The sequence below is a fragment of the Pistacia vera genome, unplaced genomic scaffold (assembly GCF_008641045.1).
Source record: "Pistacia vera cultivar Batoury unplaced genomic scaffold, PisVer_v2 Contig802, whole genome shotgun sequence".
Classification (NCBI taxonomy): domain Eukaryota; kingdom Viridiplantae; phylum Streptophyta; class Magnoliopsida; order Sapindales; family Anacardiaceae; genus Pistacia; species Pistacia vera.
The window spans coordinates 198,633-270,172 of record NW_022196671.1 but is presented as its reverse complement, the minus strand read 5'-3'; the positions used below and the strand labels follow the sequence as shown (position 1 = coordinate 270,172).

The following is a 71,540-nucleotide window of genomic DNA, read 5'->3' as shown; positions in this document are numbered from 1 at the left end:
CTTTTCTACTTATTTTAAACACAGTTTTCGGGACACTCGAGTATGCTAGTTACCAAACCTCAGTATTGATTAGACGGAAAAAAAAAATATTCAAAAAGACTCCTTGATTCACCCATAATCGAGATCCACTACAAGCTAGGAAAAAACTGAGTGAAAAAGTTACTGGGACTATGCAGCTTTTCTGCTTGTTTTAAACATAGTTTTCAGGATGCTCGAGCATGCTGTTTACCAAAGCTCAGTATTGATTAGATGGAAAAAAAAAAAGATTAAAAAAGGCTCCTCAATTCACCCATAATCGATAAACAATATGGGCTAAAAAAAATAGAGTAAAAATAGATACTAGAACTATGCGACTTTACTACTCGTTTTAAAAACAGTTGTTGGGATAATCAATACCACACCTCAGTATTGATTAGATGGGAAAAAAAAATTAAAAAAGACTCCTTGATTCACCCATAATCGAGATACACTACAAGCTAGGGAAAAACTGAGTGAAAAAAAGGAACCGGGACTATGCAGCTTTTCTGCTCGTTTTAAACATGTTTTTGGGATGCTCAAGCATTTTGCTTCTAAAACCTCAATATTGATTAGACGGAGAAAAAAATATTCAAAAAGACTCCTCGATTCACCCATAATCGAGATCCACTACAAGCTAGGAAAAAATTGAGTGAAAAAAGGTACAAGGACTATACAGCTTTCCTGCTCGTTTTAAACACAGTTTTTGGGATGCTCGAGCATACAGTTTACAAAACCTCAGTATTGATTAGACGGCAAAAAAAAATATTCACAAAGACTCCTCAATTCGTCCATAATCGATAAACAATATAGGCTGAAAAAAACTAAGTAAAGATAGGCACTAGAACTATGCGGATTTATTGCTCGTTTTAAACATAGTTTTCGGGATGCTCAAGCATGTTGTTTACCAAACCTTAGTATCAATTAGATGATGAGAAAAAGATTCAAAAAGACTCCTCGATTCACCGATGATCAAGATCCACTACATGCGAGGAATAAACTAATAGAAAAAAGGTACTGAGACTATGCAACTTATTTTAAACACAATTTTTTAGACACTCAAGCATGTTTTTTACCAAACCTCAATATTGACCAGACGACGAAAAAAAAGATTCAAAAAGACTCATCGATTCACCCATAACCGAGATCCACTACAAGCTAGGAAAAAACTGAGTGAAAAAGGTACTAGGACTATGGAGCTTTTCTGCTTGTTTTAAACACAGTTTTTGGGACGCTCGAACATGTTGTTTACCAGACCTCAGTATTAATTAGATGGCAAAAAAATATTCAAAAAGACTCCTCAATTCACTCATAATCGATAAACAACATGGGCTGAAAAAAACTGAGTAAAAATAGGTACTAGAACTATGCGGATTTACTACTCGTTTTAACACAATTTTCGGGATGCTCAAGCATTCTGTTCACCAAACCTCGGTATCGATTAGACGGCAAACATAAAGATTCAAAAAGACTCCTCGATTCACCCATAATCGAGATCTACTACATGCTAAGAAAAAACTGAGTGAAAAGAGGTACTGGGACTATATAGCTTTCCTGCTTGTTTTAAACACAGTTTTCGGGACACTCGAGCATGCTACTTACCAAACCTCAGTATTGATTAGTCGAACAAAAAAAATATTAAAAAAGACTCCTCGATTCACCCATAATCAAGATCCACTACATGCTAGGAAAAAAACTAACTGAAAAGAGGTATTGGGACTATGCAGCTTTTCTACTCGTTTTAAACACAGTTTTCAGGACACTCAAGCCTGATGTTTACCAAACCTCTGTATTGATTAGACGGCGAAAAAAAAAGATTCAAAAAGACTCCTCAATTCACCCATAATCGATAAACAATAGGGGCAAAAAAAAAACTAAGTAAAAATAGGTACTGGAACTATGCAAATTTACCGCTCGTTTTAAACATAGTTTTCGGGATGCTCAAGAATGCTGTTAACCAAACCTCAGTATCGATTAGGCACCGAAAGAAAATATTCAAAAAGACTCCTCGATTCACCCATAATCAAGATCCACTATATGCTAGGAAAAAACTGAGTGAAAAAAGGTACTTGGACTATGCAGCTTTTCTGCTTGTTTTAAACACAGTTTTCAGGAAACTCGGGTCTGCTCTTTCCCAAACCTCAGTATTTATTAGATGGCAAAAAAAAAAAAAAAAGATTCAAAACGACTCCTCGATTCACCCATAATCGAGATCCACTACATGCTAGGAAAAAACTGAGCGAAAAAAGGTACTGGGACTATGCAGCTTTTCTGCTCGTTTTAAACATAGTTTTCGGGACACTCGAGTATCCTCTTTACCAAACCTCAGTATTGATTAGACGGTGAAAAAAAGATTCAAAAAGACTTCTCGATTCACCCATAATCGAGATCCACTACAATTAAGGAAAAAACTGAGTGAAAAAAGGTATTGGGACTATGCAACTTTTCTGCTCTTTTAAACATAGTTTTCAGGACGCTCGAGCTTGTTGTTTACCATACCTCTATATTGATTAGACAGAAAAAAAAAAAAAGATTCAGAAAGACTCCTCAATTCACCCATAATCGATAAACAATATGGGCTGAAAATAGCTGAGTAAAAATAGGTACTGGAACTATACAGTTTTACTGCTTGTTTTAAACATAGTTTTTGGGATGCTCAAGCATGCTGTTTACCAAACCTTAGTATTGATTAGACAGCCAAAAAAAAGATTCAAAAAGACTCATCGATTCACCCATAATCGAGATCTACTACAATCAAGGAAGCAATTGTGTGAAAAAAGGTACTAGGACTATGCAACTTTTTTGCTCGTTTTAAACACAGTTTTTGGGACACTCGAGCATACCGTTTACCAAACCTCAGTATCGATAAGACGACAAAAAAAAAAAAAAAAAGATTTAAAAAGACTCTAGATTCACCCATAATCGATAAACAATATGGGCTGAAAAAAACTGAGTAAAAATAGGTACTGGAACTATGCAGATTTTCTGCTCGTTTTCAACACAGTTTTCAGGATGCTTAAGCATGCTTTTTACCAAACCTCAGTATCGATTAGGCGGCAAAAAAAAAGATTCAAAAACAGTCCTCGATTCATCCATAATCCAGATCCATTACATGCTAGGAAAATACTGAGTGAAAAGAGGTTCTGGGACTATGTACCTTTTCTGCTCATTTTAAGCACAGTTTTCGAGACACTTGAGCATGCTGTTTACTAAACCTCAGTATTGAGTAGACGAAAAAAAGAAGGTTAAAAAATAATCCTCAATTCACCCATAATTGATAAACAATATGGGCTGAAAAAAACTTAAGTAAAATTTGGTATTGGAACTATGTGGATTTTCTGCTCCTTTCAATTACAGTTTTCAGGTTACTCAAGCATGCTGTTTACCAAAACTCAGTATCGATTAGGAAGCAAAAAAAAAGATTCAAAAAGACTCCTCAATTCACCAATAATCGAGATCCACTACATGCTAGGAAAAAAACTGAGTGAAAAGAGGTACTAGGATTATGAAACTTTTCTGCTCGTTTAAACACAATTTTTGGGACAGTCGAGTATGCTCTATACCAAACCTCAGTATTTATTTGACGGCAAAAAAAAAGATTCAAAAAGACTCCTTGATTCACCCATAATCGAGATCCACTACATGCTAGGAAAAAAACTAAGTGAAAAGAGGTACTGGGACTATGTAGCTTTTATGCTCGTTTTAAACACAGTTTTCAGGACACTCGAGAAAGCTATTTACCAAACCGCAATATTGATTAGACGGCAAAAAAGGATTCAAAAAGACTCCTTAATTCACCCATAATTGAGATCCACTACAAGCAAGGAAAAAACTAAGTAAAAAAAGGTATTGGGACTATGTAGCTTTTTTGCTCATTTTAAACACAGTTTTCAGGATGCTCAAGAATGCTGTTTACAAAACCTCAATATTGATTTGACGGAAAAAAAAAAGATTCAAAAAAGACTCCTTAATTCACCCATAATCGATAAACAATATGGGTTGAAAAAAACAGAGTAAAAATAGGTACTGGAACTATGCAGATTTACTACTCATTTTAAACACAATTTTCAGGATGCTCAAGCATGTTATTTACCAAACCTTAGTATCGATTAGCCGACGAAAAAAAAGATTCAAAAAGACTCCTCGATTCACCCATAATCAAGATCCATTACATGCTAGGAAAAAACTGAGTGAAAAGAGGTACTTGGACTATGAAGCTTTTTTGCTCGATTTAAACACAAATTTTGGGACACTCGAGTATGCTCTTTACCAAACCTCAGTATTTATTAGACGGTGAAAAAAAAGATTCAAAAAGACTCCTCGATTCACCCATAATCGAGGTCCATTACAAACTAGGAAAAAATTGAGTGAAATAAGGTATTACGACTATGCAGTTATTCTGCTCGTTTTAAACATAGTTATTGGGACGCTCAAGCATGTTGTTGAAAAACTCTAGTACTGATTAGACGGTGAAAAAAAAAGATTTAAGAAGACTCCTCAATTCACCCATAAACGATGAACAATATGGGCTGAAAAAAACTAAGTAAAAATAGGTACTGGAACTATGCAGCTTTACTACTTGTTTTAAACACAGTTTTTGGGATGCTCAAGCATGTTGTTTACCAAACCTCAGTATCGATTAGACAGTGAAAAAAAATATTCAAAAAGACTCCTCGATTCACCCATAATCGAGATCCATTAGATGCTAGGAAAAAACTGAGTGAAAAGAGGTACTGGGACTATGCAGCTTTTTTGCTTGTTTTAAGCACAATTTTTGGGACACTCGAGCATGTTGTTTACCAAACCTCAGCATTGATTAGATGGTGAAAAAAGATTCAAAAAGACTCTTCAATTCACCCATAATCGATAAACAATATGGGCTGAAAAAATCTGAGTAAAAATAGGTAATGGAACTGTGCGGCTTTGCTGGTCGTTTTAAACACTGTTTTTGGGATGCTTAAGCATGCTATTTGCCAAACCTCAGTATCGATTAGACGATGAAAAAAAATATTCAAAAAGACTCCTCGATTCACCCATAATCAAGATCCACTACATACTAGGGAAAAACTATGTGAAAAAATGTACTAGGACTATGCAGCTTTTCTGCTCGTTTAAACATAGTTTTCGGGACACTCGCTTATGATCTTTACCAAACCTGAGTATTGATTAGACGGTGAAATAAAGATTCAAGAAGACTCCTTGATTCACCCATAATCAAGATCCACTACTATCTAGAAAAAAATTGAGTGAAAAAATGTACCAGTACTATGCTACTTTTCTGCTCGTTTTAAACACAGTTTTTGGGATGCTCGAGCATGCTGTTTACCAAACCTCAATATTGATAAGATGGAAAAAAAAAAATACTTCTCAATTCACCCATAATCGATAAACAATATGGGCTGCAAAACCTAAGTAAAAAAAGGTACTAGAACTATGAGGATTTATTGCTCATTTTAAACACAGTTTTTTGGATTCTCAAACATACTATTTACCAAACCTCAATATCGATTAGGCGGCAAAAAATAGATTTAATAAGCCTCTTTGATTCACCCCTAATCGAGATCCACTACATGTTAGGGAAAAACTAAGTGGAAAGAGGTATTGGGACTATGTAGCTTTTCTGCTCATTTTAAACACATTTTTCGGGACACTTGAGCAAGCTATTTACCAAACCACAGTATTGATTAGATGGAAAAAAAAAAAAAAAAGGATTCAAAAAGACTCCTCTATTCACCCATAATTGAGATCCACTACAAGCAAAGAAAAAACTGAGTGAAAAAAGGTACTGGGACTATGTAGCTTTTCTGCTTGTTTTAAACACTGTTTTCAGGATGCTCGAGCATGCTATTTACAAAACCTCAGTATTGATTAGATGGCAAAAAAATAGATTCAAAAAGACTCCTCAATTCACCCATAATCGATAAACAATATGGGTTGAAAAAAACTAAGTGAAAATAGGTATTGGAACTATGCGAATTTGCTACTCGTTTTAAACACAGGTTTCAGGATGCTCAAGCATGCTATTTACCAAACCTCAGTATCGATTAGGCGCAAAAAAAAGATTCAAAAAGACTCCTCGAGTCACCCATAATCAAGATCCATTACATGCTAGGAAAAAACTGAGTGAAAAGAGGTACTTGGACTATAAAGCTTTTCTGCTCGTTTTAAACAAAGTTTTCAGGACGCTCGAGCATGTTGTTTACCAAACCTCAGTATTGATTAGACGATGAAAAAGAAGATTCAAAAAGACTCCTGAATTCACCCATAATCGATAAACAATAGGGGCCAAAAAAAACTGAGTAAAAATAGGTATTGGATCTATGCGGATTTATTGCTTGTTTTAAAAATAGTTTTCGGAATGCTCAAGCATGCTGTTTACCAAACCTCAGTATCGATTAGGCAGCCAAAAAAAAGATTCCAGACTATGCAGCTTTTCTGCTCGTTTTAAACACAGTTGTTGGGACGCTCGAGTATGTTGTTCACCAAACATCAGTATTGATTAGACGATAAAAAAAAAAAAAAAAGATTATGAAAGACTCCTCAATTCACCCATAATCGATAAACAATAGGGGCTGAAAAAAACTTAGTAAAAATAGGTACAGGAACTATACGGCTTTACTGCTCTTTTTAAACACAATTTTCAGGATGCTCAAGCATGTTGTTTACAAAACCTCAATATCAATTAGACGGCAAAAAAAAAAAAAAAAGATTTTAAAAGACTCCTTGATTCAACCATAAATGAGATCCACTACATGCTAGGAAAAAACTGAGTGAAAAGAGGTACTAGGACTATGCAACTTTTCTGCTCGTTTTAAACATAGTTTTCAGGACACTCAAGCATGCCATTTACCAAACCTCAGTATCGATGTTGCGATGAGAAAAAATATTCAAAAAGACTCCTAGATTCACCCATAATCGAGATCCACTACATGTTAGGAAAAAACTGAGTGAAAAAATGTATTAGGACTATGCAGCTTTTTTGCTCGTTTTAAACACAATTTTCTTGACACTCGAGCATGTCGTTTACCAAATCTCAGTACTGATTAGACGGTGAAAAAAAATATTCAAAAAGACTCATCGATTCACCCATAATCGAGATACATGCAAGGAAAAAACTAAGTGAAAAGAGGTACTGGGATAATGCAGCTGTTCTGCTTGTTATAAACATAGCTTTCGAGACACTTGGGCATGCTATTTACCAAACCTCAGTATTGAGTAGACGCCAAAAAAAAAAAAAAAAGATTCAAAAAGACGCCTCAATTCACCCATATTCGATAAACAATATTGACTAAATAAAACTGAGTAAAATAGGTACTGGAACTATGCCGCTTTACTGCTTGTTTTAAACACAATTTTCGGGATGCTCAAGAATGTTGTTTACCAAACCTTAGTATCGATTAGACGGTGAAAAAAAGATTCATAAAGACTCCTCGATTCACCCATAATCGAGATCCACTACATGCAAGGAAAGAACTTAGTGAAAAGAGGTACTAGGACTATACATTTTTCTGCTTGTTTTAATCACAGTTTTCAGGACACTCGAGCATGTCATTTACCAAACCTCAATATTAATTAGACGATAAAAAAAAAGATTCAAAAAGACTCCTCTATTCACCCATTATCGAGATACACTACAAGCTAGATAAAAACTGAGTGAAAAAAGGTACTGGGACAATGCAGCTTTTCTACTCGTTTTAAACACAGTTTTTAGGACGCTCAGGCATGCTGTTTACCAAACCTCAGTAGTGAGTAGGCTACAAAAAAAAGATTCAAAAAGATGCCTCAATTCACCCATAATCGATAAACAATATGGGCTGAAAAAAACTAAGTAAAAACAGGTACTGGAACTATGCAGCTTTATTGCTCATTTTAAACACAGTTTTCGGGATGCTCAAGTACGGTATTTACCAAACCTCAGTATTGATTAGGCGGTGAAAAAAAAGATTCAAAAAGACTCCTTGATTCATCCATAATCGAGATCCACTACATGCTAGGAAAAAATTGAGTGAAAATAGGTAATGGGACCATGTAGCTTTTCTGCTTGTTTTAAACACAGTTTGCGAGATACTCAAGCATGTTGTTTACCAAACCTCAGTATCGATTAGACGGCAAAAAAAAGATTCAAAAAGACTCCTTGATTCACCAATAATCGAGATCCACTGCATGCTAGGAAAAAACTAAGTGAAAAAAGGTACTGGGACTATACAACTTTTCTACTCGTTGTGAACACAGTTTTCGGGGCACTCGAGTATGCTCTTTACTAAACCTTAGTATTGATTAGATGGCAGAAAAAAAAAACTTTTAAAAAGACTCATCGATTCACCCATAATCGTGATCCACTACAAGCTAGGAAAAAACTAAGTGAAAAAAGGTACTGGGACAATGCAACTTTTCTGCTCGTTTTAAACACAGTTTTCGAGACACTCGAGCATGCTAGTTACCAAACCTCAGTATTTATTAGACGGTGAAAAAAAAAAGATTCAAAAAGACTCCTCAATTCACCCACAATCGAGATCCACTAAAAGCTAGGAAAAAATTATGTGAAAAAAGGTATTAGGACTATGCAACTTTTCTGCTCGTTTTAAACATAGTTTTCGAGACACTCAAGCTTGCTGTTTACCAAACCTCTATGTTGATTAGACGACAAAAAAAAAAAGATTCAAAAAGACTCCTCAATTCAACCATAATCGATAAACAATATGGGCTAAAAAAAACTGAGTAAAAATAGGTACTAGAACTATGTAGTTTTACAGCTCGTTTTAAACACAGTTTTTGGGATGCTCGAGCATGTTGTTTACCAAATCTTAGTATTGATTAGATGGCGAAAAAAAAAGATTCAAAAACACTCCTTGATTCACCCATAATCAAGATCCACTATACGCTAGGAAAAAACTAATGAAAAGAGGTATTGGGTCTATGTAGCTTTTCTGCTCGTTTTAAACACAGTTTTCAAGACACTCGAGCATGATATTTACCAAACCTCAATATTGATTAGATGGCAAAAAAAAAAAAAAAAAAAAAAAAGATTCAAAAAGACTCTTCGATTCACCCATAATCAAGATCCACTACAAGCTGGGAAAAACTAAGTGAAAAAATGTCTTGGGATGGCTGCTATGGTTGTCAGCTGGCAGCTTCTGCCCAAGCTTCGATATGAGTATAAGCTTCAGAAGGTTCAAGTTCTAAGGAAGGAAACTTCAATTTCATCAATCAACCAAAAATCTCAATCAAAATCAAAGAAACCCACAAAGAACCCTAGGTGTGTGCCGAAGAGGATTGGTGGTCAATTGAGGTGGGGGAGTGTGGGGCTTTTGAAGAGGAGGTTCCAAAGAGTCAAGACTCAAGAGGTGGTGGTGGTAAGGATTTTCGCCTCCGCATTCGACCAAAATATGGCGAAGGACAATCGTGTGGCACTACTACTGTGTTGGTAGTGGTAAGGATTAGCCTTAAAAAAAATTATAAGTCAATTAATACAAGGTATTTTCATCCAAATAATTAATTAATGAGGTTTAAAAAGTCATTCAACAAGTTAGCTTAATTTTTATTTAACATCAATAGGAGGACATTTGTTTCCGAAATTTTTATTAAGTAAGGGTAAAATTGGAGTAAAAATAGGATTACTACAGTAATCTTAAAATATCATTCTCTAAGTCGGTAATGACATAACCCCCTATGTCACCTCTCATATTACTTGAGTAATAAAAGATTACTAGGGGCCCCTTTGTTTCACAATTTTTCACTACTCTATTCCCTATTCTATCCAAAATACACATTTATTTTCTTATTCTCAAAATATTATTCTATATTATTCAACTCTTTTTAAACCCCCTAGATTTGTATTTAATTTTTTTAAACCCTCTAGATTTGTTAATTTAACTAAACACCCCCAAAAAAAATTTAGAAATTAACAAAAACACCCTAGCAACCCACATTTGCCAAATTCCGACCACCAGCACCAGAAGCTGGTCGGAATCTGGTATAATGGTGCACTACCGGCTGGATCTTGCCGGTAATGCGTCGACTGTTTGGATCTGGCCGGAAAAGGCCAAATCTACAGCCATCGTGGATCTGGCCGAAAAAGACTAAATCTAAGGCCAAAGATCTGGCCGTCAATGGCCAGATCTTTGGTCGTAGCCAGTCGTCAATGACGGCCAAGTTATGGCTATCGTTGACGACCAAATGCAGCCAAATCTGGCGGTCAATGGCCAGATCTAGTCGTAGATCTGGTATTTTCCGGCCAGATCCAATCGGTCTGTGCCAATACGGCAGCTCCGACCACCCTTCGGCAGTGGTGGCCGGCTATCGGTATTTAATGGGTGGGTGGGGGTGTTTTTGTTAATTTTTAATATTTTATTAGAGGGGTGTTTAGTAAATAAACAAACATGGGGGGTATTTCTGTTAATTTCTAAATCCTACATCGTAATACTCACCAAATTTTACTTTTTTCAAAATATTATTCTAAAAAGTATCAGAATAATGAATCAAGTGCACCCTAGAATGTTTTATTATTGTTGAACCAAATAAGGTAATGACCAAATTAAAAGATAGATTACCAGAGAAATCTTCTTAGGGCCCTAACCATACGCAACCTTACATGTTTGGCACAATATCATATGAAATATGTAATCAATTATTTAAATGATTTATAATTGTATAAAAAATCAAATTATTGAAATATTTAAAAATCCAAATAAATAAGAATAAGTTTTTGAAAAAAGTCTACATAATTATATTTAGTTGAGTGTCATGTAAAAAAATCATAATATGAAAAATGTGATCACTAGCCATATTAAGTCATTTTTATAATTAATCATTAAATAATTTTACATACCAAACAATCATAAATTTATATAAATAAAAACTCTTTGGCAGTACTATAACATGTTCAAAAAGCAAATAGATAAAGTAATAAAAAATTAATAATATATATTGTTTACAAAAAAAAAAAAAAAATTGAAGATTAATTACATTGGGAAGGTACGCATTATCACTTTCTTCCTATTGAAGATACTAAGCTATTTTTCTCTATTAAGATACTAAACTATCAATTATTTGTATTAAAGTTATCGACTTTAATTTTTTTCTATTAGAGGTATTAAACTTGATATTTTTTCCTACAGCGTTAAATATTGATGATATGACATTTTTTCCGTGAAAAATCGTTGACATGACAACTTTTATAATCTAAAAAATCTCAAATTAACCTTTTATTATTTATTATTATTTCAAAAAAAACCACCTAAATAAAAAAACCTGCCCATAAAAAACTTATCCAAACCTACCCCGAATGAAACCTGAACTTGCAGGTAAAAACGGGTGCTTGATATTGCCTTGAATTTGAAACACTTGTGGATTACATTCAGGTTCCCATCGAACTGAACACGAATCTAGGATCAGGTTCGCCTTAACGTTCAAGTGAAACTACGAAGATGAACCCGTAGCTTCTTTTACAACAGAAATCCATCCATTGTGGTACACACATGCTTTGTTCAGTTCCTGCCAGATCCAACGACACAGACACCTTTCCTAATAACTTCCCAGAATTTACGCCGTAGGTCGTGCCTCTCCGCCCCGTGTATATAGAAATTTTCAAAAATATTTTAGCCGAGAAAAATGATTTTACTGCGAGCTTGTCCAAATCAGTTTTGCTGAGATGGAAACTTGCAACCACGGTTTGTGATTGGTAATCGGGGAAAGAATTTTTAGATGGAACAAACGGAACCACCGCATTTTGAACTGGAAAACCTTTCAATTTAATCTTGTAGAAACATGGAGAGGAGGAAGGGTGCACCACTGACCGAGTCGGTTTCGCAGCGACAGGGATTCTAAGACCGAGATTGCCTACAGTGAGGCGCACGAAAGGGCAAGGATCCATTCCTAGGTGAAAATTCAATGGAAGAAAACAAAGAGAACTAGCTGAGAGAGGAGTTATGGTTAAATGTAAAGAGAGAGTGTGATTGGAAGAGTGGAAAGCATGGAGATGCGCAATGGGCACGAAACACAACTGGCTCTGGCTTCATCGTTAAAGGTTTCGCTGTTATTGTAGGTAACCTGAAAAAAACCAAGTGAAAACCGGAGGCGTGTGTGTGTGTGTGAAGGGCAAAGGATCCAGTGAGCAAAAACAAAAACCACCCAGAATAAATAAAACTACTCGGAATGGATACTTATTTATTGGGTTCTTATTAAAATAAAAAAAAAATTAATTTTAGATTTTTCAGATTATAAATGTCTAAATCAGTTTTAATTATCATGTCAAAATGTCTTATCAATATAGCATTAACGAGTTTTAACAAAAAATGTCATGTTATTAATATTTAATACCGTAGAAAAAAAATATGAAAGTATACCTTTAATAAGAAAAACTTACCTTCTCATGTAACCAAGCCAAAAATTAAAAACTCAAATAAATTGTACAAAATATGAGCAATTCTTGAAGGTGTACATATTGAAAATTACAATTCCAAATATAATTCTAAAATACCGTATAAAGTTTCTATTAGCTTTGTAAAACAAATAAAAAATCAAATATTATAAATTCTGGATCTTAAATTCGATCTAAAACAATAATATATTGTGGAAAGTTTGAAAACGTACAAATCATACAAACTTATAACTAGCCTACAGAAATTACCAGTAAGCAACTGTCTATTTGAGAGGAAATGAAAATATATTCAACCCTTAAATATTTTTCTACAAATATATGAAGCTAATTTAATCCCACAAATAACTATTGGTTTTTTTTTTTTTTAATTATTACAAATATATTATGTTTTATTCCAAAATTACGCCTTCCAAAATTATCTCTTCATCATGTTTTTTTTATAAATCTCTTTGTTAACCCCATTTTTGGTGTTTTTTTTTTTTCTCGCGGTAAGTTTCGGATCTCAATTTTTAGTCTTGGGTTCTTAATACATTTCTTCTTCAAAAGCGTATTCCCTCTCCAAATGTACGGACAATATTTTTTATTTCAATCAACACAACTTTCATGAGAACTAAGAAATCATTATCATGTCAGAACATAATCCAAATAGCAGTTACCAAACAGGGAGGAAACCCATAGCCCTAGCCCGGAATAGCCACAATGAACATCAGAGTGTTTTGAAGATCAGCAATCATGGAATCTCTCGGGCGCCATGGATTAGGATTATCATCGTGGCCATCATCACCATTCCCAGCCCTGAGCTGGCCCTCATCAGGACCTCCTTCTCTTCTGATTCTGTCATTAATGTTCATGCTCCTGTAATCAGAGTCATGAGTAGTGGTTCTGGGCCTTCTTTCTCGTAACCACTGTCCCTCTGTAAATAAATTAAAAATGAGGTTAGCAAAAATAGCCATCATATACCAAATAACAAAACACTCAATTACATATGCTGCTTACAAGATGACTGATCAAATGACTCAATCCAGAAAAAGAAACAGATCATCAGAGTGTGTTGTATTTTAAAAACAGTAAAATCATAATTTATCTAACCTCAAAGATAGTATAGGAAAGTCCAATAGATTTAAACGTGAGCTAATAAATTAAACTGAGAAGAATCTTCATCCAAGAACCATACTAAAAAAAGATTTAACCAAATAAGCATACTAAAACAAATGCATGTCATTAATAATGGAATTACATAATCGAACCTTGTGGATAGTAGCTTTGGACGGAAATACCAGTTCGGTAAGCAAAACGCTTCTCAAAGAGCTGAGCAACATCTATGATGAACTTGAAACAGCATGGAGACAGAAACCGTACTAAGTTCAATATCAAGTTGAAGATTAAAACCAAATACATGAACAATAATAAGCTAACAAATTAAAATGAGTATTACCTTCATCGATCTATGAACCATACTACAATTAGAAAAGAGAAAACATGTAGACGTAAAAATCTACCTGTACAGAAGGAGGGGTCTGATCCCATGAGGTTGAGGCCACTAGCGATCCGTTGTACCTGCACACGTAGAGAAACAAATGCGTGAAGCAAACGGAAAACACCGGGATAGTGTTTGCCATAGGCACTCCGATGCTTAAGTCAGCAAGGTTGAAAGAGGCTAATTTAGTGAGGTCTGGGGAGTACAAAGGTTACCGGAAGTCTAGTCAGGGACTGTGACTACGACAATGATGTGTAGCTCTCAAGTAGGAGCTTTGGGTGAGAGGGTGTAATGTAATGCGTCTTGTGAGAGGGCTGGCCTCTGTTTATATAGTGATTGTCTGGTCTCCCAATCCTGGTGGGAGTAGGAGTCCTAGTGTGATTCTGATACAAACCCTAGAGGAGTTAGGGCGGTGGTGAGTTGTCTTACCAGTGTCCAGGTAGGAAGGTGATCCCGAACAGGAAAGTAACTTCGAATAGGAGATTGATCAGGAACAGGAAAGTGATCTGTGGGGGCCATGGGTTCTGAACTGGCGTACAGGCCCAAGAAGTGAGCTGGAACTGGGAAGCTCGTGCCCAGAGGGTTTGGGCCGGCTGTACCTCGCATCAAATGGGTCTAATCCGGCTTGGGCCTCATTGGGATTGGGCCTGTTTTCTTCCTCACTGCCGGTCCTGTTTCCCTATTTGGGCCAAGGATGATTTTTGGCCCTAACAATTTGTCCCCCACTCTCTGAGTTAAGAGTTTCTTAAGTCAGAGAGTAGGAAGCGATCAAGGTGCGCTCGGTCTTCCTTCCTGGACGACTTACTATCGGTGTAGCTGAACTGTTTGATGTAGGTGACTCGTAGTCAAGGGTTGCTCGGTACCCAAGCTGATCTGGAATATGTAATCACCTTAAGAGGGTATGCCCGGTCAGTGTAAAGGGCCGAAGGGGCAGATAGTAAGGCTTCTGGGGCTTATGTGCTCGTTTGGTAAGTCCCGTCGACCGGAAGGGCAAGATATCGTTCCATAGCTTAGGTGTTCGCTCGGTCGGAGTACATGGGCAATCGAGTGGATGAAAAGTGCAGGCCTCGACCAAGGATTGTCCACTCATCCATTACGAAAGGATGAACGGGCGAGGCCTCTTGCCTTATTCTTCTGAAGAGGGCTCGAGTCGGGCCGTTCCAAGTTGATCGACCAGTCGGTTGGGCCTCCTGGGCCGGCAAAGCATGGGGGCATTTTGTACCTGTTCCAAAAGTCATGGGCTGAGTCGGTCGGGAGGACAGGGCGATGTAACGTGGCTTCCATACAGTGCTGCAGTTTCCTATGTGGCTTGATCCCTGCCACGCGTACGGTGTCAATCAATTTTCGTTCTGGATGCGGGAAAACGAAGAGTCGTTCTGACCCTTGGCCACTCATGGGCCACCACGTGTCAGCCGTTGTCAGATTTCCCTTATAAAAACGAGATTGTAGACTCTTCGTCTTCCATTTTTCATCTTCCATCTATCTGCACTTCGAAAAATTTTCCTGCTCCTTTCTTCTTTTTGTTTCAGTTTCTTTGAGCATCGATGGCTTTCTTTTTGCAGTTTGTCGTTTTACGGTAAATACTCTTTTCTTTGGATTGATTTTTTAGTTTGTTTGTTTGCTGGGTTTTTGGAAGATAGGGTGAAATTTTTGAACTTTCGAGTAGTTTCGACTGGTTTTGAGGAGTTTAGAATACAGGTTTTTAGAATAGGCATGAATTTTAGTATTTCTGGTGGGTTTCTAACGAGTTGGCTGGTTTTTTTGGCATTTTCTAGGCGTTTTGGACGGAACCGAGAAGACAAAAATGATTTTAGTATTGCCCTGATTCGGCTCGGTCGGTCTACCTGACCGAATCGATTGACGGGTTGGATTCTAATTTAACTGGGTAGGTGAGTCCTTCGGTCCATCCGATCGAGTGGTAAGGGGAGCGTGCGGAGTGGATTGAAAAGGTGATCGGTCATCCAGACCGAGTGGGTGGTACGGTTGTAACGCTCTACTTGAGATACGTAGCCATTGTTTATGGTATGGCCTAAAGGTTTACGGAATTGCTCCTGAATGAGTTTGTATATTTTTCATGTTGTTTGGTTGGCCTTTGGTTGAGTTTATGTTTTGGGTTTGGTTGAGTGTTTACCCTGGAATTGAGCAAGACTTGGCAGATTTTGGAGTTGCAACCTTCGCCGGGGCGAGGAAGAAGCTTCGCCGCGGCGACGTTGGCTCTGTGTTAGTGGTGTCGGTTCTAGAATGTTTCGCCAGGGCGACAGAAATTGCTTTGCCGCGGCAACGAGACGGCAGAAAATTTTCTTGAGGTTTCTAGAGAATTCTTCATAGGGGTAAAATGACCTTTCTACCCCTAATTAGTAGGAAAAGTGAGGAGTAAAATGTAAGGAAATTTCATGGAGAATAGTATAGAATGGGGGTGAATTTGTAAAGAATTAAAGGATAAAGGTGGAATTTTCAAGAAAGAGTACGGGCAAAATGGGAAAGAGTGTATATTACATGAGCTAATAAGAGTTTAGTTCTCTAAACCCCTTCATTTCACCCATTTCCACCGCCTCTTCATCCCTCATTTTCTCTCAATTCCTCACTCAATCTTCCAAGGGATTTTTGAGAGTTTTGAGTTGGAATTTGACAAGGAATTGATCCTAAGCAAGAAGAGGTAAGAATCCCTACTCTAGCTAAGAGTTTTCTTTATGTAAGGGTTAAGTTCTTACTAAGTTTATGCTTAGGAAATAAGGGAAAGCTAAGGTCCAACAAGAGTAGAGAGCTTTAGTGAAGACTACTCAAGTATGAGGTAAGTAAATCTAACTCAAGCTAAAGTTTAAGGAATCTATTGAGTAGAGATTTCTTTATGCATGTTTATATTATGCTTGTGGAGAGATTGAGATGATATGAGTACCTATTTATGTTGATTGTGAATATATTTGAGTTATGAGAAGTGTTCTACTTGCATGATGATGAGTTGAGTTTGATTGAGACTGGAAGAAGTTTGAGTAGATTTTTGGGAGTGTGTTTCCTTGACAGAGAATGAAATCATGCAAGAGAATTTCCTCCCATTTTTGGGATGGCCTAAGAGAGAAATAGAGTTCTCAATAAAGTAGAGTTTTTGTATGCACATGAGTTGTTTGATGAAATGCCTAAGAGAAGCATGAGTATGAGTAAAGAACCTTAATTCGTGCAACATTGCATGTTGGCATTTCATGAGTGCATTAATGAGCATGAGACATCCATATGCATTGATTATGCATTGAGAAATAGCTTGAGAAAGAGTAGAGAATTTTGGGAATAGACTACTCTAAGAGTTAAGCTACACCATGAGTATTAGCTTGAGAAAGAGTAGAGACCTTTGTGCTTAAACTACTCTAAGAGCTAAAGAAGAGAATAGAGTAGGTTGTGCGATAGGAAACCCATGAGTGATAAGTAAAGTCACGAGAGTGGGTGCTTTGTGATCCCCAGCCGTGCCTCCAGTAAGATGGGGTCGTGACCATCACAAAGAGTGGAACATGAGGTTCCAGTCATGCCTCCGGCAAGATGGGGTCGTGACATTCAGAGAGAGAGAGAATATACTCACATGGCCAAGGGTTCCGAATCCATGCATAACCGAGTCCGATCGGTAGAGAATTAGTAGTAGTCACGAAGAGTGGGTTGGTGCTTTGTGATCTCCACCCAGCCGTGCCTCCGGTAAGATGAGGTTGTGACATGTAAGTAAGGAAGAATAAGCAAAAACAGAGAAAGAGAACAGAAATAGTAGAGTCACGAAGAGTGGGATGAGTCCCCAGCCGTTCCTCCGGTAAGATGAGGTCATGACATACATCAGAGAGTGTATAGAAAAGGACATGAGAAAGAGAGACAGAAAGAGAATCAGTAGAAGTCACGTAGAGCGGGAGAAGTCCCGGCCGTGCCTCCGGTAAGATGGGGCCGTGACATGTAAAGAGAGAGTTAGTAGAAAAGAATTATGAGAAATGAGAAGAGATAATAGAGAGAATTAAAGAATGAGAAAGCTTGAAAAAGAATGAGAATGCTTGAGAAAGAATGAGAAAGAATGAGAGAATTTGAGCTAGTAAGAATAGAGAGTAGAAGAAAGAAACATGTTGTTTCTTTGCATTAATTGCATATACATCTCATACATGCATGCACCATGATTTCTTCCATGGTTAGTGAGAGTATGATGAGAATAAGAGAGAACCATGATTTTCCTTCATGGTGAGTAAGAATAAGAGAAAAAGAAAAGAGAATAAGAACAGAGAGAAAGAAAGAATAAAAAGAGCAAAACAGAGTTAAAGGAGAATAAAAGTATTAGAAAGAAAGAGAAAAACAGTGAGAATTAAAAATAGAAGAACAGTAAAGTAAGGAAAAAACTAAAGAGTGAGTTGTGAGGACAGGTAGTAGAGGATTTACTTACTAAGCATTGTTGTGCTCACCCCACTGTTCTTCCCTGTTTTGCAGGAATTAGGAGCAGCGGTCTGATAGACGTCAAGGAACGGAGAGTATTGGCACTACTGTCCACCAGTTATGATATTTTGTATTAAGTATAAAGTTTTTAATACATAGTATTTTGTATTTGTAAAGAATTATTACATGAGTAAAGAAAAGTTTGAGCCAACTATCTTCCATACGCTATGTATATCTATAATTTGCATAGTATGTATTATAAGAATAGTAGTAGAGAACAGGTGTTACAATGGCAGTGTATGTGTTTGAGTTAGTGAGTCGGTGACCAAGGGCGAGTAGACTCAAAGGTTGAGCTTGAAGGTGGGTCGGTCACTTGGGGCGAGCGATGAAAGTCTTTATTGAATCTAGGATAAGGTTGGTTGGTAGCGAGGGTCGACCAGGGTTTAGGAGTTGACAAGTTGTTGCTGGGTAGGTCGACCGGTGCTGAAGGGTGAGCGATGGCCTGGTGTTGTACCCTTATTTGGTCGATAACTCAAGGTGAGCGGTCACTTGACACTTAGATTTTTGGAAGCCCAGGTCGTGAGGTCCAGTTGGTCGATGAGGTAGGGCGAGCAGGTCGATATGTTAGACTCAGAGTTGGCTAGCTCGAGTGGGGTTCTAGCAGATGCTGGAGGTAAGTATGAATGTGCCCCAACCATAGTGATGATGCCCGAGGGGGGTGTTCCGATGGGCCTACCGACCGGTGTTAATGTAGCTGTCCCGAGTGCCACCGGTCTGAGTGGTTCGAGCAGGCAGGGGAGAAATGGGGAAGACTCAGAAGGAGCTGGTAGTTCATCGTCGTCTAGTAGCAGTTCTAAGGAAGAGCCGAGTCAACAAGGCAGCGGTATCTTGACAAGGGATTATCCGCCCGTTCTTACAGATAGAGATGTGTGGCGTATCCAAACTTTGTACCACATTCCGAGTTCGGTTGATATTCGACCATCACTGTCATATGAGCGGGTTGACTAGGAGGCACAAGGTTGGGTTAGTGTTTATGAGAAGTGGTTTCACGATGGCTTGAGGTTGACTATTCCTTGCCTTGTCTGGGAGGTGTTAAACCACTTCATGATTGCTCCGTCTCAGCTCATGCCGAACGGTTGGAGGTTGCTTATGGCTCTGGAGGACCTCTGTATCTGAAACCAGTTGATGTTTGGGCTGCATGAGTTGTTGGCTCGTACTTTCTTAAGGAGAATGACAAAGAGAAGGGTCGATATCTGGTTAACCTGAGGCATGATCGGTCTCACTTGGTAACCAACCTGTGGTCCAGCGACAAGAACTGGAAGGATCGATACTTCTTTGTGAGGGGTCAGGCTGTCTTTGAAGAGAGAGGACAGGGTGACATCCCGAGCAACTGGTGAGCTACTGGTGAGAACTTTGTTGCCCTCTTTGTACTTTGATTACTAAATCTTGATTGTGTTTTTTGCTTGCAGAGCTTGAGTATAATCGGGTCGGGCAAAGCGAAGACGGCTTAGACGTGATGACCCAAAGGGTGTTAGCCATTCCAAAGGCGTAGAGGGATTAGCAAGTGGTATTGGCAGAGTCCAACCTTAGGACCAGCCATCTTTGGGCTAGAGAAGAGGCGATCCAGCGAGGTATTCCTTTTCCTTCATTGAAGTAGACTTGGGATGTGCTTCTGGCTCGGTACTGCAATCATATCATTTTTGGTGAGTCAAGGTTGAACCACTAATCGTTGGAAAGCTTGCGCTTGCAGAGACACTGATGAAGAAGTTGACCATCCCCAGCGCGAGCGAGTCCATCACCTGGCGTCGGGAGAAGAGGAGGAGGGAATCTTCGGCCTGAGAGGATAGGAGAGTGGATGATGTGTTGTCAACGTCGCCGAGTCAGTAGCCCATCGCCGGAGCCGGGTCGTCCCAGACCGCGGTCTTTGATGAGGAGACCAAGATGATTACTTTCAAGATTCCGGCTACTACGTCGACCTATTCTGACGCGACTTCCATGAGCAAGCTGGCTGATTTGTTCCTATTTCCAATGGATGAGGCGCGTTTGAACCAGATGGGGTTTGCAAAAATGGCATGAAGAAGGGGCAAGAGACCTCAATGGTGTTGTAAATATTTGTTAATTTAAAAAAAAAAAAATTCTTTAGTTCGATTCAAAATCAAAAATAAGAAATACACAAGTTTGAGGGTTGTAAAATGGTTGATACTTTGATTGGTGGTTGAGAAAGAAAGTGGAGATTGACGTAGCTCTTAGTGTTTGCATGAGGAAAACCGAGTTCTCTTACTTTGTTTATCCTATCCCTTTCCTTGGAGCCCACTACCCGAGCCTAACGTTATAAGCTTGCAAAGACCTTTTGATTCTTAGCGATGTCTAGTCTACATTAGTGGAGAGTAGTTCCATACTTAGGCTTATGGAGTCTGCCACCATTTGATAAACTTTACATTTCTGCATAAAATAATCCGGGAAGTCGGAATGTGGACTGAAGTGGGGATCACCTACTCGGGGGATCAATAGAGAAAGATAGTCGATGCAACTTATAACTTCTTGGAGTGTTGAACATTTTCTACTAATAATTTTTCAACAACCTTAGAGACTTGTATAAATTCTAGGCAATTCTTGTGTTGAGTTTGAGCCTAATTTTTGTTTGTTCATTTTTAGTTTTGTTGTTTTGTGTTTTTGGTTGTTTGTTGCTTTTCTTCCTTTGAGTTTTTATTCCTTTTTGCTCGAGGACGAGCAAATCTTAAGTTTGGGGGTAGTTGATAAGCGTATTTTACACTATGATTTTGCATTGAATTTTGATAGGATTTAGGATACTTTTCATACAATTTGGGCCATAATTGCTACCTAATTCTATTAATTTGTCTTTGTAGGCCTAAACGATGATTTTTAGCATAAATGACAGTTTTGAGCGTAAATTGTGTAACTTGAGCTTGAAAACTCGGAATAACCTGAATTTAGAAGCTTTGGAAAGCTAAGAAGAAGAGCTACAACTTTCATGTTTTGGGTTTTTCCTAATTCTGACTGGACAAGGGTGAAAACTTGGCTTGAAGTCGTGAAAAGTACGCTGGGAACTGAAGAAAAACGTCTTTGGACGTGCTTCAGTATTTCTGCCATAACTTGAGCTGTAGACCTCGGATTGTGCTGATTCTTGAACTACCAGAAAGATAATTTAAAGGGCTACAATTCATATGTTTTACACTTTTCCAGATTCTAACTATATCATGCTCAAATTGGGCCTGTAAGTCTTCGCCGCGGCGAGGAAAAAGCTTCGCCGCGGCGAAACCTGCGTCAGATGCAAAAATAAAACGACGCGTTTTGGCTTGCTAGGGCTTCGTCCTTAAGTGAGAGAGGTATAAATTAGAGCGAAAAGGAAAGAAAAAGGGTCTTGGTTCGTCATTTGGGAGGCAGCTCATGGAAGGAGAAGATTATTGAAGATTTGGGCTTCAAATTAGAGAAGATTTCTCCATCTTTTGCTTGTTTTTCAATGATGAATCTTGATTCAGTTTGTTTTTGTTATTTTATTTCGTTTTTGAGTATGAACTGAGTTGTTTAGCTAGGGTTTGATGTAACCTTGATACAATGATTCAAATTTATATGAATTGATTTACTTTGAGTTTTAATTTCATGATTGAGTGTTTATCTCTTTGCTTAATGACTTTTGGATGCTTGATCACCATTCAAATGTGTGTTGTTCACAATGAGACTGAGAAGTGATTTGTGATTGTGCCTCTTGGGATAAATACCGTAGATTAAGCAAACACTAGAGATAGGTTTAGCGATCTATGAAATCTAGATAGAATTCCATAAAGCTTAAAAGACTTTGAACTATTAATCTTAATTTTGTTGGGTGCGGAAGCTTGATAGGGATAAGTAGGGAAATGTAGCCTGAGAAGGTATGTTTTACAACTTAGGGAATTCAATTTTCAATCAAGGAATTAGAACTTGGGTAATAGATTCTATGATTTGGGTTAGCGTATCTAGGTGAAATCAACACACTAGCATTTTTTACCATTGTTTAATTAGTTAAGTTGTTGGGTTTTGCTTTAATTTCATTATCATTCATTTATATTTTGTTAATTTGTATTTAGTTGTTAATTTTCCATCAATCCAATTTATTGTTACTTCAATTAGGACTTAAACTAGGGAAATCGGTACTTAATAACACTATCCTCGTGGGAACGATACTCACTCATCACTTTATTACTTTGTGCGACTAGTATACTTGCTACGTTTGCATGTTTATGAAATCACGCATTAGTAATACCCAGCAGTGATCACTCGGTGTGCAAGGCTACGTCCCCCATCATGGTTTCCACACTCGCCTTCATGTAGTTCGGTGATGACATGTTGGGCTTCTTCTGGGCTTGTGCACTTGAGATAAGGACTCGAGAATGATTTTCTAAGGAGTTGGCCCTCATGTATGGTGAATTCGATAGCTCTTGCTTTCACTCGGCGTGCTTCGTTCTTGTCAGCTAGGAGTTCGTCGTGTTCCAAGTATCTCACTATCGGAGTCATCCAGCAGTCGGCTAGTTCAACATCCATTGCTTCCTCGGGCGACTTGTTTGGTGGTTGTTCCTTCCAGTTGGCTAGCCATTGCATGAACAATAGAGGAATGGATAGCTGAGAAGAACATTTGAGCTCTGAAACAAGGTTAGCGAGGGCGTCAACATGAGAGTTCTCTGCTCTTGGGACTTGGATTATAGAGAACTCTTCGAATTGAGCTTGCAGTTCCTTGACTATGTTCAAGTAAGCCGTCATCTTCGAGTCGCATGCTTGGTATGTGCCTTGCAGTTGATTGACCACGAGCTGGGAGTCGGGCTTCACCTCCAGTCTCTTGGCTCCAATTTCTTTGGCTAAGGAAAGTCCAGCAATGAGAGCCTCATATTCGGCTTCATTATTTGTGCACTTGAACCCACACCGTATTGCCCGTTAGATGATGTCTCCCTCTAGTGAAGTCAGTACTAGCCCGAGTCCACTTCCATTCACGTTATTTAAGCCATCCACTAAGAGAGTCCATTTGGAGAGCGGCCCTTCGGTCAAGCATAATAACTTCTTTTCTGCTTGGGTGGTGGTACTTGGGGTGAAATCAGTAATAAAGTCTACCAATGCTTGGGACTTGACGGCAGTGTGAGGCTGGTAGGATATGTCGAACTCACTTAACTCCACTGTCCACTGCGTGAGTTGACTTGATAGCTCTGGTTTGTGCAGTATCTTCTTGAGGGAGAAAGAGGTGAGTACAACTGTGGAGTGGCACTGGAAGTACGACTTAAGCTTTCTGGATGCATGGATGAGGGCGAGGGCCATTCTCCAGCTGACTATACCGCGTTTCTGCGTCGAGGAGTGACTTACTTACATAGTAGATCGGTAGCTACTTCGTCTCTTTTTCCTGAACCAGTATTACTGAAATTGCTGTCTCTGAGACTGCCAGGTAAGAGTAAAGCTTCTCCCCATCCACAGGCTTGGAAAGGAGCGGAGGGGACGTTAGGTACCTTTTTAGTTGTTGTAGGGCTTCTTTGTACGGGGGGTCCACTCGAACTTTTTGGACTTTTTGAGGGCATGGAAGAAGAGATGGCACTTGTCGGCGGATCTGGAGATGAATCAGCTCAAAGCGGCAACTTGTCCTGCCAGGCACTAGACGTCTTTGTTGCAAACCGAAGATGGTATATTGAGGATCGCTCTGATCTGGTCGGGGTTGGCTTCTATCCCTCACTAAGTCACCATGTAGCCTAAGAACTTTCCTGACGAGACGCCGAATGAGCATTTGGCAGGATTTAACTTCATGTTATATTTCCTGAGGATGGCGAATGCCTGGCTGAGGTGGTCAAGGTGTTGTTCGGCCATCTTCGACTTGACGAGCATGTCGTCGATGTAAACCTCCATGGTGTCTCCGAGGTGCTCGGCAAACATCCTGTTGACTAGCCGCTGGTAGGTAGCCTCGACGTTCTTGAGACCGAATGGCATCACCTTATAGTAATAGGTTCCCCTTTCCGTGATAAAGGTTGTCTTCTCTTGGTCGTCCGGGTGCATCAAGATCTGGTTGTACCCTGAGAAAGCGTCCATGAAACTAAGGAGCTCGTGGCCTGCGGTCGCATCAACCATCATGTCGATATGTGGGAGCGGGAAGGAGTCCTTGGGGCAGGCTTTGTTTAAGTCCGTGAAATCGATGCAGACTCTCCACTTCCCGTTCTTTTTCTTTACGACCACGACATTCGCCAGCCATTCAGGGTAGTGGACCTCTCTAATCATACCATTGCTTAGTAGCTTCTCGACCTCTTCATTGACAATTCGGTTAAGCTCTGGTGCAAATTTCCTTCTCCTCTGCTTCACTGGTAGGTGATCTAGATCTACCTTGAGCTGGTGGACCATTGCTTCTGGACTAACTTCTGTCATGTCGGTGTGTGACTAGGCGAAACAGTTTTGGTTCTGTCTGAGGAATTCTATCAGCTTCTCTCTTGTCTCGGGCTCGAGGCGAGAACATATGCGTGTCTTTCTCTCATGGTCATCTGGATGTATCTGTACTTCATCCAACTCTCCCATAGATGGTTGATCCGACTCGGTCGAAGGGGTTAGATGGGACTGTAATTGCTTTGAAGTGTTACCCTTGCCCTTGAAGGCATTCTTGTAGCAATCTCTGGAAGCTTTGGGGTCGCCTTTGATCTCTCGTATTCCTACTTGGTAGGAAACCTGATCGTCTAGTGGAAAGTGGATGGGACTGCTCGCATGTCATGGATCCAAGGCCGGCTCAAGATGACGTTGTAGGGTGAAGGGCAGTCGATCACTAGAAAGACGGTTTGTTTGTTCACTCCGCTAGCGTAGATGGGAAGGATGATTTCTCTAATGGTGTACTTCTGCTCAAAACTGAAACCAACTAGCAGTGTTGGCCTCCTGGTGATGTTTGCTTCTTCCATACCCATAGCCTTCACTGCTTCAAGAAATAGGATGTTTGCTAAGGAACCTCCATCTATGAATACCCTCTTTACTAGGATGTTGGCGATCTGTAGGGAGACAACTAGAGCATCGTGATGAGGAGCAGCCAAGGTGATCGGCTCATCATCTTCAAACTGAATTACCTGATGGGAGTGTGGTCATGAGACCGGATGGATAGACTTCACTTCATGGTGGTTATTGGCTCTGGCGTATCGTTTGGCTGATGAGTAACTGACCCCGCTGATCTCTGATCCCCCGTAGATGAGTGAACAGAATCCTTTCTGTGTGGGTTCCCGCGGGGGTGGTGATGTTTCTTTAGTGCTTCTCTAGCTAATGGTGTTCTTCTCTTTATCCGTTAGCAGATCTCAGAGATGTCCCCTCTTCAGAAGTGCAGTGACCTCGAGCCGCAAGGTAATGCAGTCTGCAATGTTATGCCCATGGTCGCCATGAAACTCGCACCATTTGGTTGTGTCTTTCTTGGCTTGGGGATTGAGCTTGTCTGGCCACTTAACGGTAGGGATGTTCAAAAAAATGCAAAAACCAAACCGAACCGCTAACCGAACCGAAAAGTCAGTTAACCGAAAAAACGATTCAGTTACAGTTTAAAAAATTCAAAAAAACCAAATTTTTGGTTCGGTTATCGGTTCGGGAGAAATTAGAAACGATTAACCGAAAACTGGTTTTCTAAACCGATTTTTCAAATATATATAACCTAAACTAAAATAAATCCCTAATTCACTCAATCTAAAATCCCAACCCAAATTTTTTTTCTTAGTTCCCAATGTATTGTCTATATTTACAATTTAATTTATGACAAAATAAAAAAAAAAGTTTTATAAAAAAAAAAGGGAAAACCGGTTAAAAACCGGTTAATTGGTTTTTTTGAAACGGTTAACCGGTTTTTCGGTTTGGGAATTTTCCGAAACCAAAAATCCGGTTCTGTTTAGAAAAGCGGTTAACCGAACCTTTTGAACACCCCTACTTAACGGTGGATCCCATTCCTTTCATTATTGTGACTACCTAGGCCGGTTTGACATGAGGTTATACTCCGATATCTTGTATCGGCTCAGTCCGACCTGTTTGTTATCGGTTCTCGTTGGTTGGCGATCATAGGGCTTCCGGACTCTGCGCATGTTACGTGTTGGGGGTTGATAGCGATGTTCCATCGATCTGTGCTCTGGCTTTCTGTCATTCCGCCTTGGGTCGTATCTGGCGTGAGTTGCCCGGTTTATCTCATCTTCCTCCCATCTTATCTGGATCACTGCTCGGGCCAGAGCATCTTCCATCGTGGTACACCCCAACTTTGTCAGTTCCTTGTACAGTTCTCCATCTGGGAGAAGGCCCTTCCTGAAGGCGTCTACGGCTGTCTCCGGGTTACAAGAAGGGATGGAGATCTTCTCTTTGTTGAATCTATTGACATACTCTACTAGTGGCTCTCCCGTTCTCTGGTATACTCTGTATAGATCGGCTGACAGCTTCTCGAGTTTCTTGCTGCTGGTGAACTGTTCCACAAAGGTGTCGGTGAGCTGAGCGAATGAGTCGATGGAACAGTTCAGGAGGTTTGTGTACCACTGGAGTGCTAGACCAGATAAACTTGAACCAAAGCTTTTGCACATGCAGGCTTCCCTTAGCGCTCGGGGTATTGAGATAGTGAACATCCACTGCTTGTACGAGGCTATGTGGTCATCCGAGTCGGTTGTGCCGTCGTAGGATTTCATGCTGGGGATGGTGAACTTTTAGGGCATGTCAGCTAGGGCAATGTCATCCACAAAGGGCGAGTCAGTGTAGCAGTGAGGCCTGCTTTTCTTGACTGGGACCGACATTCCTAGGATGCGCCTCATCACTGCCTCTACATCAGCCAGCCTCTTGGCTAGTACCTATTCCATAGGAGAGGGGGACACCACTAGGTCATCCCGCTTGATCGGGTCGGCCTTTGCATTCGTCTTCGGCATATTCCATTAGACCATCCCGCGTGGTGTGATTTAGTGGATCATTGCTTCGTGCACACCCTGGTAGCTTGGATCTTCGTTCACTCCTTCTGGTTAGATGACTCCCATGGTAACCGATCTGGTGTTTCACCCTACACGAATGGTTAGGGGGGTTGTTTGATAGTCGATTGGTCGATCCGTCAGGATGGGTGGGCTTGAGTGTTATAGTTTGGCTGGGTTGGCCGTTCAACCCGTGAGGGTGAGCCGAGCCGAATGGCGTTTGGGTGGAGATGGTTGACTGAAGGTGAGGCTGGATGGTAAGAAGGGACTGGTCTTGCGGGTGCAGGCTCTCTGTCACTAGGGCGCCTTGATCTCGAGACTAAGAGGGGTCAGCTGAATGGGGTTCTATTGGCATATCTTTTTCTCCATGAGTCAGGACAGAATCGTCGACCGCCGATAAGCTTAATGGATGCAACCTTTTACCGGAGACCTAGAGTCGGTGCTCTAGTGTGTGGAAAGGTTGCATGGATGGAACAGAGGCGCGGAACCGATTGGGAGATACCTAGCCAGGCAGAAACTCTAGATCATAGAATTGACTCACCTTCTCTTTAAGAGACTGGTTTTCTACCCTGATGGATGCGTTTTCGGTCTAGATTGCATTGTTCTCGGCTTCCAGTGCGGGTACCTTGTCCGAGTTTTGTTGCATGAGGGCGGTCAGAGCCTCCAGTTTGGCCTCGAGGACGGGGTTAGCATTGTCAGAGTTGTCAGCCATGGAAAATTCCTCTACGTAGCAAGGTTCGTTGAACCGAATGATTGCTAAAGGCCCCACAGTGGGCGCCAAACTGTAGACGTAAAAATCTACCTGTACAGAAGGGGGGTCTGATCCAGTGAGGTTAAGGCCACTAGCGATCCGCTGTACCTGCACACGTAGAGAAACAAATGCGTGAAGCGAACGGAAAACACTGAGGTGGTGTTTGCTGTAGGCACTCCGACACTCAAGTCAGCAAGGCTGAAAAATGCTAATTTAGTGAGGGCTAGGGAGTAGAGAGGTTACCGGAAGTCTAATCGGAGATTGTGACTATGATAATGATGTGTAGCTCTCAAGTAAGAGCTTCGGGTGAGAAGGTGTAATGTAATGTGTCTTGTGAGAGGGCTGGTCTCTGTTTATATAGTGACTGTCTGGTCTCCCAATCCTGGTAGGAGTAGGAGTCCTAGTGTGATTCTGATACAAACCCTAGAGGAGTTAGGGCGGTGGTGAGCTGTCTTACAAGTGTCTAGGTAGGAAGGTGATCCCAAACAGGAAAGTAACTTCGAATAGGAGATTGATCAGGAACAGGAAAGTGATATATAGGGGTTGTGGGCTCTGAACTCGCGTACAGGCCCAGGAAGTGAGCTGGAACTGGGAAGCCCGTGCCCAGATGGTTTGGGCCGACTATACCTTGCATCAAATGGGCCTAATCCGACTTGGTCCTCATTGGGATTAGGTCTGCTTTCTTCCTCACTGCCGACCCTGTTTCCCTATTTGGGCAAAGGACGATTTTTGGCCCTAACAGAACACAAGCTAAAAAACTATAATTTCTGCAACTGGATATTGTGTAACCATCATATCCACCAAATTCATAGTCTGGATATTCTCAGTACTAACTTCAAATTGTTTGACAAAACGAGAAAAAATGAGGCCACGAGGGAGCTCATCTTTTTTTTTTTTTTTTTTTTTTTCAACAAGTGCAAGCACAAAAATGGCAGTGCAAAAATACTTTTTTCGATATATAATAATTATGTAACAACAACAACAACAACAAAAAACCTCTAATTATGCAAAGAAAGATTGAGTCAAATTTATAAAGGATATACAAATATTTTTAAAATTTTACTACTTTAATAAAACTTAAAATACTTATAACTTTAAATTAGGTATTTTAGCCTATAAATAAGTTGAACCAAACAAGCTCTAAGGAAATGATTTTAGTTCATTAAAGGATTTTGTATGAATTTGCTAACATTACTATGGTCACACATTCTAAACTTTTCATTATTATAACCTATTTAACATAAACTTCCTAAGATTTTGGCTAATTTAATTAATATCCCAATTTTGTAGGATTAATCTATGAGTTAATGACATTTATCCCCTTGAGTTATGATATAATAGTAAAAGTTCTCTAAGGTTTCTGAAATAATAAAAATTCCTCTTTGATAAGTTTTAGATGTTAAAATAAAAGGTAAAATGACAATTTGATAATATTTATTAACTCATAATAATATAAATTTTAATTGTTCAATAACCGTTCATTAACGGCAGGTGGATTTCTATTGTTTCATGAACCTCATAAAGATTTTTGTTATTATATTATATCTCAGGATTAATCTTTTAACTTCTTAAGATTTTGGCTAATTTATTAATATCCCAACTCTGTAGGGTTAATCTATTTATAATAGAAATGCATGTCTCCTCCGAAACAAAAAATTTAATGTATTTTCCAAATTTAACAAAACAATTTTTATTTTAAATTTATATCATCAGCCTACTATAATATCATGGTAAGTTTGATCTAGACCGTGAATCAAAATGTGGGCAATCTAACGGCAGAGATGAGAGGTGGCATTCCCATATATAATAAACAAATAAATCTACAGAAAATTTGACCCATATAAATAAACAAATAAATCTACACAAAATTTGACCCATATAAATAAACAAATAAATCTACACAAAATTTGACAGATGGAGTCAAGCAGACATTGCCACTTTGCCAGCCACCAACAAACAAACAAGGGCTTAATCTCCATTGCCCTTTTTTATTTTTTTTAATTTCATCCCCAAATTACCCTTCATTCCCCTCATCCAATCCCACTCTAACTATGGTCATTTTCGTAATCTCGCCCATAAACTATACAATACCCGCCTTTTTCTATTCTCAAATCAAACGAATTCCAAATTGATTCGATTTCGTTAGAAAATTAGTTATGCCCGGACAAGCTGGTGAAAATACCAAAACACCCCTGAATGTTTCGTTGCGCACATTTTGGAAACAAATAGAGAGAGAAATTTGTGTTTTGTTGTTGGCAACAAAGAAAACGGTTAAGAGGACAGAAAGAAGAAGAAATATTTTTAATTTTTTTTCATCAATCATCATCATCAAATCAATCTTGTTCTTCTTCTTCCGTTTCGCTTTCTGTTTTCTGAAATCGGAAATACTGAAAACATTTCTATTGTGTTCTCTTTTCAAAATTTTTAAAAAAGAGAAACAAAAATGGGAACGTTCACGAGCTTTAGAAAAGCCTATGGAGCTCTCAAGGGACTCCACAGGTTGGCTTGGCCAAAGTCAACAGCGAATATAAGGTACATTTTCCTTTCTTTTTTCTGTTTTCAATTTGTTTTCTGTTGTATTTTGTGTTTTCAATAATTAATTTTTTTTTTTTTTTTGGTGTTTTCTTGTTTTTAGGATTTGGATATTGCGATTGTGAAGGCCACGAATCACGTTGAATGTCCGCCTAAAGAACGCCATGTTCGAAGTAAGTGAATTCATTTGATCTGTTTTTTTTTTTATTATTTATTTTATTTGTTTGATTGATGGAATAAATTGATTGTTAGATTATTTTTTTTTTTTTTTTGAATTGGTCATGAATATAATATTGTAGAAATATTTTCGGCAACATCAGTGATTCGCCCGAGGGCTGACGTGGCATACTGCATTCACGCACTTGCGAAGAGATTGTCGAAGACGCGGAATTGGATTGTAATGCCATTCATATTTTCCTGGTTTCAATTTCAATTTCACAAATCTTGTTTGTTTTTAACTTGAGGGAATTGAATTTTTTATTTTTTTTTTTTTCATTTTAATTGGTAATTATAGCTACTGGAATTGAAATAAAGGTGTAAATTTAGAGATAATACTGATTTTAGCAGTTGGATTATTGGGAGTATTAGCAATGAATATTTAGTGATGGAGCTGCACTGAAAATTTCATTTTTTTTTCAAGTGAAAGTAAAATGTAATGAATTTGCTTAATTGTGGATTCCTACAGGTTGCCATAAAGACATTGATAGTCATTCATAGGACATTAAGAGAGGGTGATCCTACCTTCAGAGAGGAGCTTTTGAACTATTCACACAGAGGACACTTTCTTCAAATATCCAATTTTAAAGACGATTCGAGCCCTCTTGGTATATAGCTTCTACTAATCTTGTATGACTGGAAATACTTCCATGGGCACATGTAGGTTATACTTGTGATTTTGAATATGGTAATGTTTTCTTCTTAGATTGGTACTTCTATGTGCAGCATGGGATTGCTCTGCATGGGTTCGAACATATGCACTGTTTCTAGAGGAGCGGCTTGAGTGTTTTAGGATCTTGAAATATGATATTGAGTCAGAGCGGTTGACAAAATCATCTCCCACGGCATCCAAGGTTTCTGGTTTACATTATTTGGAGTTATATTATGAGAGTTAATTCAGGTTTGTCATGAAAGATTAAACACAATATGTATCCCTTAATGGTAACAGGCACATAGTCGAACACGACTTTTGAATTGTGATGAATTGTTGGAGCAGCTGCCTGCACTGCAGCAGCTTCTTTACCGCCTTATTGGTTGTCAGGTAGTATTTGATACAGGCATAATCAATTTATTTGGCTGTTTAAATGTTAAAACTTTTATAATCTTGGACTGCCTTATATGTTTTTACCACTTGATTAGCCACCGTTTCTTTTTATGAGAAGAGGCATATTAATTTACATTAATTTTGCAGCCAGAAGGGTCAGCTTACCACAATTATCTCGTTCAGTATGCCTTGGCCTTGGTAAAGCGTGATTAAATTTACACAATTTCTTTCTGCAGATTCTACTGTTCTACGCATTGGCATTGCTATGAAAAATTGAGCACTTTTATTCTGTTTTGTTTTGTATTCTTTGAGAAATTTAATAAAGAAATCTGGATACTAAATTAAGATATGAAATTGTGGTTCAAGTGCTGAATTTTGGAACTTTGCAAATTGGAAGTTTATATTTTTTTGCTGTATTTTTGGCTCTTGGAAAATAAAAGGGAAAGCTAAGAACTCTTTTGAAATGAATAAGAGGAATTTTTCAATTCATTCTTTCTACAGAAAAAGAAAAAAAAACATTCTTTTTCCTTTATATTCTAGGAACTAGAAGAATTAAATATTATTGCTTAAGGTGCACAGACCTTAAAAATTAATTTGTTATCATTACCCTGACTTCCCATGGAAGTGATTTGACTAATAAGTTTGGAAGGTTAAATTCATGCAGGTTTATCTGATCCCGGGAATAGCTTCTACTCCTTTTTTTTATAGTTTGCTCAGAAGTGAAGTCTTTCAATAGCATGCACCTACATTACATTCATCTATGTCCTCAATTGTTCTCTTTTTATTTTTACTTTATTTTTATGCAAAAATTCTCAATCTTATAGTTATTGTATATATGTAAAAAAAAAACCAGAATATATGTTAGCACTTATGTCAGAAGGGCTAAATATATAAGTACGTTTTTGTTATCTTTTATCCATGCTAATTATTTTTGGTTTATATATTTGTTCTTGCAATTTGGTGTATAGTTAAAATGCTTCTGAATGACATTTTATTACCTTGAATTTAGGATTAAATACTTCTTCTACATTGATTGTTTGTTACTGTTTTGACTTCCAACATTTCTTCTCATATAGGTGTTGAAAGAGAGTTTTAAAATATATTGTGCCATCAATGATGGAATCATCAACCTTGTGGACATGGTAAGATTTACTTCAGCTCTTAGTTTCCTTTTGAACTGGATCACTTTTATAACAAAAGTTTGCTTCTTTTTAAGTTAGTGTTAAAAGTCTGTACCTTTCTGCAGTTTTTTGATATGTCAAGACATGATGCAGTTAAAGCTCTCGATATTTACAAAAGAGCTGGCCAACAGGTTTTCTGTTATGCTTTCTTTGGAATCTAGGATGACCTTGTTTTGAATAGAATTATTCTTCAGCTTAATCTTTCTGTTTTAAGAATTACTTTTTGGGTTATACAGGCTGAAAGTCTTGCTGACTTCTATGACTACTGCAAAGGTTTGGAACTTGCCAGGAACTTTCAGTTTCCAATGTTGAGACAGGTTACTCTTTGACATTGAACTGAAGTAACTTAGTCAAAGTTATTTTATGAGTTTTACAAAATTTATTTTTTTGAATAAGCAGCCGCCTCCATCTTTTCTTTCAACAATGGAAGAATACATCAGAGAAGCACCTCAGACAGGTTCTGTTCAGAAGAGACTGGTGAGAACGATTCTATATGTGATTTTAAATTTTTTCTCTCTCCTTTTTTTTCCAAAGTAAGCTAGATTTTGTATGCTGCTTGGATAAACCTGAAAACACAAATCACCTTAGTCAATTTTTCCACTCTTGGGAAATGGGAATGTAATATTACTACTTCACAATCTTCATAACTAGTATAACATGCCATATCTGCATTCATCATTCATCTCATGAAAGTTTAATGTAATTCTTTGTTTTATTTTACTTCCTACATTGGAATCCAACTGTACTGCCGAGCAAGATCCATAGTGATAATTCCTGAACTATAAACATGTTATAGGTTGCTTATATACTTTAATAGTGTTAATGTATGATTCTCAATCAAGATTAGATTGAATACTTTTCTTTTATTTTTCTTCTTGTTTTTAGTTTGTGTGTGTGTGCACAGGTAGCATTGGAAATAATTTGTTTTACATCCTCCTCATCAACTGGACACACATCATTTAAACTGATCTCTCTAGTATATCATTATCTTGTCCATTAACAATGATTTTCACGCTATTTGTTTAAACTTTGGCTGTGGCAAAAATTGAAGATGAACTGGAGTTTTTTCTTGCAAACCCTTTTGGGAACTAAAATCTGGAAAAACAAAGTACTAGTTTTGTTGTCACTTTCATTATGTCAAATTCATATGGTATCCAGAGATGAAAATTTTCCTTGTATTGAGTTAGAAATAGCCATCTTGTTCCTCCTTGTTGTCTGATTAAGATGTGAGAAAGCCTGGTTTTTGTTTCATGATATTGATGAATTCTTATAGTGGATTCCATCTTTGGAAAAGCAGAATTTAATTGTATTGCATAAAATTATTTGTTAACCAGTATGCAATTTGCATGTATTTTCTGGTTATCTATAGTCATGGCATAAGGTATATCTTCAATTCTTCTTGACTTGTCCCAAAATAAATTGAATTGACCTTTTGACTTGTAGAAGGTGTGTTGGCACTGTCTGTCTCTGGGTGGTGATTAATATGTTATTCTAACAACAGGAATATCATGAGTCGGAACAAATACCTCAGCCAGTGGAAGAACCTGCAGAAGTTGAAAAGGAAGAAGAAGAAATAATCGAGGAGAATAAATCCCTTGTAGAAACAGAGGAAGAACCTCAGCCTCCTAAGGAGGAGGTGGTAGAAGAAGCTGCTCCACTGATACCAATGGAAGATACCACGGATCTTCTGGTAAGTTGTCAATTATACCATGCTTCCAATTTTTTCCACCAGTTGCATTACAAGTATGTTGTTCCTAAACAATTTTGTACAGGGTCTTACTGAAGTAAATCCAAAGGCTGCAGAACTAGAGGAAAGTAATGCATTGGCCCTTGCAATAGTTCAGCCTGGTAAGTCTCTTGGCGTTGGTTAAACCAATAAAAAAAAAAAATTCATGCATGTCTGGCCAACAGTTTATTGAGAGTTCATACTGGAACAAGGATACTTAAATGCACTTTGAAATCTGATAATTGTCCTATTTTTATCAGAATTCTTATAGTGATATGACATAATTAAAGGGAAACCAGATGGAAACTGATGCTTGTAGTGATTTCAGAAAAAAATAATATTTTCTACTGGTTGGCACCATATTCATGGTTTAATTATTGAATTAATATCCTTTATTAAGAAAACTTATCATAAATTATGCCGACCAACTCTTGACTATTTTCTTGATTATGTATTTCTTTAAAATTTTGTAGGCAATGATCCATTATCTTCAAATCGTGGTTTGAATGAAATTTCTGGTGCTGGATGGGAGCTAGCACTTGTTACCACACCAAGCAACAACATTGGAGTGGTGGATACCAAATTGGTTAGTTTCTTTGCTCGGTGTAAAGTTTATATTTCTAAATATTCTTTGCTTTTTAGAGAATTGACTAGAGAGTTTGTCAAACGTGAATCCTCTTGTGAGATCAACTTGTGCTTTAAGTCCATCAAATTTACTTCATTAGGTATTCTATTTCCAGCTCAGCTGTTGGAATATTTCTTCGTTAGTTATTTTTTGGGTTCATAATCTCTCATATAAAACCCTATGACCTTGTCGATAATGTAACGTTGTTCTGGAAACTATGGAATAGATTTGTTGTAGGAATGAGTACTAAATTACAAGTTTTGCATTTAGGTGTCAGTTTTTCCACCCCGATAAATTGTAATATGATTCCATCTAATGGTCAGCATTGGTTTTTTGGTCAGGCTGGTGGATTTGACAAGCTATTGCTTGATAGCTTGTATGAAGACAATAATGCAAGGAGACATATACAACTGCAGAATGCAGGGTATGGATACGGAGGGTTGGCGGCAGTACAAAATCCATTTGAACAACAACAACAACAAAACGACCCATTCATAATGTCCAACGGCATAGCAGCCCCACCCAATGTGCAGATGGCTGTAATGCAGCAGCAGCAGCAACAACAACAGATGCTTCAGCAAAATCAACAACAATCGATGATGGTACCATATCAACAGCCAACTCAGTTTCTTCAACAACAAATGCCGCAGACAAATTATGCTAATCCATTTGGAGATCCATTTGTCATGCACCCAAATACTTCAACACCACAACAGGGTAACCATATGCTGCTTTAGAGGTCATTTTTTTTTTTTTTTTTTTTTTGGCTTTTTAAATTTCAGTATATTCTTTAATTCTTTGACGTAGGAGAGTCATTTTGTTTGTTAAAGTGTGACAAGCTTATTCTTTGTTAACCCAGTAAATTATTAAATATATTTTCTTTTTCCTTGGGAACCATTGACCATCAATGTATTTCATATTTACCTTTTGGAACACATGTATGAAAATCAAGTTTGATAATCTTAAAGCAGAATATTTGGCCTTTGCCTGTTAAATGCAATGGAAACAACTCATTCCGCAAGAATGCTTTAACCAATTACAAGCTTAATGCAAGATCCTCTAATAGCAGCAAAAAGAGTATTATGGGTTTATGGACCGAGTTTTGCGTAATTCCAAGTATCTGAGGGGATTTGTTGTTTGGACCAAATCTTGGGGGTATTATCCCCCAAAATTATTATAGTTGGCTTGGATTTCTAATTAGTTATTCATTTTTCTATACACCACTTTAGAAATATCAATGCTACACACACACACACACACACACATATATATATACTTTTTATCCCAATTCATGTATTCATAGCATCTAATTAATTATTCATATGATTGAATTAGTGAATTATGAAATATCACTTATATAATTTTTGTTTTTATCAATTTCTAAAAAATTGTTTTATTTTCTCTTCAATAGCACATTATTTATTTTAAAATTAAATAAATTTACTCTTCAAAAAATATATCTATTTTTTTTTTTTTTTGGGAGATATTCTAATCCATAGTCATTTTTACTAATTTTAATTCTAAAAATGTTAAAAGTTTTCTTTAAATGACATATTAAGTTATAAAGTTGTATGACTTAACTTAATTATCCTTAATGAAAATGATAAGAACAAAAATAGTCAAAATACACTAGACTACAGACTGCCAACCATCTAGAATATATATATTGATATATATAATACCTTTTCCCATGTAACCAGATGACAAGCCTTTTAATCATCCAAATTAGCTATACTCAAAGTCTTGTATTCGAGTTATGAGAGAGATAATTATCAGATTTATCCAAAAAAAAAAAAATATATATATATATATATAACTTTTTGGTGCTACACTTTACGTTCTTATCAATTAATTAACTTTTTTTTTCATTTTCTCTTAAATAGCACATTCTTTATTTTACAATTATAAAAAGATATAAAGTTAAATAAATTTACTTCAAAAAAATATATATATATATTGGTGTATGTGCTTTTTATTTTTTTATAATAATATAGACCTATCAACTAACAACAACAGAAAATCTCCTTTAGTTGCTCCAATGATCACGTGACATTGTGCTCACTTCCCTTCAGACCACGTGCCCCCTCATCATCCGCTATCGTACAGAATTTCACCCCCATCAGTATAAATAAAAACATGTGAACTTTCAAGCACTTGACTTAAAATTAAATCTTTAAACTTATTATCAAATCTATGGCTAGGATTATTCCTCAAGCCTTACACCGCCATCGATACCTCAAATCTCCACCCTCGATTCTCCTCGCTCAAACTCGCCACCATTCATTCAAGGCTCAGCTGATCGAAATTGACCTCGACTCATCGTCCTCCACCGCATCGGGCGGCGAGAGTGAAGCGGATAGATTGGCGATCAAGAAGCTGGAGGATATAGTCCAGAAGATAATCGTGCAGAAGGCGACGCCGGATTGGCTGCCGTTTATGCCGGGATGGTCGTTTTGGGTGCCGCCGCAGCGGCGGCCGAACACGATCGTTGATTGGATGAGTAAGTTGGCGAATCAGTTGACTGAAGAAGAGACGCTCTCGCTCACAACTGTTCGTGGCTGGCCGTGCTCCTCCTTTTTGCTCGAAGGTATAACTGACATTTTGATTATACTAATGGGTCTGTTTAAAATTTGCTCTTTAAATTTGGATGGAATAAAATTGTGATGATATTCTGTTAATATGAACTTGTGATCTAATGGATTGCAGAATCATGGACGACTTTACATGAATAGCACCCATTATGATTTTATGAATTTGTTTGCAGAAGAAAAATAAATTTCATCCATTTATATCTTCAAAATTTTATATTTTGTTTGCTTTAAGCTTAAAAGACCCATGATTTTAACATAAAATTGGTATAATAATGCTTAATTCGATGGAAATTGCAAGAAAAAACAAAATAAAAATACTATTTTTAAGGCTATTTTTTTAATGACAATTGAGAGATTAAATTTTCCTTACTATTGTTTGAGAATTTGTTTTTTGGATTGTTAATGATCAGGAGAGTAATTAAGATTTCCTTGAATTTTGTTTTGGATTAGTGTCGTAAAAAATTCAATTAAAATATTGGCATTTTCTTGGTGACTTGATGAAGGTCCATTTTTGAACCCTCTAGCAATTTCTTCTCTGATTTCCAATTTTATTGGGTATTGGTGCTTAAATCTTAATCAGCCACCCCTATGGTGAAGGGGTTACTACTTAACCTTAAGCATGAGGCCTGAGTCATGAATAAGGTAGCATTTTATATCCCAACGGCTCTAAGGAAACCAACTCCAGTGATCAGGGATATTACATTATGTACATATGAATCTTCATAAATTCTTAGCAAAAGAACAAATTGTTCACTAGTTTGCAATGCCATGTTGTAGTTAATAATTTGCATTGATCCATCTGAAGGTTGTTATTTAGTTGTTTTATCAAAAAAGAAAATAAAAAGATTATTAGTTTGAATATTTTATGATTTTAAACCATCGCTGTTTTACCTGCAGATTTGGCAAAGATGGATATTGAGGTGGAAAAGTTGAAAGAGGATGGGGAGCCGAGAGAGATAAAGGTGGAGGTGTTGCCAGATTCTGAAAGCACATCTCAACCTGAGGATGAGGAACGATGAGCTGCATCCTCTTTGACAGGATCAGTTTCGATTGTAAGTGCTTTCTTTTCCAATATTGATGCATTCGTCTTGAATGACTGGGAATTTTTTGGAGATGGGACTCAGGTCATTTACTTAAGTTAAGGCTGGTACTTCTAGTCTACTCAAACTAGGTATATTATAATTGTTTCTTGGTCAAATATCATTATGGCTTTTTACGTTGCTTATGATTTCAAACATGAAAATGTACAACTTCCAAATCATTGGTTTTTCGATTGCTCAGATCGAATCCATTGCAAGCACTTGAACTTTTAAAGTTGATACTAACTTACTGGCTATGTAACATTAGCAGACTGATGTAATTGTTCTTATTCTTTTGATAACTTTATGAGAAATGTTCTGCAGGATGATCCATTTTCTTTTGTAATGTTTTTGTTGTTGGTTGGGATATGCAGGCTAGCTCACCCTTCGAGATGCCTGGAGATTAGAGTGAAAGAATTTGTTGGGTGACACAACTTGAGCAAGCGCAATGATGTACATAGGCAAACCATGAAATAGTTGGGGTTGCGAATTGGGTAATATTAGATTTATTCTGCTCTGTCAAACTCACCCCCTACTTGATAAGAAGTTTTCATATTTACTGTTGTGTTCATTCCAGTTGATAACTTAATAGTTGTAATTATTTTTAGTATACGATTTAGTTTCAAAATAATTAAATAGATGTCCCCATGTTTGTTCTGGGATGTTTTTGTGGCATTTTCGCTAGAAATTCCCGTTGTGTTTTTTCTTTTGCTACTGCCAAAGCACACAAAACCCTTAAATTGTTAGGACTCATGACTACAGTTCATCATCAGCATAGTATATATAGGAAATGTTTACACTTGGCACCTTTCTTCAATATTCTCAGCGGAGTTAATGGTCACTACCCATAACGGACTCTACAAGACTCAACGATGTCTTGAGGGTCCATAGATGTTGCAAGCTATATTGAGAGACGCATCAAGTAATTAGCCCAATTCGTTAACTTATTGTCACGTAATGTTACATATACCCACTTAGTTTGCCTATTAATTTGAGGAGTAGAATATATCAATTCTATCCCCTAAGTGCCAAAAATTGCTCACCAGATTAAGCCTTAAATTTGAACATCGTGATCATCGATATGTCTTTTAGTATTCCAAAGTATTTCACAATGTACTTGAAAAACAACTCTATTATCATTGTCCATTGGGCAAGCACATGATAAATGCAAGAAGATTGCATACCATTGCTACAATTAACCAAGGTATCATTCACCTTTATTAAGTTTGTAATAAAATCCAGTGAAACCGATTGTCACGATCTGCCTAGATTAGGCAATTCATATTAACAACATTCACACTTGTACATTGTTTAACATCTAAAACCATTAATATGAGTACTCCAACAATCCTTCAGCTAAATATACCAGGGTTAAGGCTTATACATCTCCCAAAACAACTCCTTGTAAAGAACATTTTCACAGGAATGTACAATTTTTCACCCATTGCAATTAGTCCATCCTCAAGTTATTACTCTATTTCATAATGGAATCTACAAGCATACGAGATCTTCCTCCTTAGGCTTGTGCAAGCACACAAAAACATACTCTACTGGAAACACCTCCATCTTACTAATTTGAAGAAATAACAAGGTTTTTTTTTTTAATCAAAACTTATCTAATGTATGGTGAATCAAATAAAGAAAAATATTATGCTGAAAAACCAATCTCACAAACCCAACATGGCAGTATCTAAGTTTTTATGAAGCTAAGAACTAAGAAGGCAAGATTGGACATGAACATCAGATTAATTAGCAAAAAATCTTTTAGATACTCATCTCAATGCTTCAAAAGATCAAAGTACTAAAATTTTGTTTATACTATAATAACCATAAAACCATAAAAGTTTACTTCATTGTTCTTAGTGAAAAATATGAAGAACAAAAATAATAAAAATACGTTTATCTTGCATTGTGTAACATGTTTTAATCATTTTGTTAAATGCTATTCTATATGTTCTAATACATGTTTTAGCATAATCTAGAGTTACTTAATTTATGGCATTGAATATGCTTAGAGAACAAAACCTCCATATTGTCATTAAGAATAATAAAATCAACTCACATAGTTTTGCACTTCTATCCAGTGTTTTAAAACTCGGCTCCGCCGATTGAACTAATTGAACAGGGACCCCAGGCTTTCACCGGGCCAGATTATCCATTTCACTATTCACCAAAAACCTTATAAATTGGAATGATGATCGGCGAACAATTTAAGGCTAGGATGTTAGGGCTTTTGAAGAGAAAGTTTCGGTGAATACAATGATGGCGACAAAGTTAATTTTCGGTGAGTGAATCGACCGAAAATTGGAAGGAAAACAAAAAGCTGACGACAACAGTCGGCTTTTACCAACAATTGGCGAGGCTGACAGGGGTGAGGTGTGGTGGGTTGTAGACTTGTAGTCAAGAGGCTGAGAAGAGTATTTTCGTGATGATGGGAAGGGTTTTAACGTCGATGATGGTAAGATCTGGCCTAGAATGTCGACACTGACGTCGGTGAGATCTGGCTGAAATCGCTAGATATTGGGTATATTTTATGAGGAATGGGCTCAATGGATGATTGAGATTGTATTTGGTGGTTGTTGCCGTCAACTAGTTGGCCGCCGAATTGTATTTGAGATGTGTTTGCTAAATTTAAAACTTGTAGAGACTTAATTGTAATTTTTAGGGGTGTATTTATTTAATTTTAAATTTTTTGTCACTCAGTTTGACTAGCCGATCAAATCAATCAACCCGAGACCCGACAATTTTGCTGGGTTTTACCTCGGGTTGGTTATTAAAACATTGCTTTTATCTTTTAAAACATGTGAATTATGATTTACAATAACTATTAATTAGTGCCCATATTAGGTTAGGATAGTATAACTGATAAAGAAGAAAAAAAATCTCTATTTACTTGTGGACAATTTTAAGGGGGTTAACCTATTAGGTGACTTGATAGTAAAAGAGTAAAGAGATTTAAGTTTACATGACCTTCCAAGTTCGAGTCTCCGTAGCCCCTAATAGGAGTGATCACTGGAGATCTTACTCGGTCGGTAGTTCTAGGATCTCAAAAGATTAATTGAGATGTACGCAAACTAGTTCAGACACTCCTGATCATCAAAAAAAAAGATTAAAAAAAAAAAAATTAAGAGGGGTTCAATTTATTGGTCAACATTATGATAGATGATGTAGAAATTTATATTTTTCCAATTTTTAAATTTTTGCTGGCAAATCAATTTAAATCTCCCTCTTCTGCAATAACTTTAATTTTGAAACTAAATTGAGGACTTCAGTGAGAGTGACATTTATTAAAAAAAATTATTTTTATAAAAATGTGTTTTCTTTAAGAAAATGACGGTCTTTACTATCATATGAAATTCAGACTATTTACGATATCACCTCATCTTACGTGGTATGTCCCTATTGGCTGAAAGTCGAAAATACACGTATTGAATTAATCTTCCGTAAAATAGAAACAAATATAAGATTGAACAATTTCATCTCTCCCAACAGACAACACAATATAATCGAAATGGAAGAGGGATCTGAAACGACGTCTTCGTCGTCTTCGTCGTCGGCATCAAACTCAAATCAACAACCGTCCTCTACATCATCGCCGCCCAAACCCAATCTAAAGCAACCGCAGGTTTCCAATAAAACTTTAATTTCGATTTTAATTACTAGTTCTTAAAGTTTTTTGTTGGTTTAATTACTCCATTTTTGCATCTCAATTGTTTCACTTTCCTTTTGTTTCCATAAAGATCTGTCGTTTAGGGTTTTCATTTCGTGTTATCGGTTTATATTGAAGGTAATGCTAAATTGTGGTAATGTTACTGGAACAGCAAATTCCTCTAACATGGAATGTTTTTGCTATTATGTGAAAAGAATTGTTATATTCAATGCTGAACTTGTATTGAAAACAAAATATGAGAACTAACACCATTTTGGTAATGTTACTGGGGTAACAAGTTACTTTGACTCCAGTTTTGAACTTTATCGACCATTAGTAAAGGGTAAGGGAATCTTCACTAGGGATGACAATTTTTCTTCACTAGTAGACGAATTTAGCCCGGTATCGACTATGGGATTTAGAATCACTCGTCCATTTTAAGAAGTTTAATTGTACTTATAATGAGGTGGAAACTTTCTTTTTTTTTTTAATTTTTTTGGTGTATGATTTGTGTTTGATTAATTTTGGTTATGTCAGGTTCCAGCATTTTCTGGTTTCTCGGGTTTTGGAAATGGTGATTTAGATATGTTTCCAGTGATGTACCCTGCAGTAGCAGGAGGGTTTAATCCTTGGGAAAATCAACAACAGGCAAATCGTGGGGCTGGCATTTATGCTATCCCTGTTCTGCCGTATACTGGAATTCCTTCAAACACTCTTATCCCACTTACCTACAATATACCCACGTAAGTACATCTGCGTCAAACAAGTGATTCAACTTCTCTATTGTTTGTCTTAATGTAAATTTCTTTCATTCTTGATTTGTGGGTTTTTCCATTTGCACTCTTGAACCGCATCGGTTATTGGTATAGAACATCTCACTCCTTTCAGTGGAATATAAATGCATAGCCCTTTTTTTCCTTGCTAGGAATTTTGTGAATGTTTGAATTGACCTAGCACTTAAAATCTGTTATTCCGAATGTGCTCTCAGAAATGATGTATTTAGAAGTAGGTCTGTTTTCTCCTTTCTCATCCTATATTTGCTGCCTTTGTATGTTCTTTCATCTACTAGCTGTAGAGCAGCGATGTCTCATACAATATTCTACGTCAATTTGTCCTTCAAGAATGAAGAATGTGAATTATATTGAGATATAAGTATGAATATTTTGTTTTGGTTTTTCTCTGTTCCAAAAAGAACAAAAATGAGGGTTTGGGGGTTGAAAACTTTTATTTTATTGAACTATATTACCATATTTTGTAAGGAAAGGAAATCTGCCAGCCAGAGGACAAGAAACTGAGAACTTAATGACTTTGTAAAACCAATAATGCATTAACCATTGGTGTGCTGTGCTTGTGGCTATCTTAACCTTTGAAAATAACAATTGCAATGTTCCTGTGATTCTATCAATAACAGAGGTTAATTTCTTTCAAATTGTCATTATACCAAGGACAAGGCTAGCCAAAGAGCAGGTTATACAATATGTGGCAGGGTGTAATTTGGAATTAAGGCTTTGCTAAGTTGAATATGGTGATGATGATGTAGCTGAATATAACTTGATGTCTTAGTGAAAACACTTTCAACACTTTACCGGTTTTACTTGTGAGGTGATAAGTGAAAGGTGTTTGCTTGTTACTAAATAAGATAAAAGTTCTATGATGGAGTTGTCATAATCCCCTGATTGATATTCAGTTTGGAACAATTGATCCAAGCATGGATCCGTTTTGAAATGGAATGCCGTTTGCAATATTCTTTCATAAGTACCAAAGGCTCTATGCTATAGGAAAAGAGAACTACATATTCTAGAAGGAAACAAGAGAAAGTGAAGAGTAGACCATGACTTAGTGTAACCATGTTAGTGAAAAATGCTGTGGGGCTTTAAGGCCTAGCTAATCAGGAGTTCTAATCAGGTGCAGGATGATAATTATCCCATTATAACAACTTAAAAAGCAATTTTGTGTTTTTCTGTCTGTTTATATTGAAAGAGGATGTCCCATGTTCCTCATGAAAGCATAATGGTCCACCTTTGCAATATTATAGAAACCTACTCCGCAGTTGCATGTGTTGCTCCTGGGAAATTCTCTTGCATAATTATTTCGTTAAAATGTCATATAAATTATTATATCTTCTCTACGTTGGTTGCACATGGCCATCTATAGTACTAGAGCAAGTACTGAGGCTGGGGCAGCGGGTGCAGAGCATGGACAGGGAGAGCAAGATCAACAAAATCAACAGCAACAGCCCGCTCGTCAACGACAAGTTGTTGTAAGGAGATTTCAAATTGCATTTCAGCTTGATTTGTTGCTGATATTAAAGCTGGCAGCTGTAATTTTTGTGCTCAACCAAGATGGTTCAAGACTAAGGCTAATTGTCCTCGTGCTTTTTGCTTCACTTATCTACTTGTAAGCATCTAATTTCTTATTTTTCTTTTTTCAATTTTGAGAAATTTCTGTACGGCTTCTGTCACCTATGAGTTGTTCTCCACCTATTTTCTTAACCGAGTACGTGGTGGATAACGAAGCAAATCTATTCTTTCGTTAGAATGACCAAACTATCTTGTATCCAATTTAATAAAAAAAGAAGAAACTTAAAAAGGTAATAGAGTAGACAAACATGGCGACAATTTTTCAAATCATGAGTAATTTTTATTTTTTTCTGCATAAAGCATTACTACATGAAACAGTATATTAGACTTCCATACATTGAATTAATCTAGATGCATTTTTTTATGTACTGTTCTTTTCCCTTTTACTCTATTTGGAATTCTGTTTTTATTTCTGTGGACTTTTTTATGTATATCATTGTCAATTTATCCAGATCCATGAGTAGAAAGTGAAATTTTTAAGCCTGGTTGTTACAGATATCAGACTGGAGCTCTGACACCATTACTCCGGTGGCTTTCACAAAGCATGCAGAGGGCGGCACAGCCACCCCATCCACCTAGGCCTGCTGTCAGAGCTGAAAATGCTCCTGGTGCTGCAAGGCAGGGTAATGAAAATGCTGCCTTGGCAGGTACTTTCAATTTCTTGTATAACTCTGAAGTAATTGTCTAGTCATGTCCTGATTGAAATCAGATTGATCATTCTAACACAATAATTAGATCTTTTAGTTAAGAGTTGGCCCTGTCTACTGCCAAACTGATCCATAATTGTCCTGATTTCATGACAATCTCACCTCAATCTGGTTGATATGCAATCTACCGGTTTTAATTATTTATATTTTTAAGACTGAAAATAGCAATAAGATAACCATAAATATATCTCTGACATTTCTTCTCATGTTTAATTTTAATAGATTAAAAACTGGGTTAACAAATTAATGGGGGGCAATTTTTGTCAACTGATCCTGTCAATTGGAGTTGACCTTTTTTATTCCATGGGTTACGAGGAAGTGCCATCACACCTGCCAAACATATATAGGTCGTAATCATTTTAGTGACTTGAAATATTAATTAAACCAGTTGTATTTGGATTTGATTGTATCTGCATATCCCTACATTAAGACAAACAAAATTTGACTTGCCAACACAAATAGCTACCCTTGACCTTCATATTGTTACAGGGACATTGTTTAGCTACTTTGTTATGAAACAATTGTGTATGATGGGTTTCTTAAACAATTTTAACCTGACATCTCGAGTTGACCTGCTACTAGTGTAAAGCTTGAATTTTGAAAGATATGCAGTGTGGAGCCTATATATATTCTTTCTTATGAATCGCTCGTACAAAATTAACGCTGTCTCATTTGTTTCTTTAGAATAAAATAGTTATTTATATAAAAAAGTATCAACTTATGGCATATTCCGCTGTAATAACTTGCTGCAGAGGGACAAGGTGGAGCTGAGAATGAGAATCAGCCTCTGAATGACGGTAATCGAGCAGCTGAGAATGAGAATGTAGTGGAACCTGCCGCCAATGGTGGTAACCAGTGGTGGGGAATTGTGAAAGAGATCCAGATGATTGTATTCGGCTTCATCACCTCCCTCCTCCCGGGCTTTCATAACATAGATTAGTTCTTACTGAAACCGACACCTAAGCTGAAGAAATTTATCTGTCTTTTTTTGTTTTTCCTTTTGAAATAAATGTAAAAAAAGTACCCAAAACTGTTATAGATATAACTTGATACATATATGTATTATTGGTTGGTGCAAAGTATTAGCACCATTTGGGTTAGGTTGGGATGAATTTGGATATATCTTGTGTAAGGTTTTGTCGTAGAAGCTCAAGGAGTTGATGTAATTACAAGTTATTGATTCTTGTACTTCCTTATCCATCAAATGACTCTCAGCTTTTACATTTTTCTTTTTAAGTTGTGAGATTTCCCCAGTTCTGTTTCTGGGATGTTTTGTGCATTTTCGCTAGAATTCCCCTTGTGTTTTTTCTTTTGCTACTGCCAAAGCACACAAAACCCTTAAATTGTTAGGACTCATGACTACAGTTCATCATCAGCATAGTATATATAGGAAATGTTTACATTGGCACCTTTCTTAATATTCTAGCGGAGTTAATGGTCAATACCCATAACGGACTCTCACAGACTCAACGATGTCTTGAGGGTCATAGATGTGCAAGCTATATGAGAGACGACAAGTAATTAGCCCAATTGTTAACTTATTGTCACTAATGTACATATACCCACTTAGTTTGCCTATTAATTTGAGGAGTAGAAATATCAATTCTATCCCCAAGTGCCAAAATTGCTCACCAGATAAGCCTTAATTTGAACATCGTGATCATCGATATGTCTTTTAGTATTCAAAGTATTTCACAAATTACTGAATCTATTACATGTCCATTGGGCAAGCACATGGTAAATGCAGAAGATTGTACTATGGTACCATTGCTACAATTAACCAAGTATCTTCACCTTTATAAGTTTGTAATAATCCATGAAACCGATTGTCACGACTGCTAGATTAGGCAATTCATATTAACAACATACCACTTGTACATTGTTTAACATCTAAAACCATTAATATGATACTCCAACAATCCTTCAGCTAAATTACCAGGGTTAAGGTTATATATCTCCCAAAACAACTCCTTGTAAAGAACATTTTCACAGGAATGTACAATTTTTCACCCATTGCAATTAGTCCATCCTCAGTTATACTCATTCATAATGGAATCTACAAGATACGAGATCTTCTCTTAGCTTGCAAGCACACAAAAACATACTCTACGGAAACACCTCCATCTTACTAATTTGAAGAAATAAAAGGTTTTTTTTTTTTAATCAAAACTTATCTAATGTTGGTGATCAAATAAAAAAATATTATCGTGAAAAACCAATCTCACAAACCCAACTGGCAGTATTTGATCAATAAGTTTTTATGAAGCTAAGAACTAAGAAGGCAAGATTGGACTGAACATCAGATTATTAGCAAAAATCTTTTAGATTCATCTCAATGCTTCAAAAGATCAAAGTACTAAAATTTGTTTATACTATAATAACCATAAAACCATAAAGTTTACTTCATTGTTCTTAGTGAAAAATATGAAGAAAAAAAATAATAAAAAATACGTTTATCCTGCATTGTGTAACATGTTTAATATTTGTTTAAATGTATTCTATATGTCTAATACATGTTTAGCATAATCTAGAGTTATTAAATTATGGCATTGAATATGCTTAGAGAACAAAACCTCATATTGTCATTAAGAATATAAAATCAACTCACATAGTTTTGCACTTTTAGTGTTTTAAAACCCGCCCGCCGGTTGAACTGTTGAAGGGACCCGGGTTTCACCGGGCCAGATTATCCATTTTACTATTCACCAAAAACCTTATAAATTGGAATGATGATCGGTGAACAATTTAAGGTAGGATGTTGGGGCTTTTGAAGAGAAAGTTTCGGTGATACAATGATGCGACAAGTTATTTTGGTGAGTGAATCACCGAAAATGGAAAAAAAAAAAAAGCGATGACAACAGTCGGCTTTTACCAACAATTGGCGAGGCTAACAAGGGTAGGTGGGGTGGGTTGTAGTCAAGAGGCTGGGGAGTATTTTCGTGATGATGGAGAGGTGTTAACGTCGAGATGGTAAGATCTGCCTAGAATGTCGACTCGACGTCGGAGATCTGGCCGAAATCGTCAGATATTGGGTATATTTTTGAGGAATGGGCTCAATGGATGATTGAGATTGATTTGGTGTTGTGTGCCGCCGCCAACCATCAGTCGCCATTGTATTTGAGGGTATTTGCTAAATTTAAACTTGTAGAGACTTGTAGTTTTTTAGGGGGTATTTATTTAATTTTAATTTTTTTGCACTCGGTTGACTGGCCAATCAATCAATCACACGAGACCCGACAATTTTGCTGGGTTTTACCCGGTTGGTTATTAAACATTGCTTTTATCTTTTAAAACATGTGAATTATGATTTACAATAACTATAATTAGTGCCCATATTAAGTTAGGATAGTATAACTATAAAGAAAAAAAAAAAATCTTTAGTTGTGGGCAAATTTAAGGGGGTTAACTACTAAGTGGTCTGACAGTAAAAGAGTAAAGAGATTAAGTTACATGACCTCCAAGTTCGAGTTCCGTAGCCCCTAATAGGAGTGATCACTGGAGATCTTACTGGTGGTAGTTTTAGGATCTCAAAAGATTATTGAGATGTGTGCAACAGCTACTCCTGATCATCAAAAAAAGATTAAAAAAAAAAATTAAGAGGGGTTCAAATTGGTCAACATTATGATAGATGATGTAGAAATTTATATTTTTCCAATTTTTAATTTTTTTTGCTGGCAATCAATTTAAATCTCCCTTTTGCAATACCTTAATTTTGAAACTAAATTAGGACTTCAGTGAGAATGACATTATAAAAAAAATTATTTTTATAAAAAGTGTTTTCTTTAAGAAAATGACGGTCTTTACTATCATATGAAATTCAGACTATTTACGATATCAATCATCTTACGTGGTATGTCCCTATTGGCTGAAAGTCGAAAATACACGTATTGAATTAATCTTCCGTAAAATAGAAACAAATAAGTTGAACAATTTCATCTCTTCCAACAGACAACACATATAATCGAAATGGAAGAGGGATCTGAAACGACGTCTCGTCTCTTCGTCGTCGGCATCAAACTAAATCAACACCGTCCTCTACATCATCGCCGCCCAAACCCAATCTAAGCAACCGCAGGTTCAATAAAACTTTAATTTCGATTTTAATTACTAGTTCTTAAAGTTTTTTGTTGGTTTAATTACTCCATTTTTGCATCTCAATTGTTCCCTTCCTTTTGGTTCCATAAAGATCTGTCGTTTAGGGTTTTCATTTCGTTATCGGTTTATATTGAAGGTAATGCTAAATTTGGTAATGTTACTGGAACAGCAAATTCCTCTAACATGGAATGTTTTTGCTAATGTGAAAAGAGTTGTATATTCAATGCTGAACTTGTAATGAAAACAAAATATGAGAAATACACCATTTTGTAATGTTACTGGGTAACAAGTTACTTTGACCCAGTTTGAACTTTATCGCCATTAGTAAAGGGTAAGGGAATCTTCACTAGGGATGACAATTTTTCTTATAGTAGACGAATTAGCCCGGTATCGACTATGGGATTTAGAATCACTCGTCCATTTTAAGAAGTTTAATTGTACTTATAATGAGGTGGAAACTTTTTTTTTTTTAATTTTTTGGTGTATGATTAATTGGTTATGTCAGGTTCCAGCATTTTCGGTTTCTCGGGTTTTGGAAATGGTGATGGATATGTTTCCAGTGATGTACCTGCAGTAGTAGGAGGGTTTAATCGCGGAAAATCAACAACAGGCAAATCGTGGGGCTGGCATTTATGCTTCCCTGTTCTGCCGTATACGGAATTCCTTCAAAACACTCTTACCCACTTACCTACAATATACCCACGTAAGTACATCTGGTCAAACAAGTGATTAACTTCTCTATTTGTTGCTTAATGTAAATTTCTTTCATTCTTGATTTGTGGGTTTTTCCATTTGCACTCTTGAACCGATCAGGTATTGGTATAGAACATCTCACTCCTTTCAGTGGATATAAATGCATAGCCCTTTTTTTCCTGCTAGGAATTTTGTGAATGTTTGAATACCTAGCACTTAAAATCTGTTATTCCGAATGTGCTTCAGAAATGATGTATTTAGAAGTAGGTCTGTTTCTCCTTTCTCATCCTATATTTGCTGCCTTTGTATGTTCTTTCATCTACTAGCTGTAGAGCAGCGATGTCTCAACATATTCTACGTCAATTTGTCCTCAAGAATGAAGAATGTGAATTAATTGAGATATAAGTATGATATTTTGTTTTGGTTTTCTCTGTTCCAAAAAGAAAAAAAATGAGGGTTTGGGGGTTGAAAAATTTTATTTTATTGACCATATTACCATATTTTGAAGGAAAGGAAATCTGCCAGAGGACAAGAAACTGAGAAATAATGACTTTGTAAAACCAATAATGCATAACCATTGGTGTGCTGTGCTGTGCGTATCTTAACCTTTGAAATAACAATTGCAATTTCCTGTGATTTATCAAAACAGAGGTTAATTTCTTTCAAATTGTCATTATCCAGGACAAGGCTCGCAAAGAGCAGGTTATACAATATGTGGCAGGGTGTAATTTGGAATTAAGGCTTTGCTAAGTGAATATGGTGATGATGATGTAGCTGATATAACTTGATGTCTTAGTGAAAACACTTTCAACACTTGCTGGTTTTACTTGTGAGGTGATAAGTGAAAGGTGTTTGCTTGTTACTAAATAAGATAAAAGTTCTATGTGGAGTTGTCATAATCCCCTGATTGATATTCAGTTGAACAATTGATCCAAGCATGGATCCGTTTTGAAATGGAATGCCGTTTGCAATATTCTTTCATAAGTACCAAAGGCTCTATGCTATAGGAAAAGAGAACTACATTTCTAGAAGGAAAACAGAGAGTGCAACTTTTTGGTGCTACACTTTACGTTCTTATCAATTAATTAACTTTTTTTTTCATTTTCTCTTAAATAGCACATTCTTTATTTTACAATTATAAAAAGATATAAAGTTAAATAAATTTACTTCAAAAAAATATATATATATATTGGTGTATGTGCTTTTTATTTTTTTATAATAATATAGACCTATCAACTAACAACAACAGAAAATCTCCTTTAGTTGCTCCAATGATCACGTGACATTGTGCTCACTTCCCTTCAGACCACGTGCCCCCTCATCATCCGCTATCGTACAGAATTTCACCCCCATCAGTATAAATAAAAACATGTGAACTTTCAAGCACTTGACTTAAAATTAAATCTTTAAACTTATTATCAAATCTATGGCTAGGATTATTCCTCAAGCCTTACACCGCCATCGATACCTCAAATCTCCACCCTCGATTCTCCTCGCTCAAACTCGCCACCATTCATTCAAGGCTCAGCTGATCGAAATTGACCTCGACTCATCGTCCTCCACCGCATCGGGCGGCGAGAGTGAAGCGGATAGATTGGCGATCAAGAAGCTGGAGGATATAGTCCAGAAGATAATCGTGCAGAAGGCGACGCCGGATTGGCTGCCGTTTATGCCGGGATGGTCGTTTTGGGTGCCGCCGCAGCGGCGGCCGAACACGATCGTTGATTGGATGAGTAAGTTGGCGAATCAGCTGACTGAAGAAGAGACGCTCTCGCTCACAACTGTTCGTGGCTGGCCGTGCTCCTCCTTTTTGCTCGAAGGTATAACTGACATTTTGATTATACTAATGGATCTGTTTAAAGTTTTCTCTTTAAATTTGGATTGAATAAAATTGTGATGATATTCTGTTAATATGAACTTGTGATCTAATGGATTGAAGAATCATGGACGACTTTACATGAATAGCACCCATTTTTATTTTATGAATTTGTTTGCAGCAGAAAAATAAATTTCATCCATTTATATCTTCAAAATTTTATATTTTGTTTGCTTTAAGCTTAAAGGACCCATGATTTTAACATAAAATTTGTATAATAATGCTTAATTCGATGGAAATTGCAAGAAAAAACAAAATAAAAATACTATTTTTAAGGCTATTTTTTTAATGACAATGAGAGATTAAATTTTCCTTACTATTGTTTGAGAATTTGTTTTTTGGATTGTTAATGATCAGGAGAGTAATTAAGATTTCCTTGAATTTTGTTTTGGATTAGTGTCGTAAAAAATTCAATTAAAATATTGGCATTTTCTTGGTGACTTGATGAAGGTCCATTTTTGAACCCTCTAGCAATTTCTTCTCTGATTTCCAATTTTATTGGGTATTGGTGCTTAAATCTTAATCAGCCACCCCTATGGTGAAGGGGTTACTACTTAACCTTAAGCATGAGGCCTGAGTCATGAATAAGGTAGCATTTTATATCCCAACGGCTCTAAGGAAACCAACTCCAGTGATCAGGGATATTACATTATGTACATATGAATCTTCATAAATTCTTAGCAAAAGAACAAATTGTTCACTAGTTTGCAATGCCATGTTGTAGTTAATAATTTGCATTGATCCATCTGAAGGTTGTTATTTAGTTGTTTTATCAAAAAAGAAAATAAAAAGATTATTAGTTTGAATATTTTATGATTTTAAACCATCGCTGTTTTACCTGCAGATTTGGCAAAGATGGATATTGAGGTGGAAAAGTTGAAAGAGGATGGGGAGCCGAGAGAGATAAAGGTGGAGGTGTTGCCAGATTCTGAAAGCACATCTCAACCTGAGGATGAGGAACGATGAGCTGCATCCTCTTTGACAGGATCAGTTTCGATTGTAAGTGCTTTCTTTTCCAATATTGATGCATTCGTCTTGAATGACTGGGAATTTTTTGGAGATGGGACTCAGGTCATTTACTTAAGTTAAGGCTGGTACTTCTAGTCTACTCAAACTAGGTATATTATAATTGTTTCTTGGTCAAATATCATTATGGCTTTTTACGTTGCTTATGATTTCAAACATGAAAATGTACAACTTCCAAATCATTGGTTTTTCGATTGCTCAGATCGAATCCATTGCAAGCACTTGAACTTTTAAAGTTGATACTAACTTACTGGCTATGTAACATTAGCAGACTGATGTAATTGTTCTTATTCTTTTGATAACTTTATGAGAAATGTTCTGCAGGATGATCCATTTTCTTTTGTAATGTTTTTGTTGTTGGTTGGGATATGCAGGCTAGCTCACCCTTCGAGATGCCTGGAGATTAGAGTGAAAGAATTTGTTGGGTGACACAACTTGAGCAAGCGCAATGATGTACATAGGCAAACCATGAAATAGTTGGGGTTGCGAATTGGGTAATATTAGATTTATTCTGCTCTGTCAAACTCACCCCCTACTTGATAAGAAGTTTTCATATTTACTGTTGTGTTCATTCCAGTTGATAACTTAATAGTTGTAATTATTTTTAGTATACGATTTAGTTTCAAAATAATTAAATAGATGTCCCCATGTTTGTTCTGGGATGTTTTTGTGGCATTTTCGCTAGAAATTCCCGTTGTGTTTTTTCTTTTGCTACTGCCAAAGCACACAAAACCCTTAAATTGTTAGGACTCATGACTACAGTTCATCATCAGCATAGTATATATAGGAAATGTTTACACTTGGCACCTTTCTTCAATATTCTCAGCGGAGTTAATGGTCACTACCCATAACGGACTCTACAAGACTCAACGATGTCTTGAGGGTCCATAGATGTTGCAAGCTATATTGAGAGACGCATCAAGTAATTAGCCCAATTCGTTAACTTATTGTCACGTAATGTTACATATACCCACTTAGTTTGCCTATTAATTTGAGGAGTAGAATATATCAATTCTATCCCCTAAGTGCCAAAAATTGCTCACCAGATTAAGCCTTAAATTTGAACATCGTGATCATCGATATGTCTTTTAGTATTCCAAAGTATTTCACAATGTACTTGAAAAACAACTCTATTATCATTGTCCATTGGGCAAGCACATGATAAATGCAAGAAGATTGCATACCATTGCTACAATTAACCAAGGTATCATTCACCTTTATTAAGTTTGTAATAAAATCCAGTGAAACCGATTGTCACGATCTGCCTAGATTAGGCAATTCATATTAACAACATTCACACTTGTACATTGTTTAACATCTAAAACCATTAATATGAGTACTCCAACAATCCTTCAGCTAAATATACCAGGGTTAAGGCTTATACATCTCCCAAAACAACTCCTTGTAAAGAACATTTTCACAGGAATGTACAATTTTTCACCCATTGCAATTAGTCCATCCTCAAGTTATTACTCTATTTCATAATGGAATCTACAAGCATACGAGATCTTCCTCCTTAGGCTTGTGCAAGCACACAAAAACATACTCTACTGGAAACACCTCCATCTTACTAATTTGAAGAAATAACAAGGTTTTTTTTTTTAATCAAAACTTATCTAATGTATGGTGAATCAAATAAAGAAAAATATTATGCTGAAAAACCAATCTCACAAACCCAACATGGCAGTATCTAAGTTTTTATGAAGCTAAGAACTAAGAAGGCAAGATTGGACGTGAACATCAGATTACTTAGCAAAAAATCTTTTAGATACTCATCTCAATGCTTCAAAAGATCAAAGTACTAAAATTTTGTTTATACTATAATAACCATAAAACCATATAAGTTTACTTCATTGTTCTTAGTGAAAAATATGAAGAAAAAAAATAATAAAAAATACGTTTATCCTGCATTGTGTAACATGTTTTAATCATTTTGTTAAATGCTATTCTATATGGTCTAATACATGGTTTAGCATAATCTAGAGTTACTTAAATTTATGGCATTGAATATGCTTAGAGAACAAAACCTCGATATTGTCATTAAGAATAATAAAATCAACTCACATAGTTTTACACTTTTAACCAGTGTTTTAAAACCCAGCCCGGCCGGTTGAACTAGTTGAACGGGGACCTCGGGTTTTCACCGGGCCAGATTACCCATTTTACTATTCACCAAAAACCTTATAAATTGGAATGATGATCGGTGAACAATTTAAGGCTAGGATGTTGGGGCTTTTGAAGAGAAAGTTTCGGTGAGTACAATGATGACGACAGAGTTGATTTTTGGTGAGTGAATCAACCGAAAATCGGAAGAAAAAAAAAAAGCCGATGACAACAGTCGGCTTTTACCAACAATTGGCGAGGCTAACAAGGGTAAGGTGAGGTGGGTTGTAGTCAAGAGGCTGAGGGAAGTATTTTCGTGATGATGGAGAGGATTGTTAACGTCGACGATGGTAAGATCTTGCCTAGAATGTCGACGTCGACGTCAGCGAGATCTGGCCGAAATCGTCAGATATTGGGTATATTTTCTGAGGAATGGGCTCAAGGGATGATTGAGATTGCATTTGGTGTGTCGCCGCCGCCAACCAATCAGTCGCCGATTTGTATTTGAGGTGTATTTGCTAAATTTCAAACTTGTAGAGACTTGTAGTTTTTAGGGGTGTATTTATTTAATTTTAATTTTTTTGCCACTCGGTTTGACTGGCCAATCAAGTCAATCAACCCGAGACCCGACAATTTTGCTGGGTTTTACCCCGGATTGGTTATTAAAACATTGCTTTTATCTTTTAAAACATGTGAATTATGATTTACAATAACTATTAATTAGTGCCCATATTAAGTTAGGATAGTATAACTCATAAAGAAAAAAAAAAAAATCTATTAGTTGTGGGCAAATTTAAGGGGAGTTAACATACTAAGTGGTCTGACAGTAAAAGAGTAAAGAGATTTAAGTTTACATGACCTCCCAAGTTCGAGTCTTCGTAGCCCCTAATAGGAGTGACCACTGGAGATCTTACTCGGTTGGTAGTTTTAAGATCTCAAAAGATTAGTTGAGATGTGTGCAAGCTAATCCTGATCATCAAAAAAGATTAAAAAAAAAATTAAGAGGGGTTCAATTGTATTGGTCAACATTATGATAGATGATGTAGAAATTTATATTTTTCCAATTTTTAAATTTTTTTTTGCTGGCAAATCAATTTAAATCTCCCTCTTATGCAATAACCTTAATTTTGAAACTAAATTAAGGACTTCAGTGAGAATGACATTTATTAAAAAAAATTATTTTTATAAAAATGTGTTTTCTTTAAGAAAATGACGGTCTTTACTATCATATGAAATTCAGACTATTTACGATATCACTTCATCTTACGTGGTATGTCCCTATTGGCTGAAAGTCGAAAATACACGTATTGAATTAATCTTCCGTAAAATAGAAACAAATATAAGATTGAACAATTTCATCTCTCCCAACAGACAACACGATATAATCGAAATGGAAGAGGGATCTGAAACGACGTCTTCGTCGTCTTCGTCGTCGGCATCAAACTCAAATCAACAACCGTCCTCTACATCATCGCCGCCCAAACCCAATCTAAAGCAACCGCAGGTTTCCAATAAAACTTTAATTTCGATTTTAATTACTAGTTCTTAAAGTTTTTTGTTGGTTTAATTACTCCATTTTTGCATCTCAATTGTTTCACTTTCCTTTTGTTTCCATAAAGATCTGTCGTTTAGGGTTTTCATTTCGTGTTATCGGTTTATATTGAAGGTAATGCTAAATTGTGGTAATGTTACTGGAACAGCAAATTCCTCTAACATGGAATGTTTTTGCTATTATGTGAAAAGAATTGTTATATTCAATGCTGAACTTGTATTGAAAACAAAATATGAGAACTAACACCATTTTGGTAATGTTACTGGGGTAACAAGTTACTTTGACTCCAGTTTTGAACTTTATCGACCATTAGTAAAGGGTAAGGGAATCTTCACTAGGGATGACAATTTTTCTTCACTAGTAGACGAATTTAGCCCGGTATCGACTATGGGATTTAGAATCACTCGTCCATTTTAAGAAGTTTAATTGTACTTATAATGAGGTGGAAACTTTCTTTTTTTTTTTAATTTTTTTGGTGTATGATTTGTGTTTGATTAATTTTGGTTATGTCAGGTTCCAGCATTTTCTGGTTTCTCGGGTTTTGGAAATGGTGATTTAGATATGTTTCCAGTGATGTACCCTGCAGTAGCAGGAGGGTTTAATCCTTGGGAAAATCAACAACAGGCAAATCGTGGGGCTGGCATTTATGCTATCCCTGTTCTGCCGTATACTGGAATTCCTTCAAACACTCTTATCCCACTTACCTACAATATACCCACGTAAGTACATCTGCGTCAAACAAGTGATTCAACTTCTCTATTGTTTGTCTTAATGTAAATTTCTTTCATTCTTGATTTGTGGGTTTTTCCATTTGCACTCTTGAACCGCATCGGTTATTGGTATAGAACATCTCACTCCTTTCAGTGGAATATAAATGCATAGCCCTTTTTTTCCTTGCTAGGAATTTTGTGAATGTTTGAATTGACCTAGCACTTAAAATCTGTTATTCCGAATGTGCTCTCAGAAATGATGTATTTAGAAGTAGGTCTGTTTTCTCCTTTCTCATCCTATATTTGCTGCCTTTGTATGTTCTTTCATCTACTAGCTGTAGAGCAGCGATGTCTCATACAATATTCTACGTCAATTTGTCCTTCAAGAATGAAGAATGTGAATTACATTGAGATATAAGTATGAATATTTTGTTTTGGTTTTTCTCTGTTCCAAAAAGAACAAAAATGAGGGTTTGGGGGTTGAAAACTTTTATTTTATTGAACCATATTACCATATTTTGTAAGGAAAGGAAATCTGCCAGCCAGAGGACAAGAAACTGAGAACTTAATGACTTTGTAAAACCAATAATGCATTAACCATTGGTGTGCTGTGCTTGTAGCTGTCTTAACCTTTGAAAATAACAATTGCAATCTTCCTGTGATTGTATCAATAACAGAGGTTAATTTCTTTCAAATTGTCATTATACCAAGGACAAGGCTAGCCAAAGAGCAGGTTATACAATATGTGGCAGGGTGTAATTTGGAATTAAGGCTTTGCTAAGTTGAATATGGTGATGATGATGTAGCTGAATATAACTTGATGTCTTAGTGAAAACACTTTCAACACTTTGCTGGTTTTACTTGTGAGGTGATAAGTGAAAGGTGTTTGCTTGTTACTAAATAAGATAAAAGTTCTATGATGGAGTTGTCATAATCCCCTGATTGATATTCAGTTTGGAACAATTGATCCAAGCATGGATCCGTTTTGAAATGGAATGCCGTTTGCAATATTCTTTCATAAGTACCAAAGGCTCTATGCTATAGGAAAAGAGAACTACATATTCTAGAAGGAAACAAGAGAAAGTGAAGAGTAGACCATGACTTAGTGTAACCATGTTAGTGAAAAATGCTGTGGGGCTTTAAGGCCTAGCTAATCAGGAGTTCTAATCAGGTGCAGGATGATAATTATCCCATTATAACAACTTAAAAAGCAATTTTGTGTTTTTCTGTCTGTTTATATTGAAAGAGGATGTCCCATGTTCCTCATGAAAGCATAATGTTCCACCTTTGCAATATTATAGAAACCTACTCCGCAGTTGCATGTGTTGCTCCTGGGAAATTCTCTTGCATAATTATTTCGTTAAAATGTCATATAAATTATTATATCTTCTCTACGTTGGTTGCACATGGCCATCTATAGTACTAGAGCAAGTACTGAGGCTGGGGCAGCGGGTGCAGAGCATGGACAGGGAGAGCAAGATCAACAAAATCAACAGCAACAGCCCGCTCGTCAACGACAAGTTGTTGTAAGGAGATTTCAAATTGCATTTCAGCTTGATTTGTTGCTGATATTAAAGCTGGCAGCTGTAATTTTTGTGCTCAACCAAGATGGTTCAAGACTAAGGCTAATTGTCCTCGTGCTTTTTGCTTCACTTATCTACTTGTAAGCATCTAATTTCTTATTTTTCTTTTTTCAATTTTGAGAAATTTCTGTACGGCTTCTGTCACCTATGAGTTGTTCTCCACCTATTTTCTTAACCGAGTACGTGGTGGATAACGAAGCAAATCTATTCTTTCGTTAGAATGACCAAACTATCTTGTATCCAATTTAATAAAAAAAGAAGAAACTTAAAAAGGTAATAGAGTAGACAAACATGGCGACAATTTTTCAAATCATGAGTAATTTTTATTTTTTTCTGCATAAAGCATTACTACATGAAACAGTATATTAGACTTCCATACATTGAATTAATCTAGATGCATTTTTTTATGTACTGTTCTTTTCCCTTTTACTCTATTTGGAATTCTGTTTTTATTTCTGTGGACTTTTTTATGTATATCATTGTCAATTTATCCAGATCCATGAGTAGAAAGTGAAATTTTTAAGCCTGGTTGTTACAGATATCAGACTGGAGCTCTGACACCATTACTCCGGTGGCTTTCACAAAGCATGCAGAGGGCGGCACAGCCACCCCATCCACCTAGGCCTGCTGTCAGAGCTGAAAATGCTCCTGGTGCTGCAAGGCAGGGTAATGAAAATGCTGCCTTGGCAGGTACTTTCAATTTCTTGTATAACTCTGAAGTAATTGTCTAGTCATGTCCTGATTGAAATCAGATTGATCATTCTAACACAATAATTAGATCTTTTAGTTAAGAGTTGGCCCTGTCTACTGCCAAACTGATCCATAATTGTCCTGATTTCATGACAATCTCACCTCAATCTGGTTGATATGCAATCTACCGGTTTTAATTATTTATATTTTTAAGACTGAAAATAGCAATAAGATAACCATAAATATATCTCTGACATTTCTTCTCATGTTTAATTTTAATAGATTAAAAACTGGGTTAACAAATTAATGGGGGGCAATTTTTGTCAACTGATCCTGTCAATTGGAGTTGACCTTTTTTATTCCATGGGTTACGAGGAAGTGCCATCACACCTGCCAAACATATATAGGTCGTAATCATTTTAGTGACTTGAAATATTAATTAAACCAGTTGTATTTGGATTTGATTGTATCTGCATATCCCTACATTAAGACAAACAAAATTTGACTTGCCAACACAAATAGCTACCCTTGACCTTCATATTGTTACAGGGACATTGTTTAGCTACTTTGTTATGAAACAATTGTGTATGATGGGTTTCTTAAACAATTTTAACCTGACATCTCGAGTTGACCTGCTACTAGTGTAAAGCTTGAATTTTGAAAGATATGCAGTGTGGAGCCTATATATATTCTTTCTTATGAATCGCTCGTACAAAATTAACGCTGTCTCATTTGTTTCTTTAGAATAAAATAGTTATTTATATAAAAAAGTATCAACTTATGGCATATTCCGCTGTAATAACTTGCTGCAGAGGGACAAGGTGGAGCTGAGAATGAGAATCAGCCTCTGAATGACGGTAATCGAGCAGCTGAGAATGAGAATGTAGTGGAACCTGCCGCCAATGGTGGTAACCAGTGGTGGGGAATTGTGAAAGAGATCCAGATGATTGTATTCGGCTTCATCACCTCCCTCCTCCCGGGCTTTCATAACATAGATTAGTTCTTACTGAAACCGACACCTAAGCTGAAGAAATTTATCTGTCTTTTTTTGTTTTTCCTTTTGAAATAAATGTAAAAAAAGTACCCAAAACTGTTATAGATATAACTTGATACATATATGTATTATTGGTTGGTGCAAAGTATTAGCACCATTTGGGTTAGGTTGGGATGAATTTGGATATATCTTGTGTAAGGTTTTGTCGTAGAAGCTCAAGGAGTTGATGTAATTACAAGTTATTGATTCTTGTACTTCCTTATCCATCAAATGACTCTCAGCTTTTACATTTTTCTTTTTAAGTTGTTGCATTTGCCCCCTTGGGGTTTGGTCTAGTATGGTCCAGTTCATGCCTGATTTTAATAGATATTAATCCATGTAAGAGCAAAGATAATTTTAATTTATACATATGTTGATGCGTGGTTTTACATCAATCAAGCACACGTGTGAAATGCTGAGTTGGTCTAGAAGACATACGCGGGTGAAAAGAATGAGTAAAAACGATAAGGAACACATTTAAAGTGGTTCAGATGCTAAAGAAGCAAATCTTACGTCCTGATTTTGTATTAATGATAGTGATCGGTCGCGTTCAACGGACTGACTTACAAATGATTATACAAAAGAGAGAATGTTATATATTCTTTTAGAGAGAATAGCTAATAAGAGTAAAATGCGATCTCACAAACAGAGAAGAGCCCTCAATTTATAGTAGGATTTAAGGTTATCATTACTAAATCTGTAAGTTGTGGGATTATCCGTGCAATCCTTCTTTATATCCCATTCCACCTTCCAGAGTGATTTACGCGATTTTGTGCAGGGATTGGACACGTGGAATTACTATAACTTCTGGCTGATCTGACCTGCACCCACTACCTTGACGTAAGCATGCCGCCCCTGTCATAGCATGCATGGCTGCCTCTGACTGACTACGGTTCTACCTAAGCTCTGACTTTTTATGCTGACTGAGTCTGCGTCAGTCCTATATTTTCAAGCATAACACACTACATGTAAGAAAAAAGAGTAATTTAATAATTCTTTAACTCAACTATCTTGTATAAAATGTTAATTTATAGTTAAGATTTATAAACAATTGTCAATTTGAGAGATGATAATCTAAACGCTAACCATCTCAAAGAGGCAATCAGAAATGAGATTTATGTTTGGAGTTTGTTTTAACATCGTAAAGTAAAACCCCATCAATGCTCTTTGTGTCATCTTCAATTTGGATTAGTAGATTGTACATGACCATAGGTGTTTCTATCCATCTTCATCTTTAAATCTGAGAATAACTGTCAGTCAAATAAATAATCTAAATGTGAATTTGTTGCTACTTTGTTAAAGATCAAAAATATAAAATTTGAAAGTAGAAGGGTCCAAAAATCAAAGAAGAAAAACTAGAGCAAGAAAGGAAAATCTTTTCTTGTTAATCCAAATAATAGTATGAGAAAGGTATGTATAGTAAAGAGAGGGAAGCAAAATTGTCTCTAATTTTGATTTTGTATGGTAAAGCAATATCTCCCAACAATCAAGAACATGCTAGCGATTGCGGGTGGCTGGGTGTGGCGGCTCGATCAGTTGAGAGGGTTGCAAGGGTGATGTTGGAGGTGCATGGTATGGCCGAGGTGATGGGGTCTAGGCGTGTTTGTGGGTGGCAGAGTGGTTGATATGCGATTGGTGGTAGTCATGTGGTGCACGACACAAAGAAGACACGTGAAGGTGGTTCTCTAACTCGGCAGTCGAACCAATGGTTTGACATTGTTTCACCTTCAACCGTCAACCAACTCTTTCTGCAACAAATCAAACCCTAAAAACACACCAACGAGTAGCAGCGCCAATAAGAGATTCCCATTGGACTCGATTAGGCTATAGTAGCGTTTGATTGCAGACATTGAATTGTCCAGGTCTACATGTGTGGATATTGATGGAATTTCGATAGCATCTCTTTACTACAAATATCACACAATCTCCACAAGTTAAGACGGTCGGAGAATAACATCCGAGTCGGGAAAAATATGCCCTTTTCCAACGACAGAAGTTGTATTATTTCATTAGTAAAAGGATTGTCGAAGAAGAGTAAATCAACGTCGTCTTGTTTTTTTGACATTAGCGTCCACCCATAATTTGAAGAATGGATCCACAAACTTATTTTGAACGTGTTAGAAGGGTTATAGAGATAACTCATCAATCTTGCCACCGTGAATTATGTCTTTGATATATAGTAAGCAAATATCCATGGCAATTCATCTGTCCTTGTTGTTTGATGGCAACGGCTCCGGTGTCCGCTCGCTTGTTCGTACGAAATGAAGAGAGATTTGCCATATTGGACAAACAACTAAAAATGTGATTGAATGTTATATAATACATATATGATGACTCCTGTTTGTACAAGTTGATTGATAACCCAATTCTAGAGGAAATGAAGAGAATTCAGAAATCTCAAAAGAGATTTTTGCTATTATATCCAACCTTAGGGGGGGTCTATTCTTTGACTCTAAAAACAATGATAAATATTTTTCACTCTAACCATATATAAAAAAGAAACTGACCAGTAATCATATCTGAATAAAGAAAAAAGAAGTAACTATATATGAATAATCCAAGGATTTTTTATGTAGTGGGCATAAGTAGTACTGATTTTTGTACAATCACTAAAAGAAAGCAACTGGTATAAAGCATCATCAGACATTTTATTTTTTGAAAGATTACAACAGAAGCTCCACATTTACATGCCGAAATTTGGATTAGCGAAAAGAGGGTATGGATGAAAGAGCAAAAATTCTTATTTATTTCTCACTAAAAATATAGTAATTACAAAATGTATATACAGAAACACATAAATAAAAGCAAACCTTACATCTCTGATAAAAGATTGCTAATTTTCCGGAGCTCTTTGAGCGCTGTCATGGCTGTAGCTTGTCCTTTGCCGACTATAACATTTTTAGAGAAGTTTTCCAACGGCCCTACCTGACCACGATCTTGCTGGAAGACCGACTCGATTACCTGTATGACATATAATCAATATAAGGATCTGATTAAGTAATAGCACAATAAAATTTATACATCATAATCTGGAAGTTACTTCTTAAAATGACCAATAAAGTTGTATGCAAACAGAAGTTCAAATACTGGTTTTCTGCCTCTATATGATGCCATAATAGAATGAAACTCAGATTCAATGTCATAATGCTCGTTTACAACCAAATCATAAATCTAATTCTATTTAATGTTGTTCACAATTTAGAAAACCTTAAAACGCCCTACATGGATTGCCTCATACAGCAACCAAAGACTTGATTATGTTTACCGCTATATAGGATGAGAAAGTTTTTTGTTCACAACCTAAAAACACTAAATTTTGGGTGTGCAAATAGGAAGCCTTAAAATACTTTGAGACAACTACCTGAATTATTGCATGATGACTATTCTACATCAAAAACATTTAGAATCTCTAACCGAGCCATTGCATTTGTTTCCTATCTCTAAAATTAAATTAAATATACAAGGATCACATACTTCTAAATCTACAAGGCTAACCCTTTACATGCAGACAAAAGAAAAACGATCTTACATAAAAGATGAGCCTCATAGATTTAAAGTATTTTCCTTCTCTATCAAATTGCAGTTGCATAAGTTCAAGCAATTTCACTCTTTAAGAATGGCCTCACAGAACACATAAGATTGAAGTTAAATGGAATTGAATACTGCCATTGGTCTAAATCATTCCATGAAAATTTTAAAGTATCTTCCCTGAAGAACCTATAACGACAAGAATGAGAGTGCAAAAGTAGAATTTAACCTGAATTTGTTCAAGCATAGACTGCCCAAGATTTTTAAAAGTCCCCATCACGTTCTGGTCCACAGTATCTAGTCTGCTGCTAGCGGATGACTTAAAAGACCCTTCAGAATCTGAAGAGTCTGTTGCATTGCTCTGATGGCCTTCAACATCAGCAGATTTCTTAGTCTCAATCACACCTCCTCCTTTCTCAGATGACTCCTCACCACCACCAGCATTACGTCCAAATTTCCAAATCCATGGGAATTTACCAAAAAGGAGCTTCCGCTCTCTGGGACCTGTCACTGATTTTTCTGCAGATTCATTATCCATTTGAGAATCTTGAGAAACATCATCAGGGCTACGGGAAACAGGAAGAGGTGAATCATCTGGGACAGTCTGGGGAGGGCCATCATTTTCATCAACAGATGAATTTGACGCAACACTACTTTTTTCTGAGTCATTTTCATTGTCCTGAGCACCACTAACTGAACTTGCTGGATCTGAGAATATAGAGGAGTTTTCCTCACTACCAGCATTTCCACTCAAACATCTCTCATCAGATGTGCAAGTAAAGTCCTTAATGACATCATCTTGTCCCTCAACCTCAACTTCAACCGAGGGTTGCTCCTTAGGGTTCGAAACTTCACAAGAATTGGCTTTCTCAATATGTTCCTCCAAACCTAGTTCCCGTGACAAATCTTCCAGCAAACTTCGCCTAACAGATGACTTCAGGTCCTTTTTGCCATTGCCAACCTTTGCTGGAGATGGGTCAGATTCTGTTCTAGAGAGGCTCAGTTTTACTCTTTCCGACCATCCTCTTTTCTTTGCTGGGTTTTGTTTTCCAGGACTACCTTGTCTTTTTTCTTCTTCCTTATGCAGAACTCTCCACTTCTCTTCCCAGTAGCTATCAGGTACAACACTTAAAGGAGTTCTTGGAGAAATAGAGTCAGATGGAAGGTTGGGTCCTCTCACCACTGCTGACTTACTCCGGTTATAAGCCCCGGTGAATGAAGAATGTGACAATGAAATATTGGTATCCAGCGCAAGAGCCTGTAAAGATTTTGCCTTGACTATAATTTTGCCTAGATCTACATTCTCTGGGAAATTCAACAGTCTCTGAAGACAGGAAGTTGCATTTTCAGTTGCAAGCAGAGATGATCTCAAATAAAGCATCATGGAAACTGCAATAGCCACAATTAATGACCCCTGTGGTGAACATAGAATTTTAAAGGTGGAGTCTTCATCATTTTCAACACTTTTGTTCACTTTACCAATGTCTGACGCGAATATCTCATCCCATATAATCAACAGGTCTTCAAGCGAAAACTCCCGTCCAAATAAGACCCGTAACCAGCGTAATCCAAAATACTGAGGTTCAACACCAAGTTCAACAAGATGGCTGTGTAAAGATGAATCAACAATAGACAGCAAATGGTACAATGCAGCAGAAGCTTCAATGACAGGAGGTAAGCTAGTGAGGGGCCCACCTGCAAGGGAGGGAGCAAAAAAATCTGCCATGGAAACTGAACCACGGGCTCCACTCATTAAAGCATCAAACATACAGTAAGCATCATGTTCCATAAATTTCTCAGACAAGACAATACCCAGTTCACCTTCAGCCCCATATGCATCACTTAGCAGTACAATCGTCTGTATCTCAGGATCAAGTTCATCAAGGCTCTTAACTTTTGCTGAATTTCCATGGGAGCCAACCTCATCTTCCATGGAATCTATAAACTTTTTGAAGTCAAAGTTATATGTAAGATCATTTTCATGAAATGCTAAACCATCAAATTTGTCAGTGAAGTGGTCTTCATACTCCTTTCGCACTTGACAAAGACGATCCACATCAACATGAAGAACGTATAATAAAGGAGCCAAAAGTTCATGCATTCCTATTTAAAAAGAAGAAGAGAAAGTGAGCAGGAAACATGTCAAAATTGTTGAAAAAGAACTTGCATCAGATACATCAAAAATAAAATAACAATAACATGTTTTAAGTAAAACTGAGGGACTGACAATTAGTAAAGTAGAATCACGTTTAACAACAAAAGGCTTCAAATATATTATACAACGTCAGATCCTTAAACAGTCACAGAGACAGAAGACTAATCTCAGTGCATTGCTATCGTTTAAAATTCCAGGATAAAGTCCCAACAAACGATTGACTAGTCAACATACTTTTCCTCTGATTACTGATGGGACTGTGTGAAGCACATTCAGTAACTTTGCCATTGACAAAAGGAAGAAAATAACAGGGATACTAGGGCAGATGGCAAGAGTACTGGATATGTGAAGTTAATATATTCTTATTACTTTATTTCTTTGTTAAATAGAAAATAAGAAAACTATGGATACTAGGTGGTTGTATACCATTGAATTAGGATGAAATTTTGAATAAAATAAAGGAACCCTCATCCAATGGTCTCAAACCTATCATGACTCAAACATCATACACTGAATCTTTTGATAGGGGCAGATACAATAACACTTCATACACAGCTTCTTGCACTCCAAATTGAAGAAGACAAGAGAATTTACATATATAAGGTTAAAGATAGATTCATATTGTAGAACTTTTACAGATTAGCTTAAGCCCTTGAGTCAAATGATTATTTAACAAGGTATGAACACCAAAATTGACACAGTGTTCAAATCTACTAAATCTCACTTAAATGATAATAAGTTAGGTTTGTTCCGTTTATTAGCTGTTATGGCCGAGGTAGTCCCAAGTACAAGAGAATGATACATAAAATAGTGAATTAGAGCTCAAATACTGTTGTGGGACATATATCATCTTAAACTTTTCGATTGAGTGGACATTTAACACATATAAAACATACAGTGCATGAAGCAATATAATTTACCTTGTCTATAACCATATTCTTGATGTCTAAGGCACCACAATAACAAGATCCGTCTTAACATGCCTTGGCATCCAGGTGTCTGGAAGTAACTCCCATGTTCTGGATATAAACGTGATAGGTCCTGGTCAACCATTTTTTCAAGCTCAGCACTCCGAAAGAAGCGACCCCATGTGCTATCTGCATGGAAAATTCATAATGTAATTCATACGGAGCAGATAAGCATCATCATTGGGAGCTTGCTATCACTGCCGTAGTGAAATATTAAGGAAATACTGTAACAGAGAAGGCTATCTCTTAATTGTTAAATCTTTATTCATTCATCAGTATCTCATAGGATAACCATTAATCTCACTAGAAAGTAGAGATATTTTCTAAATGAATGACAGTCCAAGTCTCATTCACGAAGAGTTCCAATAGAGCAACCAATGCACAAACCTTTGATGCAAGCAATTGAACAGCAAATACTGCCTAGATAAATCTAATGACAATGAATTGAAAAAATTCTATAAGATGAAGCAATGATTAAAACAGAGCACAGGCAAGCAAAGCAAGGAGAGTGTATTAACAATTGAGGCATCTAATAACAGGTACCCCATTAAAAGTGCTAAATACGTAAAAGATTTGCAAGCTTAACCCAGCAAAACAAGAAATGTTACCTGGATTTTGTGAAAGTGGATTGTCCATGACAGGATCAGGAGAATTACTTCCATCCTTGGGCAAATGTGGATCAACAAGCAGGCGCCTTCTTAAGCCAGCATATCTGACAAAATGCAAATGTTCAAGTTATAAACCCTCAGCATATTACATCACATATAAAGCAGTCAGTCTAAAATTTACAACCCCGAGTGACATCAACAAAGCATCTTCATATAGTATAAGATGGCTTCTGAATCACATAGGAAACATTCTGATAATCAACACTACAACTATCAGCTTTGGCCATGACTGATAACCCTACTGAAATTAAATTTTACATAAAACAGCAAATCAAAATCCATAAACCCAGCTAGCATGATTATTTAAAGAAGCCAACAGGTAACACCGCGACTTAAAAAAAACCAAAAAATTATAAGACCAGTTAGTTCTCCATAAACCACCCCCAGAACAGAACCCCTCATTAAACACAAACACCACAGCTCAAAGACAACCAAATCTCAATAAAATTAACCATGAACATAACAAAAGGAATTTCATCTAAGCACAGTTCATCAACTATAATCATCACTCACTTTATCTAATTAAAATATTTTCTTAACATGTGTCTATGAGGAAGATTCTTGCACGAATCTATGAAAGAATTCCAATTTCTTTTATATTAAAAAAAAAAATCTTGCATATAAGCATATGAAATTAAAAAGAGACCAACCAGAATTGAAGAAATCTAAAAAAACAAGAAATGAAACCAAAATAAAATTATATATATACCGAAACTCTAGTGTACGAGACAACCAGTTTACAGAGCCGTCAATACATAATCATTTGAGGTAAAGTTACCTTCTTCGAGAATCAGCCGTGACTCTGCGAAGATCATCAATTGAAGAAGAAGGAGGTAAAATCCCAAGATTAACACGCCATTGAACGCCTCTAAGGTTTGCAAAAGGACCAGATCTCCCCGGAATCGCACTGTTTGTTGATGATTCCTCTTGATGCTGCTCAATTGTTGAAGCTGGCATCATCGCTTAAAAAAATCAACTCTTTCTCAATTCCAACACAAACCCACAAAAATTTTACACCAACCCAGTTGCTGAATGGTTCCGAATTGTCAAAAAATAACCCCCAAAATCCGTTCTTTCACAAATTAAACACCAACCCAGCTGCTGAATGGTTCTGAATTGCAAAAAGAATAACCCCAAAAATCAGTTCTTTTACAAATTCAACACAAACCCACCAAAAATAAAGAGAAAACCAGTTGGGGAAATGCAAAAAGAACCCAGCAAAGAGGGAGAGGAGGATGTAATGAATTACGTGTGGGTTGGGGAGATAGAAATGGAGAAGTGAGAGAAGTAATTGGAAAGATGAAAAGAGTGGACAAGTAAGATAATCTTAAAATGAATAAAAAAAAAAATTGTTAGTGGGCTGTTTTTAGACAGAGGAAAATAGCGAGTTTGTTTTGTTGAGTGTTAAGATATAAGAAAGTGTCAGGATGGCTATTGCGTTTGGCTTGAGTCGGACCTCTGTTGAGCTGTCTTCTTCTTCCTCGGTAAAACTTTTTATTTTTATTTGTATTATTAATTATATTATTTCCCCAAAAAATTCATAATTGAATTTACCCGACAAACGCTCCCTTTATCATCCAATCGCTTAATTCATGTTTTAGTATAAATTTTTCCTTTCTCTTTCTATATATATATATATATATAAAGAGAAATACTATCAGAAAATATCTCTATTTTAAAATTTCAACCCTTTCTTAACTAAAAACCAAACCAACCTCACAAATAATATTCTATCTATAGATTTATTCTTCAAAACCGATAGGTCAGTATTCATCACTTAGTTTTTAGTTAAAAATGATAATTTGACCTAATTGATAGTGAAATTTTGAAATAGGTATACTTTCTAAAAGACTTTGATAGATGTGCTGTTTTTCAGATCGAGGTTATTTGATATAATTTATCTTTATTATTTAATACTCTGAATATTTGTTATAAAATATTTTTAACATTACAAATACGTATATAATCTTTCAATATGTATAGATCATAGTATCATGTATAATTTACTAGTCATATAATTACGTGTTAACACTATATGTCAATTATAAATTTGATACTTCATCATCATTTGAATCTTAAATTTGTTAATTATTTTGAAGGTAGAAAAATTGCTTTTATTTTATATATAAAACAATAATTTTCTATAGAAAATACTATTTGTTATCAAACAAAAAGATTGTTTCTAGAGTTATAACAGGATTTTTTTTTTTTTCCCTTTGATGCAAAAATGGGGAGTAAACGACTTTTTCCCAACCCAAATAATGGTTTAATGACAATTTTCTACCTATAAACTTTTAAAATACTATTTTACCACCAAAATTTAATTTTCGATGGCAAACAGAGAACAAACTTGGTCCAGGCTGTTGAGGCTTTAGAAAATGGGAACTAATAAGTTTTTGGTGGTGAAATGTTGGATTTTAATGATTGGGATTGATCGAAATTTGACTTGGGAGAGGCAGCTATGCAAACTCTAATCGCTCACTTGCCAGCAATTGGCAAGGTCGGTGGAAGTAGGGTTTGAGAGGTTCTGGTGAGTGATGATCGGGGAAAAGAATGGTGGTGGTGTGGGGTCGCAACAATACCAGAATCGGAAAAGAAATATAAATTTGGGTGGTAAAGTAGTATTTTAAAAGTTTGTAAATGGGAAAGTGTCATTACGCTATTATTTGGGTGGGAAAAAATTGTTTACTCAAAAATGGGTAATATTAGAAATTTAAATGATAATAAAATGATATTTAGTTATATATTCAAATATAGCATTTTATGTTATAATTGAAATAATTGATAGTGTTGGAGCATGAGATAACAATAATAAAACATCTTTTAATTATGTTGCTAAAAGAGACGGTGAGGAATTCTTGTGGGCCTTTGTCTTCAATTACCTAATTTTTATTTTTATATTTATAGTTAAAATGACTTTGGACCCCCTACCCCATCCCGACCCGAAAAGCCCCGTCACGGTGGTGACTTGAACCTGGGATATTGTCAAAAATGAGTTCTCTTCCACTAGGTCCAACATTTGAGGGTTTCAAATGTCTAATTAATCAATAATCAATTGATAGAAAATGTTGAGAAATAAAATGTTTACAAAAAAAACATGTTTCATGTTATATATATATATATATATATAACAGTTTTATTAAAAAAAAAAAAAAAAGGTGTCACATGTTATGTTGCGAATCTATATTAATTATATCGACGATCTCAAGTTTTATATTCTATATTA

At 36.6% G+C, this 71,540-nt stretch overlaps 6 protein-coding genes across 6 annotated transcripts; 5 read left to right on the top strand and 1 right to left on the bottom strand.

Annotated features, from left to right (window-relative positions):
- The first annotated feature begins 30,310 nt into the window (after positions 1-30,310).
- On the top strand, positions 30,311-36,051 carry LOC116117295 (putative clathrin assembly protein At5g57200). The gene is given in 16 exon segments (XM_031403331.1): positions 30,311-30,409; positions 30,412-30,455; positions 30,559-30,628; positions 30,755-30,852; positions 31,141-31,279; positions 31,398-31,525; positions 31,621-31,713; positions 31,864-31,914; positions 32,793-32,858; positions 32,963-33,028; positions 33,134-33,214; positions 33,297-33,374; positions 34,399-34,587; positions 34,670-34,745; positions 35,097-35,209; positions 35,590-36,051. Coding segments are annotated over 16 exon segments (1,731 nt in total). The 5' UTR covers positions 30,311-30,366; the 3' UTR covers positions 35,986-36,051.
- A 1,346-nt stretch (positions 36,052-37,397) lies between these two features.
- On the top strand, positions 37,398-39,590 carry LOC116117297. Its single transcript, XM_031403333.1, has 3 exons — positions 37,398-37,835; positions 38,737-38,891; positions 39,293-39,590. The coding sequence occupies exons 1-2, from the start codon at positions 37,442-37,444 to the stop codon at positions 38,856-38,858; spliced, it is 516 nt and encodes a 171-aa protein (XP_031259193.1). The 5' UTR covers positions 37,398-37,441; the 3' UTR covers positions 38,859-38,891; positions 39,293-39,590.
- Positions 39,591-42,418: 2,828 nt separating this feature from the next.
- On the top strand, positions 42,419-46,737 carry LOC116117291. The gene is made up of 5 exons (XM_031403322.1): positions 42,419-42,543; positions 43,105-43,310; positions 44,722-44,964; positions 45,423-45,574; positions 46,387-46,737. Exons 1-5 carry the CDS (start codon positions 42,430-42,432, stop codon positions 46,572-46,574), a joined length of 903 nt encoding a protein of 300 aa, XP_031259182.1. The 5' UTR covers positions 42,419-42,429; the 3' UTR covers positions 46,575-46,737.
- Positions 46,738-51,799: 5,062 nt separating this feature from the next.
- LOC116117296 lies at positions 51,800-53,996 on the top strand. The gene is made up of 3 exons (XM_031403332.1): positions 51,800-52,242; positions 53,143-53,297; positions 53,699-53,996. Exons 1-2 carry the CDS (start codon positions 51,849-51,851, stop codon positions 53,262-53,264), a joined length of 516 nt encoding a protein of 171 aa, XP_031259192.1. The 5' UTR covers positions 51,800-51,848; the 3' UTR covers positions 53,265-53,297; positions 53,699-53,996.
- Positions 53,997-56,749: 2,753 nt separating this feature from the next.
- On the top strand, positions 56,750-61,125 carry LOC116117299. Its single transcript, XM_031403336.1, has 5 exons — positions 56,750-56,931; positions 57,493-57,698; positions 59,110-59,352; positions 59,811-59,962; positions 60,775-61,125. The coding sequence occupies exons 1-5, from the start codon at positions 56,818-56,820 to the stop codon at positions 60,960-60,962; spliced, it is 903 nt and encodes a 300-aa protein (XP_031259196.1). The 5' UTR covers positions 56,750-56,817; the 3' UTR covers positions 60,963-61,125.
- Positions 61,126-63,714: 2,589 nt separating this feature from the next.
- LOC116117287 (TBC1 domain family member 5 homolog A-like) lies at positions 63,715-69,698 on the bottom strand. Its single transcript, XM_031403318.1, has 5 exons — positions 69,093-69,698; positions 68,255-68,358; positions 67,599-67,775; positions 64,753-66,626; positions 63,715-63,956 (listed from the first exon to the last, which is right to left on the bottom strand). The coding sequence occupies exons 1-5, from the start codon at positions 69,272-69,274 to the stop codon at positions 63,807-63,809; spliced, it is 2,487 nt and encodes an 828-aa protein (XP_031259178.1). The 5' UTR covers positions 69,275-69,698; the 3' UTR covers positions 63,715-63,806.
- Positions 69,699-71,540: the final 1,842 nt, after the last annotated feature.

Excerpts from the sequence above, each read along its gene's own strand:
- LOC116117299 (XM_031403336.1), top strand. The coding sequence starts at position 56,818 with ATGGAAGAGGGATCTGAAACGACGTCTTCGTCGTCTTCGTCGTCGGCA. Across the intron at positions 56,932-57,492 it reads CCAATCTAAAGCAACCGCAG|GTTCCAGCATTTTCTGGTTT; the intron begins GTTTCCAATAAA and ends TGGTTATGTCAG. Across the intron at positions 59,963-60,774 it reads TGAAAATGCTGCCTTGGCAG|AGGGACAAGGTGGAGCTGAG; the intron begins GTACTTTCAATT and ends AACTTGCTGCAG.
- LOC116117287 (XM_031403318.1), bottom strand. The coding sequence starts at position 69,274 with ATGATGCCAGCTTCAACAATTGAGCAGCATCAAGAGGAATCATCAACA. Across the intron at positions 67,776-68,254 it reads TCCACTTTCACAAAATCCAG|ATAGCACATGGGGTCGCTTC; the intron begins GTAACATTTCTT and ends TTTTCCATGCAG. Across the intron at positions 66,627-67,598 it reads AGAATATGGTTATAGACAAG|GAATGCATGAACTTTTGGCT; the intron begins GTAAATTATATT and ends CTTTTTAAATAG.
- LOC116117291 (XM_031403322.1), top strand. The coding sequence starts at position 42,430 with ATGGAAGAGGGATCTGAAACGACGTCTTCGTCGTCTTCGTCGTCGGCA. Across the intron at positions 43,311-44,721 it reads CTTACCTACAATATACCCAC|TACTAGAGCAAGTACTGAGG; the intron begins GTAAGTACATCT and ends GGCCATCTATAG. Across the intron at positions 44,965-45,422 it reads TTTGCTTCACTTATCTACTT|ATATCAGACTGGAGCTCTGA; the intron begins GTAAGCATCTAA and ends TGGTTGTTACAG.
- LOC116117297 (XM_031403333.1), top strand. The coding sequence starts at position 37,442 with ATGGCTAGGATTATTCCTCAAGCCTTACACCGCCATCGATACCTCAAA. Across the intron at positions 37,836-38,736 it reads CTCCTCCTTTTTGCTCGAAG|ATTTGGCAAAGATGGATATT; the intron begins GTATAACTGACA and ends TTTTACCTGCAG.
- LOC116117296 (XM_031403332.1), top strand. The coding sequence starts at position 51,849 with ATGGCTAGGATTATTCCTCAAGCCTTACACCGCCATCGATACCTCAAA. Across the intron at positions 52,243-53,142 it reads CTCCTCCTTTTTGCTCGAAG|ATTTGGCAAAGATGGATATT; the intron begins GTATAACTGACA and ends TTTTACCTGCAG.